General features: G+C 43.0%; 1 protein-coding gene across 1 annotated transcript; it reads left to right on the top strand.

Annotated features, from left to right (window-relative positions):
* The first annotated feature begins 22,875 nt into the window (after window positions 1-22,875).
* LOC148454061 (thioredoxin-like) lies at window positions 22,876-49,375 on the top strand. The gene is made up of 5 exons (XM_088461282.1): window positions 22,876-23,078; window positions 37,633-37,737; window positions 40,445-40,504; window positions 40,787-40,852; window positions 49,099-49,375. The coding sequence occupies exons 1-5, from the start codon at window positions 23,055-23,057 to the stop codon at window positions 49,159-49,161; spliced, it is 318 nt and encodes a 105-aa protein (XP_088317408.1). The 5' UTR covers window positions 22,876-23,054; the 3' UTR covers window positions 49,162-49,375.
* Window positions 49,376-72,089: the final 22,714 nt, after the last annotated feature.

The following is a 72,089-nucleotide window of genomic DNA, read 5'->3' as shown; positions in this document are numbered from 1 at the left end:
GGGAACGTGACAGCATACAGTGTTTTTTTTTTACTTATTATTTTTTTTAAAAGTTTGTCTTTTTTTTTGACAGCCCATGGACAGACAGCACACTGGATGGACAGCATAATACTTTATGAATTTTACACTGCAGTATGAACCTACAGCATCACTCAAAATATGTCCAGCAATGTCACAGTGCTTTGGATACACTGGGGTGGGGGCACAGCATACAGCATCACAGTGTACTGTACAGCACTAAAAAAAATATTTGTAACTTTTTAACTAATTTTTTAAAACTTAGTTACTTTTTTTTTTTTTTTTTTTACAGCCCGTGGATGGACAGCACACTGGATGGACAGCACAAGTCTGGACATCACACCCCTTGATGGACAGCACAACAAAGCACACCCCTGGATGAGCAATGGTAAAAACACAGCCCCCTGGATAGAGCACAGCACACCCTGCCTGGATTGGACAACACAGCCCAGTACAGCAAACCCCTTGATTGGTAACACAGCCCCCTGGAAAGAGCACAGCACACCCTGCCTGGATTGGACAACACAGCCCAGCACAGCAAACCCCTTGATTGGCAACATAGCACACCCCTGTATTGGACAACACAGCCCTCCCTCAATGGAACACAGCACCGTACTACCACACAGCCTGGGACTCACCAAGCAAACGGCGTTGATCACCACGGTGAGGGACTTATATACAATCCAAAACCCGTGAAAATCCGACAGCAGAAGGATGAAGTTTTGCCTTGTTTTGGGATCCAAGTCAGTTAGAAAAACCCGAACCAGACTCGGATCCGGCTCAGATCGGGAAGTTCGGGTGGGTCCGGATCTCTGAGTACCGGACCCGCTCATCTCTACTAATAAGTAAATATAATTTTTATGTTTGAAGTGGAGGATCTGCATGCAGTGCTCTGGTTTCTTATCAGGATGTGTGCCTGATTGTGAATGAGAATGTTTTTCATTTTATATGAACAGAGATGTGTGTGTGTTGGGATGGGTATATAAAATAGGGTAGTTTAAGGTACCCATCTTTAGCAGATTGTGGTGAGAGTGTCATGTACAGTATCTGGAGGGTGATGGATATGCTCTATAGAAGATTTTCTAGGCTCTTTTCATTATCACTTAATTTCTACGAAAGCAGGTGAAAATGTTCATTTACACCTGCTTTTGTAGAAATTACGTTTTCGGGCCATTCATTAAAAAGGTAATGCAGGAGATATCACAGATACCTCCTGCTTACCTTTCTCTTCCGAAAGGGCCCGCTGTCCCCTTACACTAGTATAGAGACAGAATTCATCAAGCTCCAAAAATACAATATTTTCAGAGCTTGACTGCATTTGCCATCTTCATATGGCATCTGCTCCCGCAACCAGCTCCTTCTCCAAGGGGAAGAGGGATCTCTGCCCCTCTCCGGCTCCTTCCACCGGCCGCCAGGGTTTTTGTGTGGCTGTGTGACCTGTAGGTAATGCAGGCACACTAGTTACACTGCTCCTAAAGGAACAGTGAAAAGATTTGGGGAGACAGCTGATTTTCAGATTGGCTGTCTCCAAGCTGGAGCAATGATGAATTGCTCCGGCGCTCACGGCAAGTTGAAATGTTAATTAAAATAATCAAAAGAACCCAACATAACATCGCAGTTTATGTGATTGCTGCACAAGTATTTATACAATAGAGCAATGCTCATGCTATTGAAGAAGGAAATGTGATGGCCAGTGTATTATACCCATGGTGTTTTCCCTAGCAGGTACGGGCGTTTTAAAATTGAACAAGGTTTAGAACTTACTTGTCTAGTCTCATGGAATTTTTTTGGGAGGCTTATAGCTATCGGGAAGTCATCCCTGACTCCCAGGAGAGCAGGCAACCCTCCTTGATCCTGCTCACTTGCTACAAGGGTGGAGCCATCATGACACCCAGAGGGTAGGTCTCAAAAGTTGGCAAACAATCTAGATCTAGGATTTTGTGATGGAATGTGCTTTCATTTAAAATGGAGAGCAAAACAGAATTTTATGAAAAGGGTTAGTCCAGTTTAGATTATCCCTAATTCAGAGTCAGGCAGCATTATGCGTTTGCTGAATGCTGAGGAAGAATCGAGCCCCCTGTAATGAACAGAAGCAATGAGGTTATTTTCCTGTTAGCTTGGACAATAGGTGGGCTGTTTACCAGATTGTGGAAAAATAAAAAGATACATTTCAAAGCGCATACACATATATATAAGGTGAGCTGCCTAATGGTGCATACACACGGTCAGATTTTTCCTTCAGATCTGAACGATAACGATTTAAAAATCGTTCAGTCGTTCATATCTGAAGGAAAATCTGACATATCTGACATGCCTGAACGATGGACGATGAACGATGCACGTTCCAGTTTTTCAGATAACGATATCTGACATCTGATGTGTTTGCAGTCAGACTTGGACGATTCCATTCATTTAAATGCAGTCAAAAATCGTTCAAATCGTTCAATCGTTCATCTGACAAATCTGACCGTGTGTATGCTCCATTATATGAGAAAATTTTGTTTTCACTGCAAATGCATTACAGATAATCCTTTGTTTAAAACTTGTAACTTTTCCTTTTTAAGAGGTTTAAAGACTGATTCCAGCACTTGGTGGCCTACTTGCTTTTTATTATATACGTTTTCCACCCCTGCAACTCAACATGATTTTGCTAAGGATCTGTAAGTAAGGCTCATGCTGGACTTGTCACAAGCCGCCGCTGCATCTTGTTGGACAACAGTGCTCAGGGCAGTTCTCTCAGGCCCGCTGCTAGGAGACATGGATGCCGCACTACTACTCCATGAAGTACTCCTACCAGGCTACTTCGTCATCTCCACTTTGACCAGATTGGTTCCGACTCCTTTTTCTAGTCTGCTTGAGTCTGCTTGTTGGTTGCTCAGATACCGGTGATAGTGTCCAGTACGTGCCTTCCGGTTCCTGTGTGCAGAGATCATCCTCATGTGTTTTCTCTGTTCCAGCAGGGTCAGCTTCTTGTCAGTGTTGAGCGGTACAGCAGTTACCAACATCTCAGCAGCCTCTACCACACCTCTGCGTTAGAGCGTTCCAACTACTACCAGCAACAGTGGAAGTCTCAGCTGCACTACAGCGTCTGACTTGACAATCACTAATTTACATCATGACAGTCTCAGCTGCAAAACTGTGTCCGTGTACTCTTGTTTGGCCTCTCTTCAGTCTCAGCCGCACCTCAGCATCAGAGTGCCTATTCCCTTATTACTCACAGCAGTCACTGACACCCACCAGCAGCATGATAGACTTTTATTATCTAAATCCCAGCTGCATCACCCCTCAAGGCTGCAACCCACCAAGTCTACATCAGCCCTCAAGGCTGCTACCAGCCAAGTGTATATCAGTTCTCAAGGTTGCAACCAGCCAAGTACACATCAGACTCAAGGCTGCTACCAGCCAAGTACATACATATCTGCCCTCCAGGCAGCAACTAGCCAAGTATATATCAGCTCTTAAGGCGGTCACCTGCCTGGTGTTTATCAGCCTCCAGGCTGTTTCTCGGCCAAGGCCGCACCTTTACAGCACTCGTATAGTATCCTGGGATATCTTCTATCTTTCCTGTGTGAAACTTCTCAGGGATTCCTAACATTATCACCGACCATAAAATTTAATAATTAATCAATATTGTGTTTGAGGATCCGTCGGCCCATTATCATGGAGCCCACTCAAAATCCTGCCCATGTCCTTGCTGCACAGATTCAGGCTTTAACCCAAAAGGTCCAGGAACTTTCTCTCCGGGTCAAAGATTCCCAAGCAACTTCCGCTCAGGCTGCTATTTGCAAACCCAAGTTGAAATTGCCTGATCATTTTTCTGGTAAACACAAAGACTTTTCGAACTTTAAGGAGAGCTGTAAGCTATATTTCAGGATGCGACCAAGATCTTCCAGTTCTGAAGCCCAACGAGTGGGAATTGTTATATTTCTGCTTCAGGGAGATCCTCAAACCTGGGCCTTTGGTCTTCCCTCTACACATGTAGCGCTTCAATCTGTGGACTCTTTCTTTCTCTTTCTGCACTTGGACTTCTTTATAATGATCCTGATAAGGCAACTATGGCTGAAGCTACCCTTCGATCCTTAAAATAGGATCAGAGAGCAGTTGAAAACTATTGCACAGAATTTTGAAAGTGGTCAGTTGATTGTGGATGGAACGATCCCATGCTTTGGAGTCAGTTTCGTTTGGGTATCTCATACCAAATAAAGGACATTCTTGTTCAATACCCTGCTCCTGAAACTTTGGAAGGTCTTATGCATTTGGCCATTCGTATTGGCCGACAACTTCGGGAGCATAGACTAGAGAAAGAACTGGCCACTACGAATATCTTGTCATGCCGTTTGGTCTTTCCAATGCCCCAGCTGTCTTCCAGGTATTCATAAATGATGTACTGTGGGAGTACCTTGGAGTTTTTGCTCTTGTTTTTTTAGATGACATTCTCATTTACTCGAAGTCTCTGGAACAACAATCGCCAGCATGTGAGACAGGTGCTACGGAGACTCCAAGAAAATCATTTATATGCAAAACCAGTAAAGTGTGAATTTGAGGTGAAAGTGTTCTCCTTCCTGGTATATGTCATCTCCTCCCAAGGATTTTCTATAGACTCAAGCAAAGTCAAAGCCATATTGGATTAGGTTCAACCTACAACACTTAAAGCCATCCAATGTTTTCTAGGTTTTGCTAATTATCAGAGATTTATTAAATTCTTTTCGTCCATTGTCGCTCCAATTGTTGAACTTACTAAAAAAGGGGCTGATAGTACCAACTGGCCAGCCAAGATGCTTCAAGCCTTTAATTAGTTGATATCTGCATTCATTTCAGCTCCAGTCCTTTGTCATCCCAATCCGGATCTTCCGTTTATTGTCGAGGTGGATGCTTCTGAAGTTTGTTTGAGTGCCATTTTGTCTCAAAAGGACCCCAGGGATAATAAATTTCATCCATGTGCCTTCTTCTCATGGAAATTTGTTGCACCCGAGAGAAATTATGATGTTGGTAATCGGGAATTATTGGCTATCAAATGGGCATTTGAAGACTCGAGGCTCTGGCTGGAGGGAGCTAATCACGTGATTACAGTGTTGATGGATCATAAGAACTTGGCTTATATAGAGACCACTAAGAGATTGAATGCTAGGCAAGCACGTTGGGCCTTGTTCTTCACTCGTTTCAACTATATTATTTCTTTTCGACCAGGCTCCAGGAATCTCAAGGCGGATGCTCTTTCACAAAGCTTTCAACCCATTCAGCCTTTTACATTTTCAGAAGAGACTATCATTCCCGCTTCTCATATCCATCTGGCCTTGACTAGGAGTTTAGCAGATGCTCTCTGTGTCTGTTAGTCTGAAGCTCCTTCTGATAAAACTCAGAGATTACTCTTTGTCCCTGAGAAGTTTCGCAAAGAAGTTCTGTCGGACTTCCATTCCTCCAAAGCTATTGCTAATCCAGGCATCTCCAAAACTACGGAGTTACTCTCCTGTTCAGCTTAATGGCAATCCATGTTCCAAGACGTTCATGAATTTGTTTTGGACTGTGACATCTGTGCCCAGAATAAATCTATTTCATTCTGCTCCTTCTGGTCTTCGACTTCTTCCTACTCTGTCGAAACCCTGGACTCATATTGCTATGGACTTTATTGTTGATTTCCCCTCATCTTCTCGTTGTTCGTATATTTGGACAGTTGTTGACCGTTTCAGTAAAATGGCTCATTTCAATCCACTCTCCAAACTGCCTTCTGCCAAAGAGTTATCTGTTTTGTTCATTCAACATATTTTGAGACTTCATGGATTACCGGTGGACCTTGTTTCTGATCGAGGGACTCAGGGCCTGATTCAGAGCCGGACGCTATTTGCGCTCGCTCGTTCAGGAAAAGGGGCCGTTACTTAAATTGAGCGCTCGCTCTTTGCGTTCTGTTGACGCCTCTATGTCTGAGCGAGCAAACGAAACATGCGCTCGCTATTTTGTAAAAAGACGCCCCCTGGCTGCTCGCATCCTACGTCATCTCCGCTATTTATTTCATTAATCGAGTACATTGAAAGGAGTCTGAACTGCTCGCAGTGCTTGTGGTTGGATTTTCCTACCGCAATCATGCGAACAGTTCAGGCTAAGAAACAACCAAGTGACGTGGTCGATGACGCTGCTTTGTTAATTATGCACACCCTTAAAACGCCCGTTTTGACCATTAGGCACGCCTGCGTTCGGATCTCCACTCCCCGTTTTCAAGCACCTTCCCCTGTTACCACCCACAAACGCCTCATCCTGTCACTCAAATTAGCAGGCACTCGCTATTTTGCGAGCGCTTGATTTCCGACTGCAATGACTGGTTGGCGCATGCCCATTACGACCCATACGCATGCGCAGATGTGCGAACATCGCTCGGAGCGAACGAGCGGCCGCTTACGAGCGGCTCTGAATCAGGCCCTCAATTCGTTGCATGTTTTTGGAATTTTTTTTGTTCTGCTCTTGGTATCATCCTCAGTTTGTCTTCCGGATACCATCCTCAATCACATGGACAGACTGAATGGGTCAAACAGCCCTTAGAGCAATATCTCTGGTGTTTTGTTTCCAAATACCAAAATGATTGGGTTTCTCATTCACCATTACCAGAATTTGCTTCCTCTGTTTCTCCATTTTTTTGTAATTCTGGGCTGCATCCTAGAGTTAATTCTTTTGAGACTGTCTCTACGGGAACTTCATTCTCTATCAGTCTCTAGACTCCAATCTGTTTGTAAGAAAGTTCGCCAGTGCCTTCTCTAAGCATCTTGTCGCTCCAAGACTTGGGCTGAGAGACACAGTAAGCCATGCAGCTTCAAGGTTGGAGATCTGGTCTGGCTATCCTCTAAGAATATCAACATTCATCAATGGTCACAGAAGTTGGGTCCTAGATTCATTGGTCCTTTCAGAATCATCTCTCAGATTAATCCTGTTGCCCTTCAACTGAAATTACCCAATACACTCAAAATCAACAATACTCTGCTCAAAATTTTTTTTTCTTCTGCCAGGTTCACTTCCAGACGATCAGCTAGACCTTCGCCCGTTCTCGTCCAGGACCATCTAGAATTTATCGTGGAGAGAATCTTAGATTCCAGATTTTCACGAGGAGGTCTTCAGTTTTTGATTCACTGAAAGGGGTTTGGGCCGAAGGAGCGCTCTTAGGTTTCCGAGAGATCTATACATGCTCCCACCTTGGAAATAAGATTTATTAAGAACTTTCCTGATAAACCTGGTTCTATGGGTTCCTTAACCCCTCGTCAAGGGGAGGAGGGTACTGTCACAAGCCACTGCTGTGTTTTGTTGGACAACAGTGCTCCGGGCAGTTCTCTCAGGCCCACTGCTAGGAGACATGGTGCCGCACTGCTACTCCGTGAAGTCCTCCTACCAGGCTGCATTGTCGTCTCCACCTTGACCAGATTAGTTCCATCTCCTTTTTCTTGTACGCTTGTTAGTTGCTCAGATGCCAGTGATAGCGTCAAGTATGTGCCTTCCGGTTCCTGTGTGCAGAGATCATCCTTGTATGTATTCTCTGTTCCAGCCTGTGTCCCAGCAGTGTCAGCTTCTTGTCAATGTTGAGCGGTACAATGGTTACTAACATCTCAGCAGCCTCTACCACACCTCTGCATCAGAGTGTTCCATCTACTGCCAGCAACAGTGGCAGTCTCAGCCGCACTACAGCATCTGAGTGGACAATCACTATTTACATCTTGACAGTCTCGGCTGCAAAACTGTGTCCGTGTACTCTTGTTTGGCCTCTCTTCAGTCTCAGCCACACCTCAGCATCAAAGTACCCATTTCATTATTACGTCACGGCAGTCACTGCCACCCACCAGCAGCAAGACACTTTAATTATCTAAATCCCGCTGCCTCAGCCCTCAAGACTGCAACCAGCCAAGTACACATCAGCCTTCAAGGCTGCAACCAGCCATGTACACATCAGTCTTCAAGGCTGCAACCAGCCAAGTACATATCTGCCCTCAAGGCAGCACCCAGCCAAGTACACCTCAGCCCTCAAGGCTGCAACCCACCAAGTACACCTCAGCCCTCAAGGTTGCAATCAGCCAAGTACACATCAGTTTTCGAGGCTTCTACCAGCCAAGTTTATATCAGTTCTCAAGGTTTTAACCAGCCAAGTACACATCAGCCTTCAAGGCTGCTACCAGCCAAGTACATATCAGCTCTTAAGGCGGTCACCTGCCTGGTGTATATCAGCCTCCAGGCTGTTTCTCAGCCAAGGCTGCATCTTTCCAGCACTCATCCAGTATCCTGGGGTATCTTCTATCTTTACTGTGTGAATCTTCCCAGGGATTCATAACAACTTCAAAGTTTAAACTTTGCAAGATTAAAAATTAGTATTTTCCTATTGTTTGATCTGATTTTAATGGATATGATGCCTACCTTTTTCCCATATATTAAATGGGAGATCAGAGGAAGGGGCTGGGTACTACATCACAAGGGCAAGTCCATTATGACACAGCTCATAGTGAATTGCATCATCTAATCCCCTTGGCTGAGAGAGGTGGAGGCTCGCCTCTCTCAGCCAATGAATGCAGCTAAAACATTTATATGGGAAATACAGCGGCTGAGCCCTCATTCACGAAGTACCATCCTTAGAGGGTGGGACCTGTCCGTGGACTCGGGTAGGGGCATTTTTTTTTACTATCCCAAGACGTGGATGCCTACAGGGACAGAAGAGGACTGGAGCAAGGAGTAGGTGAGTATGTTTTTTACTTTTTTTACAGGCTACGAGAACTTCTCCAAGTACCAGCATGAAGGGGAGGCTTGCTGGGACCTCCAGCTCTCCAATAAAAGACAATATTATTCATCTATTCCTTGTACACGATCAAAAGAGCCTGGGGCTGGTTAAGCTTGTGGGGAGGGAGGACGTATTTTTACAGTTTACTGTTTTTCAAAACACAGAAGCCTTCATGGATCTCACTGATGCCAGGGCCGCAACCTTGCCGGCTTCAGAAGAACCCCGCTCTCTACTCATACACTCAGGGCCGGTGATACCATTAGGCAGCTTTAGGCGGCTGCCTAGAGGTGCCGGCCAATGGAGGGCACCGCTGAGTCCACAAAAAAAAAGGATGTCTCTTTCAGTCCCAGACAGGTTGATTTAGTGTGTGTGTGGGTGGTTTTATTGAGTGCTGACAGGGTTAGTGTATGTGTGTATGGGTATAATAAGTGCTGGCAGGGTGAGTGTGTGTGTATGTGGACAATAATGGGTACAGACATACAGATGTGCCCAGCTAGTTTGTTGCTCATGGCATGGCGTTCAGGCCTCTATGTCGCGCCATGGAATGTTACGTGATGGCTGGACTTGTGGCGTACCGTGGTATTCTTCAACTAAGGTTAGGCTACGGCATATAATACATTGCTTAACCGCTGGGTGGCTAGTGCTCCACTGTTGTAATTGTACTGAATACCATACAGTATTTGCATGTTCGCACAACCAATATTTTTAACATCACATACAGTACATACTGTACAGTAAGCTCTTAGAACGTGAAGCAAATCAGTACACATATTGTACATACAGTAACTGTACAGTAGTGAAGTTGCCCGAGTTATTACGGTATAACCAATACTGTGGATTAATGAGATGCAGGCACAGCTTTCACTGAGATGGGTTGAAATATTCTCTAATGGTGGTTACTGTGTACAATATTTGGAAAGGAAGACAATTTTTTATTATTAAAAACAGCAGCGGGTTGGTGGAGTGCTCAAAGATGAGCCTGCTATATGCAGTTCTTAATATACAGCTGGCTTGTGGGCTAGTGGTTAGGTGATCGCTTTGCAACAATGCTGGTCCCGGGTTTGGACACTATAGTGAAACTACTGTAGTAGTAGTGTTGTTTAAAAGTCTGCTTAAAAGTAAGACATTACAAACAGTGTGCGTTTAAAAAGTGCAAACTTGCATCAATGTCTGCGCTGTGGTGGCTGTCAGCTCTGAGGGGTTGCAATGGGATTTCTTGCGCATGCCCAGTGGAGGGGTTGCAATGACAATGGAATCTGTGGCGCATGCCCAGTGGAGCCAAACCATACTTCATGTATCGCTACAGTATGCCATGGCGTATGGAAGATGCCCAACTGTGCATGCCCAGTTGTCTGTATTACTACAGTACAGTATGCTGTTGAATCCTCACACTTGCACCACTCTGCGCTGTCCCAGACTTGTACACACTAGTCATTTCATGACTTCAGGAACTGCTACAGTAGTGGGCTCTGTTTGAGAGGGAAGACTCTGTATTACAAACTGACTGCCTTTCAAGCGCAAACTTGCGTCAATGTCGATGCTGTTCCAGCCATGGACTCTATAGTGATTTCTCATGACCAGCAACTGGTAGTCGGATCTGTTTGAGAGAGAGGTCTCTATATTACAAACTGACTGTGCGTTTAAAGCGTAAAATAACATCAGTTTCGATGCAGTACTAGACTTGGACACTATAGTGATTTTAAGAGTTCAGTAACTGGCAGTGGGTTCTGTTTGAGAGAGAGGTCTCTGCATTACAAACTGACTGTGCGTTTGAACCGCAAACTTGCGTCAATGTCAGTACGGTTGGTGCTGTGGTGGCTGTCAGCCAGCTCCGAAGGGTTACCAATGGAATCTCTGGTGCAAACCCAGCAGAGGGGTAATGGGATCTCTGGTGCATGCCCAGTGGAGGGGTTACAATGACAATGGAATCTGTGGCGCATGCCCAGTGGAGCCAAGCCATGCGCCATGTACTGTATCGCTATGCCATGGCGTATGGAAGATGCCCAACTGCGCATGCCCAGTTGTCTGTATTACTACAGTACAGCATGCTGTTGAGTCTTCATACTTGCACCACTCTGGGATCTATTTGAGAGGGAAGTCTCTATATTACAAACTGACTGTGCATTTAAAGTCAGTGTGTAATACGGAAATCCTACTTTCACTGTGTGTGAATCATAACCCGCTACTGTATAATCCTACACACGCCATGGCATAGCGCTACATGGGTATGGCTATGGCGTGGCACAACTGGGAATGCATCAGAGATTCCATTGCAACCCCTCCACTGGGCATGCACCAGAAATCCCATTTGTAACCCCTCAGAACTGGCTGACAGCCACCACAGTGCCAACCGTGCTGACATTGACGCAAGTTTGCGCTTTAAATGACGAGACCCTTGTGGTAGGGTCTCATCTACCGCAAGCCCCAGTGAGCTTCTGGCTCTAATAGAGCCGGAAGCTCACTACCGACATCACTCTTGATGGCAGTAGGGCCGCCCCCAAACGGCATGCGTTCCTTCGGGAACGCCTCCATTTGGCCAGCCACCCCCCTTCCTGCCTACAAACCGGGACGAGCTGTCGATCAACATCGACAGCCGCCCCATTTGTAGCGAGCCCCGGAGCAAGAGAATTTCTCTCTTGCTCTGGGGCTTGCGCACATTTGTAGCGAGCCCCGGAGCAAGAGAATTTCTCTCTTGCTCCAGGGCTTGCACTTGCAAGCGGGTCTGAATCAGGCCCATAGACCCTATAGTCTGGCAAGGGCAAAAGTGCTAAACATCACCTTCTGAAAGAAAATGTTAAGGTGTCTATCTTTAACTGAAGCTCTGCTTTGGTCAATGTCTCAGATGTCCACTCCTCCCATCCCAAATGTAAACCAAGGCTCAGGAAGGTTTGGCTGTGCTGGCGGTTCTCCTTTTTTGCTTAGTCTGCCAGCAGCAAGGACATCTGTGAACCCAGCCATCTCCACTAGCTGAAATAACAGTCTCAGGGATTCCACTACTGCACAGGCTAGTCAGGTTGATATAGTAGTATACATCTTGCTGTTTTTCAGTGAACAAGTGTTAATCTGATTGGGATGGAATAATTAATTATTAGGCATTGGTTACAAGTGAGTTTATAAGACTTTCAGCAGCAAAAAATTACTTCACGGAAAGGGTAGTAAATAAGTGGAATAGCCTCCCATCAGAGGTGGTAGAGGCTAAGACAGTAGAGCAATTAAAACATGCTTGGGATAGGCATAAGAATATCCCTTACAAAGAACTGAGCATCACACAGGGTTGAGGTTACCATAAGGTAAAAAAGGGGCAGACTAGATGGGTCAAACAGTTCTTATCTGCAGTCAAATTCTATGTTTCTATGAGTATAGCATTTTCCTGCTTGGCTGTTCTTTCATTGTGTATGATTACTCTGGTCTGCCACTTGCCAACACTATTATTATTGCCTGTATTTCTACTGGGTGCAATCACCTTTAGTCTTACAATTTTTGATAGAAAGTCACTTGCTTGTTACTGTTTTTGTACCTTACCATTCTTACAGTATCCTCCTAAACTGTTCATCATCTTAGTGTTCCAACTGTTGTTAGTTCTGTTTACCATCTCAGCATACTATTTACCCTTGACTTCTGGTTGTTTGCTGCAATATTTCCTTAGGGGGTTTGGTCCAGTAATTATCTCTGCCTACAACAGCTGTCCAAGGGCAACTGCAAATATTTTTGTATGTCCATAACCGGGCAAAGTGTTGCGGACTTCTTTCCTCAGACATTAATTGCATAGAGTTTCCCTCTCCAAAGAGGACTGGCCGTGCTTTTCAACTCTTCTCCCTTTTCCGAGGTAGGGCTTTGCAGATTTTACACTGGTGTTGTCTCTGTGGTTCCTTTACGAGCTCAATAAATCCTGGGAAATTGCGTCCCAATATGATAGAATAGGGGAGCTTAGGACCAACTGCGGCAACCACCTCATAAGCGCGCCTCTTTATGTTGAGGCTCATTCGCACCTGGGAGAAGTTTTCCGTGGATCCATGAACACAGAGTACTTCAACTAATCCTGGCACCTATTCTACTGCCCTGAGCAAGACAGCCTCTGAGATCAGGATTAGCTCACTTCCTGAATCTATAATAGCTGGGAGTTCTCGGCCATTCAGTAACACAGTTTCCCACATTAACGGGGGTCTGGAATCCAGGGGTACTGTCATGCAAAAAGCGGGGTACGTAGTGCCCATACTAGCAACCCCACACTCCATGGGCTGTTTTTCTGAGACAGTCCTTCCTTATATGACCTGGCTTTTTGCACTCATAGCAAACGACCCTGGCAATCGGGTGCCATCTTAACAGGTCGCTCATTCCCTGGTTTCTTTCCTAACATTTTTGTCATATTTCATGCGGCCTCATACCACTCCAATACTGTAATTAATTCCTCTAAATTCTGAGGATCAGCGTGTATGACCCAGCACTACAAATTCCGCCTTAGAGCTCTTATACACTGGTCAACAACCAAAGTCTCTACAATCTGAGCAGCACTGCGGTCTTCTGGCTGGAGCCAACTCTGCCCCTGTCTGGCGAGCCCCCCGTGCAAAACAGCTTTTGCACGGTGCATAGCAGGTTACACAAAGTCCTTATTAGAACTGCGTTTTTTCTGGTTCGCCAACCATACTCACATATAACGAACGTTTTGCCTTTTCAGATCCTTCGATATGCTGTGGGCGTCTAGCAATTGCGCTGCGACACAGCAGTGCAGAGTCCCCGTACGGGCCACCATATGCAACACGGGGTATAGAAATGAGGACTCCTTTTGCTTAACAGTCAGCAATTAAAAAATCTGTGGACCCTCTAGGTCCTGGCACCCCAATGCTAACCACCACCCCCGGCTGTCACAGAATCCCCTGCTGAGAGGGATGAAAGCGGAGGGCCCGGGCTGAGGAAGGAATCGGAGGCGTGGGACCTCTATGTAAGATCTCCTCATCCACGAATACCGGACATTTATGAGACCTGACCAATGGTACAGAGTCTATCCAGCAGGGAGGTATTCACCAGTGACCCCTCCTAGCGGGATATGGGTTCAGCTGGCAGGTTGCGATCCTTTGGTCAGGTGACCGGTACCCACGGGAATAGAGAAGTTACTACAGTGGCCCTAAAGAACTACTTCTGTAAGAAGTAAATGGCACCAATGAGGAGATTGCAACTAGGACACTGGAAAAAGTCTTTTGATGCACAATTGCACTGAGAGGTGGCACTCATAATAGTACACAAATGAGGGTGGATTGATGCAGTTTTGCGCCAAGGAGTGGCGCTGATTATATGCACCGTTGTGGTGTCCAGACACACAATTGCACACCAAGGGGGCACTAGATGGGTACACAGGTAATGATGTAAATACGCTCAGTTGCACAATGGATAGGTACTTGCTTAGCACACAGGCGAGATGTTTAGGATTCACTGTTGCACAAGGATTTGGCACTTGTCAGCATACAGGCAAAATGTTAGGATGCTCTGTTGTACAAAGAGTTGGTATTCGTCAGTACACAGGCAAGATGTTTACGACGCACTGTTGCACGAAGAGTTGGTATTTGTTAGCACACAGGCAAAATGTTAGGATACTCTGTTGCACAAGGAGTTGGTATTTGTAGACACAAGGATATCACGAGGAGGGAACCTGGAACATAGAAGCGGCAGTAAACACTAGATAGCGACAACATTGCACAGGCAACTTCCTTCTGTTCGGAGGCAGGCTTTATACCCTAAGGTAGCAGATCATAGGTAGACAGCGTCAGCTGACCACTACCATGCTACCATTGGGTAAAGGGTAGTCAGGTGATGTGAACTGTCATGGCCGCTTCCATGACAGCGACCACTGTAACCAAGGCACAAGAATAATGCTCAACACGTCACCCGCCACTGCACCTGGCGTCTGACCACCCGAGGGATCAGGGGAAGCTGGCACCACAGTGAGTAACTGCCGATCCTAGGCCGCAACCTGACATCGGCCTATCGCCTGGCCAGTTTGCCCGGCTTCAGGAGCAACAGGTATGGGAGAGTTTTAAACCTTTCCTGTGCTGCTAGCTCTGGGCAACCAGGAAAACCCAGAATTCTATATTTCCAGTTTGAGCTGTGCAGCCCAGAAAACCCGGAATTCCAAACTTCTATTGTAGGTGCAGAATGTGCCGATCTTATTTTCCTCTCCCTTGGAGGGAGCTAATTCCACCAGAATGTGGGCAATTTAGGTTAGAGACAACCCCTCTCATCACAAATCATATATATATGTTGGGTTTGGGATGCTGGCGCTCAGGATCCCTGCAGTCAGAGTCGCGACAGGGTTAGCATACCGACACTTGTTGGTCAGTATGCTAACCCTTGCTCCCTGGTGCCTGACCCTAACCTCCCCCCTAGTGCCTAAACCTAACCTTACCCTCCCCGCACCCTGCTCCCTTAGTGCCTAACCCCTAAACCTAACCCTCCACCCAACCTAAGGAGCAAATAGGGTTGAAAATGCCAAAGAGGGGCAGACTAGATGGGCCAAATGGTTCTTTTCTGCCGTCAAATTCTATTTTTCTATGTAAGCCCGCTACTTACTTTCGATATCCTGGCAGTCGGGAGGCCAGCGCAGGGACTCTGACTGGCGTTGGGATTCCAGGGCCGCTAATGTAAGCGTCGGCATCCCGACCGCTGGGATGCCGAACATATCCCTTATAATAGTTATGGGGTAGATTTACAGCTGAATGCTATTTCAATTTGGTCTAAATTGACCAATGGTTTTTGATGTGCTCATATGCTGCACTTAGAGTTACTCAAATGTCTGACAGCCATCGCAATGTTTTTTCGATGGTGTATCTTCGGACGCATGCAGCACATGAGTAGTCGATGGAACAATAGGTGTCTCTTTACAGATGACGGTACCTGCAGCATTAGCTACCAAATCAGTTGCTACCAAATTAGTACTCAGATCAGTTGCTATCAAAGAAGCAGCACCGATCCCTCTTGAGTCCACCTCTGAATCACTCCCTACGCTAGTAAGGTTAATGTGCAACACTAAACAGTTCATTGCATGCTACATTATACACGTACGTTTACTATGCTAAGTTGGAAAAATTTGGATTGAACAAGAGAATAAATGTAAAGAGAAAACTGTGATTGTTCTTCTATATTTTTTTTTATTTCTTTATTGGAAAGTTCACATAAAACAACAGTGATAATACATCACATGGTATACAAAAGTACAAAGATAACAAGAAACAATATACATATAATAATGCTCCAACTTGTGACGCTGTAAGCATTAAGTTATAACATACAAAATATGGACCAATATTAATACTAAATATTAACAAAGAAATAGCAAACAGGCCGAATATCATCACAGTTACACATCATGATATTGATAGAATTTAATAAATAAGCATGGGGTAGACAGTGAGGAAGGAGCAGTATAAAAGGAATGGCGTATTTGCCAGTGGACAATGATGTGAGTGTAGACTACTGTACCTGTGTAATGTGTTTGTTAATGGGGATATATAGAGTTATGGTAGACTTACCTAGATAACACTTTCTTCAAGGTCCATAGGGTCCACAAGGATGCCATGGGGATATTATAGTTGGAAGACCAGGCACCAAACAGTTAAAGGTTTGGCTCCCAGAATGCCCCTCGTTCTCCTCCATACACACACCGCCCCTAGCCATAGGACTTCAGTTTAGTTAACAAGCATAAAGGCAAGAGAAGGAAAGAGGAGAAGGAAGGACAATCATACACCAGAAACACTTACAGAAGATGAGGGAATCTGTGACCAAAAGAAATTCACCCAATGAAGCCAGGTGCATCAGGGTGGGTGCCCTGTTGACCCTATGGAACTTGAAAAAAAAAAAAAAAAGGGAGTTATCTAGGTAAGTCTACCATAGCTCTATATTTCTTCGTCAGGGTCCATAGAGATACCATGGGGATGTCCTAAAGCATTTCTCTTAGGGTGGGAGACGCTCTTGAGCAGAAAGGAGAACTTGTTGCCCAAAGGAAGCATTCTGGGAGGCAAAAGTATCAAAGTCATAAAACCTAAGAAAAGAGTGGACAGAAGACCAAGTGGCAGCCTTGCACAATTGTTCAGCAGAGGCACCACGACTGAATGCCCACAATGGCCCTACAGAGCGAGTAGAATGTGCTGTCGCCGTGCTTGGGACAGGAAGATCAGCCTTGTGTACATCTGATAAAAAGTCCTGCGTAGCCATCTCGCCAGAGTCTGCTATTAGCTGGCCATCCTCATTTGTGAAAACCATACAATATAAAAAGAGAATTTGATATAGAGGAGGACCCGGGGCATTCTGGGAGCCAAAGCTTTAACTGTTTTGTGCCTGGTCTTCCAACCATAATATCCCCATGGTATCCCTGTGGTTACCTATGGACACCGAATAAATTTCTTACTCAGCTAGTGGTGCAGTATCTGGGCCGCGCCGTCATCTGTGACCAGCCACTGTGTTGTTTCTTACTGGACCCTCTGTTTAACCAGCAAGTGCAGTAGTGTATAGAGTGGTTATCAGTCCATATTGAAAGTGGGGCTGGCTATGTGGGTGTGAATAAATTCTTTTATCAGTTGCCTTAACTAATGGGTGCCCAACGGAGCAATTCAGTTGTTTTGTTGGGACGCCCGTGCGGGTCCGATAGCACCGCGTTTAGCCACGCTATTGGGAAATTACTGCGCAGTAATATTGTTATGTCAAGCCATAGCAAAGTAAAAGTTTCCTGCAGTTAAAATATATATGATAAGTTTAGTCCTCAAAAAAAAACAAAAATAAAAAATATCTTTGCAGGCAATGGTGGCAATTAAATTTGCAGTGCAGAGATGTAGTTCTTGGGATGAGTGACCGGATCTATTTAATTGCCCACATTGCACCCTGCACTTATTACCGGGATTAATACCTGGGGCGTAATCACGCTAAACTGCATTTTCCAATTTAAGTACCCAGTCTGATGAGGTTTCCGCATTCAATGCTGCGCCAAGGCACTAGTTAATTCGGAATTGTGCTTGCACCTTAGTGGAGTGCGAGCAAAAATGCTCTAGTCACGGATTTACAGTACGGCTAATTGAATAGCTCACTTATTTCCATACTTACCGAATAAGAGAGCTATTCGTTAAGTTCGGTGTAGCAGGAGGTGTGGGGGTGGCTTAAGTAGGCGGTGCGGTCCTTGCTTTATGCCAACATTAGCGCGAATCGCATCATCGCACCGCCCACTTTTGCCTGCAGGCGCGAGGGGACACAAGGGGCCGGCACCCATTCCGGTGGACTTGCCTACTCTTGCTGGGGGCTGGGAGCGGCACTCTATTTTCGGGAGGCAAGTATGCTTATTCCATGAGCTACAGCACTGCGATGATCAGATTTAAAATACGTATAAAATACTTATTTCTTTATCTGCAATTTGCATTTTTATTTTTAGAAGAAGCAAAATTCCTTGGACGTGAACAAGATAGACCACAATTATGGGACCTTAATATCATTCTTGTCAGGTAAGTGGAAGTCAATTATTTCATTTAATGCAACTGTGAATTTTAATACTGTTTAAATTTGATTAGGCAATTTTACCGCTATCTTTACCATTGTAGACCCTGTATGTGGCCATGAAATTACTGTCCATGGTAAGCCTGCGTATAGCCCTCATGGTGCACCTATTGTTTATTTTTTTTTACAGCATCTACAGCTGATATGTAAAATCTGCATTATATGCACAGTTGGGGCAAATCTTGGGCTTCCTTTGGACAGAAATTAAATACCTGGTGATAATTAATGGACACCCCTGGCAAGCGCAAAAGTGCCAGTTTTCATGCCAGGCACCCTGCCCCTCTCTCCAGCCCTAGCATGAACACTATTACTGTAATTAATGAGAAATCAAGAAAACTATATTGCAAAACTATTGTTCATGGCAAAACGGCCCTACCTTTGTGGAGTTTGTATATTCTCCCTGTGCTTGCGTTGTTTTCCTCCGGGTGCTCCGGTTTCCTCCCATACTGGTAGGTTAATTGGGTCCCAACAAAAATTAACCCTAGTGTGTGTGTGTGTGTATGTATGTGTGGGTGCACGTGGTAGTGAATATAGATTGTAAGCTCCACTGAGGCAGGGACTGATGTGAATGGACAAATATTCTCTGTAAAGCACTGCGGAATATGTGGGCGCTATATACATAACCGGTAAAATAATAGTTTCTCCTATGTGTGGAGATTATATATATATTGGCCGCTGATACAGACGGACCAGGTATTTAAAGGCACTCTGAAAGAGCCCTATATGATGGCCTTTAGGAGAGGGAAGGACCTCAAACAGCTGTTAATGCATCCAACACGCCAAACACCTACGGATGATAATACCTGGTTGAACACCAGAAAACCGTGACGCATAAAATGTACTGGCTGTGTGACCTGTCTTTCCCTCTTTCCTGGAAGTTCTATCCCACACCCCCGGAGTGCTAAACTAATGCGAATACGCTTCAAGCTACATTGTCGCATGTACTATGTGATTTATCTATTAACATGCCCATGCAGCTTGTCATATGTAGGGACGACTACCTGCACTTTTCGCGAGCGTATGGCTAACCACCGAAGCTCTATTCATCAGGCTCTATTGACGGGTAAATCTGATAAACCCGTTGCAAAACATTTTCTTGAGGCAGGCCATCAAGTTGCTATGCTCAAATGCAGGATCATTGATTGGGTACCGAAACCCTATCGTGGAGGCGATCGGGCACTATTGAAGAAACTTGAGGCCAGGTGGATTTTTAAACTTGGGACCACGCCACCCTACGGGTTGAACAAATACAATACTTTAAATGTGTTTTTGCGCTGATAGGGTTCCCTATGCATCATGCTTTGATGCACTTTCAACATATATAGAATCATTTTTTTTGCTATATATTTTCTACTAGTATAGATTTTGCATTTTTATTTTTTTTTACACACATATATCTATATATTTATATTTATCTGTGGTAGGGATATAGGTATAGTGTATGTTTGTGAATATTTTTTTATTTACATATTTCTTTTTATATATATTCTTGAGTTTTGTGTACTTTTGATTATTATGTACATTCATTGCTGGGTGTTTAGTTTTGTATATGGGTATGTATTTTAATTGTATTTCAATAATTTTGTATCAAGGTTTTCTTTATTCACCTATTACCCTGGTCTTAATAACCTTTTGATACCATTTCTTTGCATTGATTATTAGATGTTTTATCTGATTGCAGAGCCGTAACTAGACTTTTTGGTGCCCTGTGCCACAAATAGCATTGACGCCCCCCTCAATTTTCAAAGGGACATAGGACCTTATTCAGAGGCGGCCGTACGGTCTACGACCGCACGGCCGCCTCGATGTTTTGCCAGTGCGCATGCGCACGAGGGAGCCGGCTCCCTCGTGCGCATGCATGAGACCCGCTACGACCGACAGCACCGGTCGTAGCGGGTCTCTTTCCAAAGGGGGCGAGCTGTCGATGTTGATTGACAGCTCGCCCCGTTTGGAAGGCGGGCCGGGGGGGTGGCAGCCCAAATGGAGGCGTTCCAATGCGAACGCCTGCCGTTTGGGGGAGGCCCCACTGACATCACTAGTGATGTCAGTGGAGAGCTTCCGGCTCTGACAGAGCCAGAAGCTCTCCGGGGCTTACGACAAGTGAGACCCTACCCTAGGGTCTCGTCGTAAGCCCCGATGGTCTCTGACCATCGCGACCATCACCCGAGCGGTCGTTAGAGCTGTGGGTGTTAACCCACAGCCTAACAACCGCAACAGAGGCGGCCGGTCAGGATGCAAGTGGCCGCCCAGTTTCTGAGCGACCGCTTGCATCCTCCGACCGCCTCTGAATGAGGGCCATAATGCACGCAAAAAAGGGCCATGGCTTCATGGGGAAGAGCCAGGGAAGAGATAGGGGAGGCCAGGAGATGCTGGGGATAAAATAAGAGGAAGCTACAAGCAAGAATGATAATAACCAGAAATTTGACAGGCCCAAACAGCGCCCCCTGACCTGTGGTGCCCTGTGCGATGGCACCGTCCGCACTACCCTAGCTACGGCCCTGTCTGAGTGCTTTGTTTACGGAGCCCATTCTCACATACCCTTACCCTTGACATATGCGTCCTGCTGCACCTGCCACTTCCGGTTCGGTGGAACGCGGAAGTCCACCCCAACATATCACTATCCTGGACATATATGTGCCCTATTGCACCCGCCACTTCCGGAAATTGGTGTACTCCTGGGGGGGGGGTTGGGGGGGGAATGCCTACACATGGGATGCACTCTAAGGGCCTGATTCAGACCCGCTCGCAAGCAGGCCGATGGCCGGGCAGTGCGCACTGTGCGTGCGCGAGCCCCGGAGCGAGGGAGAACTTCACTCGCTCGGGGCTCCAAGCAAAACAGGGCGGCTGTCGATGTTGATCGACAGCTCGCCCCGTTTTGTAGGCGAATCTGGGGGGTGGCAGCACAAACAGAAGCGTTCCAGAAAGAACGCCCTCCGTTTGAGGGCAGCCCTACTGACATCACACGTTATGTCAGTAGTGAACATCGTGATCTATTAGAGCAGGAAGTTCACTGGGGCTTGCGGTGGACGAGACGGTGTTGGGGATACTGGTATACTGGTATGGGTGCCAATTAAGTATTTAATTAACCACATTATGTCACAGGCTATATGGGTATTTATAAGACCGGTGGGTCAGGGTTTACTTTGTTGTAGGCGTTTTGGTGTATGCTACGCTGTGTTGGATGTATCTCCTGATGAAGCACTCATCCGAAAAAGTTTGAGCACTGTATTACCTCTGCCTATATGCGAGTAATAAATAGCAGCCTTTTTTATCTGCAAGCAAACCTGGTGAATGCCCCATTATTTTGTTATATATATATATATATATATATATATATATATATATTTTTTTTTTTGGGGGCAATGAGTATAGAGTAGTGGTTCCCAAACTGTGCGCAGTGGCACCCTGGGGTGCCTTGTGACACTTGCAGGGGTGCCTCAGGTTGGTGGTCCAGCACCAAATCAAATTACTTATGGTCAATATAACGTAAATATGTGGACAAACAAGTGCAAACCTGTCCATCACCACATAACTGACCCTAAGGATGACAGGTAGCACAATTTATTTCATTTTACAACTTCACTACATTTTTTTTTTCCTGAATTTCTCAATAACAAACATTTGGCTTAGGGGTGCCGTGAAAACAATGAAAATGATACTCTGGGGTGTCGTAGTTCAAAAAAGTTTGGGACTGGTAGAGGATTTATAGGTCTCAACTCTAATTTTTTTTATTAAAATTAGAATGTTGCCAGCAGATGTCAGGAAGGGGGCGCTGCGCTGTACAATGAGTAATGTGCCCATTGTAGCATGCTGCCCACCCTACATACATGACTCATGGCAGCAGCATGGCCCTTTACCCGCCGCAATGTGACTGCCCCCGGCCTCCCAGGCTGTGTCTCAGCATTCCATGGAACGTCCTCACTAGGGATGGGAATCATTTGATGTTTCATCGGAAACATCGGTTAAATGGTTTCGATGTTCAATGTTTAACCCTGCAATGTTTTTGATTCAAAGTTTCATTACCATCGCAAGATTTCTCCCCCAATGTTTTTCCCTGCTCTTCCAATGTTTTTTTTTTTTTTTGTAACACTGTGCTGCTGTCACTGCTTTGGGCTGCCATCTGGCTCTCTCCTTGTATTATAGTCAGTTAAAACTTAAGAATAGAGTACAAAACACTGACTGGGCTATGGCTGCTGCATGCTGCTGGGAGTGGTGGCTGAGAGTGAAAGACACAGATATATATATATATATATATATATATATATATATACTGTTTGCCTCCATGAAGATAGCCATAGTGTAAGCTTGTTTTAAAAGTTTATTAATCTATTAAATGTTTAAATACAGTTTGCTTAAAAAAAAAAAAAAAAATCGGTAAACATTGGTTCCAGAGAACCAATGTTTATATCTAAATAATGTTTTGTATTCAATGTTAAAAACATCGGTACTTCCAATGTTTTCTTTCGATGTCCCATCCCTAGTCCTCACCATTTCCTGTAATCTCCCTCTCCCCCCACCATCCGTATACTCAGCACCGCCCATATAATTCAATGGCTACCCCCTCCACTGCGATTGTGTGTATTCAGTCATTCCCCCTCCTCCGTCCCGCAGCCGTCTCGCCCTTTCCTCTGCTGCACTAGTTCCCCATCTTCAGCTCCGCCCCGTCCGGTCACCCCGCCCGCTACACTTGGCCTCTTTTCTCTCCCCGCTGTGACCGCTTCCTCTCACTACCTTGTTGCCTCCTCTGCTCCAGGTTACCGGCATCATCATGGTCCGACACATCGAGTCTCTGGTAAGATGGGCAGCGGTCGCACACATGCAGGCGTTATCTCACCGGGCTGGGGTGATGGAGGTTCTGTGCCATGTGTGTGAGCATGGGAGTTACTCATGATCAGGCACAGCTGGGGCTGCAGACTTTCTGTAGTATTTACATATCTGACAGGTGCAGGGTGTGTCTGGCTCTGGTACTTTGGATGTAGAATGATTAAATTACGAATAATCTTTATGCAATTTAAATGTAACAGTTCTCTTTGTAACGTTCTGACCCCTTTTTGTGCAATCATGGGATCCTGCCATGTTGCAGTGGGAGTTTAAACTGTATGGATTTATTCTGATAAGTCATTTTTACACATGAACTAATTAAAAGTATGAAAAGATGGAGCAGAAAGTAATACGTGGGTGCTATACATCAATCGGTACTGTAGTTCAGAATAATAACCACGAAGACTGTTGTTCTCGGTTTTGCTATAATTATATTAATTATTCAGTTCTGTAATAGCATACATTGTAGCGAAACAGCAGTCTAGTTACAGTAGTCTAATCATTCCAGTGATGTGGGAGCCAATAATGAGTAAGCATGTTCTATCATCCAGGGCGTGTGTGCCTCTCACTGCTCCATAGTTACTCCCCATAGAGAAGGTGATAAGTGTCCTTTTATTCCAACATGTTTATTGTTGGTTAGATTGCTGACAAAGATCACTGTGGGGGTGCCGGTGTAACATATTGGAATGAAGACCACTTATCACCTGCTATGTGGGACTATCTACCCAATGTCCGTCTGCATTATGCCTTCAACAGGTGATCTTCATTGCTGGTACAGGTCTGTCAATATCAATAGTCCAAAAATAATATAAGGGAGTGGACCCATGCACATACAGACTTCTTGAAGAGCAGTTACATTGATTTTCAGGGAGAACTGAATAAAAGTTATTGCCTGTGCATTTGACAAGTGATTTTTTTTTTTTTTTCAAAGCCTGCGTGTAGAGCCTCTTAAGCTTTCGTCTTGAGATTTCTGGGCTTTCTGGTTTCCTTGTAAGATCACCTGAAAATACCTCAATGAGTAGGGGTACAGTGGAAACCCGAACCAGGCCTCTAGATTATATATAAATAAAGAAGGTAAAATTGTGCCTATGCAATATATATTAAATTGTGTGTATATAGTTCTTCGCTTACCTCTCGGAGATATTGATAATGTATATGGGCACACTGTTTGGCCTAATGCAGGGGTGGGCAATAGGTGACACCTGAATACACTGTGGTTATGTAAACAATAATTATGAATAATCGACATCTATTAATTAACAGACGAATGTTTGTTGGTGACCCTCGGCAGTTGTGCTAGGGGACTAGCTGACAAGGAAGTTGCCTGAATGTGGGGCACTTGTCCATTAGCTCAGTATTGGTTTAAATAACCCGATTACAATAGTCACAATAGGGCCCTATGTGTGGTTTAGTGACAGTACTTTTAATTATACAGGTTGAGTCTCCCATATCCAAATATTCCGAAATATGGATTTTTTTTTTTGGCATGACTGAGATAATGAAACCTTTTGATTTTTGATGGTTCAATGTACACAAGCTTTGTCTAAGGCACAAATTATTAAAAATATTGTATAAAATGACCTTCAGGCTGTGTGTATAAGGTGTATATGAAACCTAAATGAATTTCATTTCTGTACACAAACTTTGTTTGAGCCATAACTGAATAATCGCTGTTTGCTGTCTTTCTTTAAAAATCCCTGAGTGCCGCCAGTTCTGCTCGATATTTGTGTCACACCTTGTGTGTGTTATGCTTGGAAGGCAATGGGGTAAGAAGTGTTTTATTGAGTGCTGGATTCTACTTTGGATTTATATATATATATATATATATATATATATATATATATTAACACACACTAACACATAAACAGTCTATACATACACAACATACATATACACTAAAATATACACCGTACACATGCACTGACACATATACATGACACTAACACATACATACATACATACATACACAATAACATACATAGTCACTAACACATACATACATACTGTACACACACTAAAACAGTACACATACATAATGTACTTACACTCAATGAAGCAGGTACAGTGCAGGTTGCTAATGGTGCAGACACCTTGCTTCATTAGTCCCAGCCCCCTTGCGACGTAATGCCACGATTCGCGGGTATGTGGGGGCGGAGCTTGTTTTGGCTCCCATATTGTGGACAGTGCACTCAGTGTGTGGTCCGGAGCTAGCTCCCGCTGGGCGGCGGACCCAGTGATCACCCTCCTCCCGCAGCTATGCACAGTCACTCTGCCAGTGCAGAGGGACTGTCTGAAAATGTAGGCAGGACCGTGCGCAGTGCTCCTCTGGGAGCTTTTTAACCGGCCTGAATTCTTGGGCCAAAGGGGCCTGTCCTGCTGGGCCCTAGGCGAGCACCTAGGTTGCCTGGTGGGAAATCCGGCCCTGATCCTGTGTGTATATTTGGGTCCTATTCCCAAGATATCTCATTATGGTATGCAAATATTCCAAAATACCCCTGGTCCCAAGCATTTTGGATATGGGAGACTCAACCTGTATCAAAGGCAGAATTTTTTTTTTTTGTTATATGGGCCTGATTTCTGTCCACTAAATAGATGGATTATATGTATTGATCCTTGTGCAAGTTTGAGGTCATGTTGTACAACCCAATAATAATAAGCCGTTATTTCCTTGTGTGATGTAATTGGCTCTCTGTATATTTTCTTAGATGTAAGTGAAACAAGGGCGTTGTCAGTGCTGGCATCCTCTTGGGTTGCTGTATGCTGAGAGAAGAAAAGCTGCCAATTGTGATTAACATGCCAACTGTAAAATTGCTCTGACTTCACAGTGGCAGAAAGTATAAGGGAAATTCCAATAAACTTTATTTAATGAATATCCCTAATCTGTAAAATCTTCTAATCCTAGTTAATCATTCTAATTTGTTTGCTGGAGATTTGATTAACATGCATCAATTTAGTTTCCTAAACATAGAGTTCTTGTAACCACCTCCTTACCCTGTTTATTACATCTGGACTTTGCAGATACAGTAGTTGGGGCTAAACTGCATGATTTAGATTTTGTTGCAATATGATCACATCACTTTGCTAAACAATGAACGCTTATAGGTCTATGTACTAATCATTGCAGTACTGCTGCTATTATGTATCCATCTCGCAGGGGATAGTTTCATTTTTATTGTAAATATGTACAAAGGGGAACAATTGTTGCGGTAACCACTGTCCCTGTGCGTTATATCCCTGGTAAATTAGAGACTTCTTTCACAGAAGTGAAAGACTTCTCGGTGGAAGCTGACCCTGCGCATGCCCACAGTGTCGGCTTCCGGAGCCGGCCGGGGTCTGTGACAAAGAGATCGGAACATCTCTTTCCTGCCCCTGGAGCCTCCATAGGTTTACAGTAGTTTACACCATCTGAAGATAGTGTAAACTACCGGGGCTAAACTCTGAAAAGCTTCTCATTATGACGTTTAGTACATAAGGGTCAGATCGCAGTCTCCATTATCATCATCAATTGGAGACTACGATCTGTAGTGCTCATTAGCACTTTGCTTGAGATTTGGTGATTTGACGATTGCGATCAAAAAATGATTGTGATTGTCAAATCAGGGACATTTAACATGTCAAATGTCAGCGATCCGGCTGAACATCGATGGTGGGCGATCAGAAATTTCTATCGCATCTCTGCATTGCGATGATCTGTCGCAGATGCATGGGCACCTTAAGGCAGAGATTCCCAAACGCTGTCCTCAAGGCTCCCCAACAGGTCAAGTTTTGGAGAAATCCATGGTTGAGCACAGGTGGTTACATCAAATTGACTGAGGTACTAATGAAATCACTCAACCATGGATATTTCTAAAACTTGAACTGTTGGGGAGCCTTGAGGACTGTGTTTGGGAACCTCTGCCCTATGGGCTATTTTCACCGGCCGATAAAAATCCAGGCAAAGCCGGACGTTTTTTTTTTTGCCGGCGATCAGTGTCTTTCACACGCAACGGCTTTGAGGCATTTTTAATATGTCTTTTTTTTTTTTCTTCATGTATTGGGCATGTGCAGCAGTAGTACAAGCTCAGAAAAGCCGGCTGGTGTGTATGAAATTAAACATTGTAACATATACTTGCATAGGCAAATGCAGGGGGGGTTTCCAGTTGCCTGGAAACCCCCCTCCGCAGCCCACACCATGATGACCACAATAGAAACAGCATATAATAATAAAGTTGCATGTTTTTAAGAGCCCCTCAGTGTCACAAATTAAATAATTAGCACCACCTGTTGATCTTTTAAACCGTGTGAGCCAGTAATGAATACATTTGTGCACCAACTAGGAGATATGGAAAACATGCACTGTTAGGGGTGCACTGATATTGACCACCTATAGGGATAATTAGTAATACTGTATAATAATAAACTAGCCAGTACATAAAGAGACCAATCTGTACATATATGTCCAGGGCAGGGCAAGGTTCTTTTTCTGCTTCCCCCAGATACCCGAACCTGCTGAAATGATCTGGAATGGAGCCCACATCTAAAATAAAAACAAACATTCAGCTCCGGCAGGATGGCCCTAGTGCCATATATAATGGAATACTGTGATTGTTGGTCCTGTATATGTCAGAATTATTACATATACTATACTTCATATCATGTATATTATAGCTGGGTAATTGCCTATTATGCCCTCTTCATGGACTGGCAGTTGAGCGATTGTGTGCATTGCGCATGTGTACAAGCCGCACTGCACATGCGCAGCGATCACATGGGGATTATTGACACACAAAGGAATCCATCACACACTGCATGACAGGCTGTCAGTTTGGGGGTGGTGACGGGGGGGGTGGTCAGAAAAACGCATTCGTGTCTGTCCTGTTTGAACGCAGTCTCATGGGCGTGCATAAATTAGCTACTGCAATTGCATGCGTAGCATGAGAGCTCTCTTGCAGTGTCTGCGGCTGGTCATACTTAAATGCTGCGTACCTGTGCAATGGGCGTCGATGGTACCGATGTTTACACAGATGAGCGACATTGGACGGATGTGGGAATGCAGCAGTGGGCGTCTTTATGCTGGCTGAGCTGTGGCTGGCATTAGCATATTTTCGCAGCTGCATTCTGTATGAAATAGCAATTGCATATGCTGCTGAATCAGGCCCTTGATACACAGTGCAAACCCTTTAATTTTGCAATAGTATATCTGGATTGTACACCCTGGACACATTAATTAGAATGTCTTCTCTTGGGAGACACTACTGCAAACTACAAGTGTGTGTATAGAGATAAAGGAGTTCTGTGCAGTAGTGTAAATGTCACATCAAAGTGTAATCTCTGACCCTTCAGAACCAGCCTTTTATTGTACCTTAACCTAACAGCATTTGCTGGATTCAGCCTCCTTTTAGGGCTTGAATTAATCATGCAAGTAATTGGATAGTGTGTTTTATATCTGTTACACTTTATGCTTCTGTGTGTGGGAAGCTTTGTGTAAAGGCACAAGATGTGTCCCATGAATAGTTTAGGACAAAATTATTCCCAGCAGCTTTTTGCTGGTGTAAAAATAATGTCCTTTTGTGCACTTGCGCAAATCAATACGTATGTCACTTCCAAATAAGTTGTGTTATGTCTTGGTTTTTTTTTTTTTGCAACAGAGAAGGCAGATATAGGTATATCCTGTATTACCCCATGTACCTTCTTCTGCTGTAATCTACTTTAAAAACCTTTTGATTTCACAATTTTTGAAATATTGATGAAACTGCAATTAGTAGCATCAACAACTGCAAAGCTTTAATACTAAGATTTTACTGTTTTTGAAGGAAAATTGCTGTTTCATTCCAACATTATATTGTAGCTTGATAGCACTGGTACCAAAATCTCTTCTATAACATATTAACAAAGCTTGTGCTCTTTGAGCCATGTTAGTGAGAGTATCACTACTCTGCTTACAAAGTAGTTGTCTAATATTCCTCTAACTCTTTCCTAACCTATCAGTCTACCTACAGGGTATGCAGGCGGGAAGCCAGCTGACGTAATCCCGACTGCTTTATCCTGGTGAGGGTTAAATGACAGGCGTCTAAATCTAGACGCCTGTCATTTTACCGACGCCGGGAGACCGGCCCCCGGCATCCCGATCGAAGTGTTGCCGGGTGCCGCTGCGGGGGGGGGAGGTTTAGGTTTAGGGCTCCCGGGGGGGGGGGATGACGACTTAACTTTAGGCGGTGGGGAAGGGGGGTTAGGTTTAGGCACTAGGGGGAAGGTTAGCGTTAGGGGTGGGAGGTTAGGTTAGTAAATACTTACCTGGGGACGATCAGGATTTTCACCCATGTTGGGCAGCAGCTGTCGGGACCGGCGGTAATTCATACCAATTCCACGTACAGTACTATACTTGTACATAATGGTGACTTTGTAGCCAGTATCATGTACCAATTGCCATACCTATTTATTGCAGCCCATCTAAAGAAATTGGATTGTTTTTAAAATGGTGGTAGTTTTCTGGTTAAATAAATGATATCTTTGTTTTGAATTGCTATAACATGACATGCTTCTGGGTTCTAATAACTCTCAACACTTCCCTCCTTATCTAAATATTTGTACTGTGAAAATTGAAAGTATGCAATGCTTATGTACATAGAGCAGTCGGTTTTATAGCTAATTTAGCATTATTACTAAATCTGGGCATACACTGCCTGACACCTTGAAGATATCATGGGCATGTGAGTGACCTTATTGACCCCGATATCTGCGCTCCTCCACTGGAGAGGGGGCATTTCCCCATTCCTTCCCTGTGAAGGAACGGAAAATGTCTGTCGGTTGGACCGATGCAGCCATCATTTAATATACTAAATATCCCATTGGAAGGGCATGCTGGACAATCCGGCACACAGTACAATTATCGGGGCGATCTGCTGTTTTTGGGCGTATCGGCATGATAATTGTGTAGTATGTCCAGCATTGGCAATGCCTAAACGCATGTCAAAGTTGTTGGTTAGATCAGTGATTCCCAAACTTTTTTGAATCGCAGTGCCCTAGTGCATCAGAATTGTTTTCAAGGCACCCCTAAGTCAAAAGTTTGTTATTGAGAAATTCAGAAAAAAATGTATTAAAGTTAGGTAAATTGTGCTTACCTGTCATCCTTAGGTTCATTTATGTGGTGAGTGACAGGTTTGTGCTTCTGTTTGTCCACATATTTACATTACATTGACTATAAATAATTTGATTTGGTGCTGGTCCACCAACCTGAGGCACCCTGTAAGTGTCCGGCGCACAGTTTGGGTACCACTGGGTTAGATCCTAAATACTTGCCGATCTTAACTGCTGCTTGTTTCAGGAGCAACTTTAGTTATGGTACAGTACTTGCATCCTGACAAAGAGAACCTTTAATTGTGTCTAGTTATTTTTTTCTGAATTAACAGTACATACTTATTTTTTTTTTTCTTTTTCAATTACACCAGAGGTTCCCAAACTTTGCTATTACAGTCCAGGATCTCCATTCTTGACCACAGGTGTCTTAATTAGTTCCTCAGTCAATTTGACTCAAGTATGGATATCCTTAAAACCTGGACTGTAATGGCAGAGTTTGGGAACCTCTATTTTACACAATTACACTTCATTAATTACTGCACCCCAGAAATAATATTAAAATTGTATATATTTTTGCCTATTTTGTTTAACTAGAACGCTACAATAATAAAGTAGTATGCTGACAAATAAAAGTAATTTCTGTTCTGAAGGGGAAAAAAACAGCTTTGATAGAATCAGAAATAAATAGCAGTGCTAAGAGGTCAGAAAAACTGACTCCTGCTTTCTTTTTGAGGTTGAGGTTTTAAGTGGATAAAAAAAAATATAAATGTACCAGTCCAAAGCAAACCCGGAAAAATTGTGAGCCCTAGAGTGAGATGTGATGTGATGTGTTCCTCCCAGCATAAAATATATATTCCCGAGATTTAACACAGTAATTATCAATGCTATAGACTTTGCACATTGTAGATTAAAGATATTGTCTATTTTGTTTTATTTCTTGGTACATGCACATCCAGTATCTTTGTAAGTGTTGAGAGATTAACGTGTATGTACAGTAGATGTGTTGTAAAAGGATTCTCTTCCTGTAACCATAGTTGCAGTGCTGAGTCACCGTGTGTAATCTAAATTCCTGACCTAATGCAAATAGCCAGATTGTACTGTAGTTTATTTAAAAGGATAACTACATCTGGGTTGGTCATCGCTGTAATTGTGGGATATTTTTAGACGTTGGGACTTTCCAGAATGGGTTTACACCACCATTTCCTTAATCATCCATCTGGGGGATGCCTTACATCTGGGTTATGTATAGTGGTGGGTAGAGTCGGACACTAACTAATTGAAACTGGCTCCCACCCCCTATATAACCCCTCCCTTACCACCGTAAGCTCAGTCTTTTTTTTTTTTTAGTGTCTTTGGAGTAAGGCACTAGTTAGATAGGTCATAGCTTTTATTTAGGCTTTACTTCTTTACTTTCATGTTTTGAATTTGGGCGCTTAGTTCCTGGAGACAGGCGACAAACACTAACAGAGGGGGAGTTATATAGATTAGAAATTTTGCGAAGTAAATAGCGCCAGGAGAGAGCTCCCTGTGCTATTCAATTCTGCTCGCTGTTAGGTCGGGAATACCCATACTCGCACCATGAACAGGGTGTTTAGTCACAATAACGGGCATTCTCCGGCTAAACTTCCCGACGCGATGCTGTTTTCCTGGCGCTAAGGGCAGAAAACCGCATTGCATCTACTTTTGTCTGATTTTGTCAGATTGCTGTTCGCACCCCTCCCGGTGCTATTTACTTCGCGATCAATAGAATCGAGCCCTGTACTTGATAAATGCTACTTCAATGGGCAACTTCTCCACTGGTCCACTTCCCCATACTTTTCACTGCTTGATAAATAGACCCCTAATTGTTTAAATCTTGTTGCCATTATACTGCTGTCTGGCACACTGCTTTTGAGCAGATTGACCAGGGCTTGGAATTACTCACAGATCCTGTGGAGCATGCTTGTCTCACATCTCCAGGGGCTGTTAGCACAACACTGCTTCAATCCTCACAGTAGGGAGAGTGTTACAGAAGCAGCAATATGCGGCTGCTTTATGAGAGAGGGGCTTTGCCGGTTCCAGCATGCCGCTGACACGTGCAGGAGCACAGTGGTGATGTCATCAGGTGCGGCCACAATTAATTTGCAGGCTGTTGGAAGCACAGGTGATCGGAGAGAGCATTACGGCACTGAGTGCGTGCGGCGGGTGACGTCATCGAGGACAGCGGGCACTCCGAGAAGTTGAGTTAATATCTTCAGGCCGAGCCATGGAAGCCGCCGGCTATGCACAGGTGTCCTGAATAAGCAGGACACTGCGGATGGCCATGCCTCCACTTCCCCAGGAGTATATATGTATATAGATAGATACTTATCTATCTATCTAATATATATATATTAAAGTGCAGGCTGCTGAAAGCCACAGCAGCTGAGGATCCGTTTGAAACAGTGGGCACTGGGGGATGGAGGCCTGACAAGCAAATAACAGTATAACCAGGATTTTTACTATATGTAGTTAACCTGGTGTTCTGGGCTTATTCCAAAGAAACCAGAATTTCCCGCACAGCAACAATAACCACTGTTATATTTCACATCTAAAAGTAAAACCAGCAATAGGTAACATATATATCATATCTTATATCTTAATTTTATCATAAGATAAATTTTATATGCTGGAGGTGCTCCCTAGAATCATGTAACTAAAACTCAAAAAGTAACAATAATTGGAAAAACCAATCATCAGTATAGTGATTCCTTCGTGGGGCACTCTTTTGTACATAAATGATTTGTTAGTATAATTAAAAATTAGCTTTTAATATATTTCCAATAAAGAAAAATAGGGATTTGTTGTGCTCATTTATAAAATATCTAATTGAGCTCCCTTAGCAATTAATCTCATGAAGTTATAAAAATATATCTACAGTATTATAAGAATTAGCATAAAGTATGTGGTGATTATGCTTGTTTGAATTCATATGCTCATATAGCTCCTGATGGGTACATAATATATTATAATAGCAGGGTCAGGTACAGTTCATATGACATATAAAAATTGGAAATAACTCATAAATTAGAACTGTATGTAATGATAATCACTCGGTCATTTGAGATGAATCTATACATTGTGTGATAATAGCGTGTCTGCTGAGTATCATCCCATATTCATATACCATGTGTGGCCAAACACAAACATATATGCAAATGATCCCCGGCTTGCAACAATTTATTTAATCCTATTGCCGAGTTGGATACTACCTCAATGTAACCAAAAATATATATACACATGAAATGCAAACAGAGTACTCTGAAAAAAGGGGAGAGCAAACACCTCCCTGTAGGCGTAAAAATATCCCAGATGATCTGATACTGATTTATATCAGGATAACAATCCCGGATGACATAATTAAATAGTATAACATACTGTAGGCAGATAATATCATGTTGTCACATAACCCCATAGAAATCTAAATAGTAAGTACGGCGTACAAGTACCTGGTCCCCTCTGCTGTCCAGGGTCTTCACTGGGATGAGAGAGGGATCAGGAATAACTGATAGAAAATAAAGGGAAAGGTGGGGGACGCCGATCCATATGTGGTGTTAAGGTGCGTACACACTAGGCGATCAGGAAAGACAGTACGATTACGACATCGTAATCGTACCATCGTTCCTGATCCCCTGTAGTGTCTGCACTGAACGATCAGTCGTTCCTGAACATGGCAATCTGTCGTTATCGTCAGATTGTGCTGCATGTTCAGGCGATGGACAATGTCGGAAATGACCAGCGGGGGTGCGCATCGCTGGTCGTTTCCGACATAAAAATGCACGATTACTGAGCGACTGCACGACTACGATGTCGTAATCGTGCAGTCGCTCAGTAATATCGCCAAGTGTGTACCCACCATTAGGCAGTGTCTGTTGTTGTAAGCATTGCAGAAATCTGAATGCGCTACCGGACCAGGTCACGACCCACCCGAAGAAGAGTACCTGAGTTAAAATGACCAAAGGATTGTACCTGACACCCACCTGCCGTGCTGCTCCCTCCTGCAGTGGGGAGTGACTGACTGGACACGTGTTTCCACAACGGGCTTGTTCATCATCAACGGGTGAACAAGCCCGTTGTGGTGAAACACGTGTCCAGTCAGTCAACCCACTGCTAAGTCAGCAGGTAGATCCAGATGACCATCGCGGAACTGTTTCGCCACCCGATGGGAGGTCACTTACCCAAGAATCTGGATTGGAAATTATCCAATTTTCCCAGAACCTGAGTAAGTCGAATAGTCACCAGGGGTTAAATTTTGTATCAGTGAGGTCCTGTTCCAATAATATTCTATTCCACTCCTCTCCCTGTGGATGGTTGCAGAAAGGCGGTTCTTTGGCAGGCAATTTCTGTGCTTTCGTGCTCTGGAGTAATTGTTCCAATAAGGTGGGCATGGTGTTTTGCTCCAAACTTTTCCTAGTAGACAACCTGGATGGGTCATTCTGACCCCTTCTCAACATCAAGGGGTTAAATCCTTATCTTCACTTGGAAAAATTCAAGATGGAGTTGATAAGGTCAGTCATTTTGTTCTATGGAGGAGGATGATTTTCTGGCCTCCATCGATATCAAGTTTGCCTACCACCATATTCCTATATGGAAAGGTCATCGGCATCTTCTGCGGTTTACAGTGGGGCATCAGCATTTTCAGTTTCAGGCTCTGCCTTTCGGTTTGGCCATCGCCCCCAGAGCATTTACACAGATAATGACATACATGTATCCCCTTTCTCCTGAGTAGGGATATCATGTGTTGGCTTATCTTGATGATTTGTTGGGAAGAGCTCCCTTAATAGCTCTATTACAACAACACCTTCAGATTGCAATAGGCATGCTCCAGAGATTCGGCTGGATCATCAATTTTCCCAAATCAAATTTAATTCCATCCCAGAGGATGGTATTTTTGGGATTACTCTGCTACACCCTGTGTCAGTGTTTCTCCCTCATGCAAAAATTCAGGATTTTCAATCCAAAATAAGGACCATATTACAGATGTCTTATATCTCGGTTCTAAGGGCCATACAGACATTGGGGGGGGGGGGATCCGGCAAAAGCAGCTCCTTTTGCCAGATTTCAAGCCCGACCTCTACAAAACCAATTGCTGCATCGATTTGTAAATCTGGACCCTTGATTAAACAGGCAGTTGTTCAGATTATCACCTTATACATGGAGGTCTCTTCAGGATGCAAATCTGAACAAGGGTACCCAATTGTCAGTAAAGGACTGGACCATTGTCACCACAGATGTCAGCTTTATAGACTGGGGGGTGGTGGTTCTGGACAGACACTTACAAGGGCTTTGTTCTGTCCAGGAGACCACTCTGATTATCAATATACTGGAATTAAGGTCAATTCGATATGCACTGATTCAGGCTCAGGGCTATCTGAACAATTAGACAATGCCACAGCAGTTGCTTACATAAACAAGCAGGGTGGCACACACAGCTGGCTCGCAATGAGGGAGGTTTTTCACATCCTTCATTGGGCAGAAAATTGGATTTTCGGCTAATTCAGCAATTTACATTCCAGGGGATTTACAACTAGGATGCAGACTTTTTATGTCGCCACAGTGTGCACCTAGGAAAATGGGAATTATACCAGAAGGTGTTTGCAGAAATAGTTGCCAGATGGGGATCTTCAGATACAGATTTGATGGCTTCTCATCTCAACAAGAAGCTTCCAATGTATGGATCTTTGTCCCGGGATCTTCAGGCAGATCTGGTGGATGCCATGACAGCGATTGGTGGTTCCAGCTGGGATACATCTTTCCAACTATGGTAATGTTACCAAGGGTAATTTGGCGGATTCGACATGTGGCATGTCTGGTCATTCTGGTGGCTCTGGACTGGCCACGCCGTCATTGGTACGCAGTTCTTCACAGCATGTTGGCAGATGTTCTATATTGTCTACCTCTGTGTCCAGATCTGTTGCTTCAGGGCCCATGCCGTCACCCAAATTTGCCTCACTTGGCCTTGACGGCAGGGTTCTTGAATCCAGGATTTCTGATGGCCAAGGGATTTTCATTCTGTGGTGAAAACCATGATACAGGCTTGTAAGCTGGTTATTTCCCAGATCTATCATCTGATATGGAAAATTTCTTGGTCTGAACAACACAAGTACAAACCAGAAAAGTTCCAAGTGTCTTGTCTCTTTTATCTTTTTCGCAGGATGGGTTATTTAATGGTCTGAAATGGTCTTCTCTTAAAGGACTGGTTTCGGCCATATCGATCCTGTTCTTCTTATGTTCCTCCTTGGGACTTCAATTTAGTTTTGGAGGCTCTCCAAATGGCACCATTCGAGCCTTTTGTAGTCTGTAGAATTGCAATATCGCTATAAAGGTTGGTTTCCTTTTGGCCATTGCCTCGGCCAGAAGAGTATCTGAATTAGCAGCTCTTTCATGTAAAGCTCTGTTTATTTTGAATGAGGATAGGATAGTGTTACGCACTACACCTTCCTTTCTGCCAAAGGTGGTATCTGCTCTCCACATTAACCAAGATATTGTCCTTCCAGATTTTCGCCAGGATTCAGTGACTAATGAAGCTTCTTCACTGTTGGATGTGGAACGTGCGTTACGCATTTACATGGACCATACTGCGTCTTTGAGGCATACGGATTCCCTGTTGGTGTTGGTTGATGCACCAAAAAGAGGCTGGCCTGCCTCAAAAGGTCCATTGCTAGATGTGTCACTTCTGCCATTTGGCAGGCATATTTGTTTTTGAATGTGGCAGTTCCAGCCTCAATTCGGGCTCATTTGACTCGTGCTGTCGGAGCTTATTCGGCTGTATGGCATGGTGCCTCGATTGAGCAGCTCTGCAAAGCAGCTACCTGGTCACCCGTACATACTTTCACTAAATTGCTCTGCTTCCATACATTCGGCACAAGAGATGCCAGTGTTGAGCGGAAAATTCTTAGAGCGGTCAATTCCGACGCTCCTTACCTCACCTCCCTTAATTAATTGGCTTTGGTATATCACCCAGTTGTAAGGCATCTCCCAGATGGATGATTAAGGAAATATGATTTGTACTTACCGTAAAATCTCTTCCTTTCAATCCATCTGGGGGATGTCAAGGACCTTCCCTTGTTTGGCTTTTCATACTGGATACATGTTGTTCCCCGTTTTTTTTTTTTTTTTTTTACGTGGCTCTCCCCTGGCTCTGTTAAACATTAGACTGAGCTCATGGTGGTAAGGAGGGGTTCTATAGGGGATGGGAGCCAGTTTCAATTGGTGTCCGACTCCACCCACCACTATACATAACTCAGATGTTGGCGTGAATACTCTTGGCTTCTGCTATAGGTAAATGGAGTAGCTGTGTTTTATATGACTTGGTTATTATACATTAAGCAAAATATGCATGTAAATGTCATTCAAACATCTCTAGTGGTGTTTTTTTTTGCTTTATCATCAGAATAATTGTATCCCTTTACAGACTCCATTTTTCCCCCCCCCCCCCCCATGTATTTCAGGATGAATTCAAACAAGCCCTGATTGATGCTGGCAGCAAACTAGTTGTTGTTGACTTCACAGCCACGTGGTGTGGACCATGTAAAATGATTGGACCCTTCTTTGATGTAAGTCGGTAAATGTTTTGCACTCTTCTCTCACCTTGACTACTGTAACCTTATTCTCCTTTCTGGCTTCCCTCTGACTACTCTTCCCCTCTCCAATCTATTGTTAACAGTGCTGCTCTTCTCTTTAGCCACTCTTGCTGCATGGCTTCTGCTTCTCCTCTCAGCAACCCCCTACACTGGCTACCACAATTCAGTTCCATGTCAACCATACTTATAAAGCCCTTAATCACTCCTCCCCTCCCTGCATCTCCAACCTCCTCTCTGCCCTTACTCCTTCCCTCCCACCCTCTTTGCTCCTCTGACTGCTGCCTCACCTCTACTCTAGTTATCTCCTCCCATGCCCTACTTTGAAATTTCACCCACATCACCTGCCTCTTCTGGAATGTTCTCCCTCCCTAAGTTCCTGCTTCCTAGCTATAAATGTTTTGTGAAAGCATATCACTGAAGACTACCTACCCTCATCTTAGCTCACTCACACATTCCCTCCTCCTACCTACTTTGTATCCTTCCCAATTCACCCTCCAACTGTTTATATCCCCCCACACCCCCCCCTTTAAAATGTAAGCTCATGGACAGGGTGTTCTTCCTTTCCTGTGCTTACCACCAGTTTCTTTTGTCTCCTCCCCTTTGCGGCTTTGATACTGTCTGTACGCCCATAACATGTGGTACAGGACCGTTTAGTGCTGTTATTCCCCTGTACTCTTCACTCCGTTTGTGGTTTTATTGCTATATTTGTATTTGTTTTGTACTGTGCATTGTATTTTCTTATATTAAACCTTTATATGGTGCTGCATACACTTGGATATTTACATACAGAATCATTAGATTTGCTTCAACATGCCAGCTAATATTAATCAGTGAAAGGGTAAATATATGTTGCACTAGCTCTACTTAAGTGGTAATACTGTCTCCCTTGTATCTGCAACTCATTTTCCTGTTACTTTCATCTTACCGGATCCCTTTCACTGTTCTTAAATTATTTAGCTGCATTTTTAGCCTGCCAATTGATTTTTTTTTTTCCTAGTGACAAGATAATTGGTATAGTATAGCAAACACTTTATGAAAATGGGTACACACAAATAAGTTGGCTTTATGCAGGCCCAATTCCCCGTTCTACCAATCCGTTTGGCGATTAAACTGCAGATCGCCGAACAGCGATGACCAGCGATCCGTCGGGGAAATTCAACATGTTAAAAATCCCTCACTCTGATTCTGACCATTTTCAGGATGAAATCGGGGAATCAAGATTGTTCAACATGTTGGATTTCTCCGGCATCGTCAAAACAGGGAATTGCCCTGACAGGCTAGATGTATGAGCCTTATAATATATAACACCAAACCAAAATCAAGTTGTTGTTTTTTTTTCAGAGTGCAGTGTAGGAAAGCAAATATCACGTGGTGGTTTTTTTTTTTTTTTTTTATTATTCACCAGTTTTCAGAAATCTGTTACATTTGGATTTTAATGTTGGTTTACATATATTTAGCTATGAAAGGGCAGACAAAATATTGAGTATCAAACACTTACAGATCTTATATGAGGATATAATAGAAGCAAAAGGACATGTGAAGAATTAGAACCTGACCAACTATAATCTCAATATTTGCGGTCACTTGATATGAGAGCATAAAATACAGATGGCCTGATTCGGAATCTCGCCCAGCTCTGAATGTGACCGCATCTAGCATATATGGGCAAACTGTACATCTTTGCATATCCCCGGGCGATTCTGATGCAGACAGACTTCTACCGTTTCTCTCCATACAGACGGAGTATTCTGGGCTCGCAAGCCGGCCTGCCTGACTAAGCTGAGGTCAACTGGCCGGCGGCCCGCTGCCGTCCACCATATTGACCATCGACCACCGATGGTGTGATCGCAAATGTAGCAGGGGGTGTCCTACACTTGCTGCATTTGCATATGAGTAAGGACAGAATTGCAAAGCTTCCTGCGTGCAGCTTTGCAATTACGTCAGATGCTGAATCACCGCCCAAGATACTAATAATGAAGACGTGTATAGTACTTTTGGCAACATATCTGCATTTTTCAAAGCGGCACTTGAGGAGCTGTGCGGCTCAGAATTAGGCCAAAATGGTAATCAAAAACAGACTGGTATTCTAACCCCATGAATAAATCCAATTTATAATCTAGAATAGTTGTTTGTATGAAGCAATGACTTTCAAATGGAACTTGTCACATACTATAGAGCTCCACTTGCTGAGCAAAACATGCATAAATGTTTTGTTATAATTAACTTAAGTGGTTGATGGACCTCCAATTTGGTGTTTGGAAATGGCCTTCTGCTGCGCAGCGACATTTCCTCCTCTGGGTGCGTTACAATTAATCCCAGAACGATCAAGTCTAAACTGCAACGGTTCAACTTTTATCTGGTGGTCTGAGCACTGTCTCATGATTAAGTAAAGAAGGGCACTTCATGAATAACAAATGCTTTGAAGTATTTGTCACATGAGATCGGACATTTGTGTTTTTTTTATTTACACACTCTTGTTAAACATTATACAGTAGCAATCTGCAAATAAATGCCTGAGCCCTGCCCAAAACACCCCTAGAGAAACGAAAAAATGATACTTTTATTATACATTCAGTTTTTTTTCATGGTACCTTTTATGCAGTGGTATTAGTTTAATGGCCATGAGAAACATGCATGTCTAACTGAAAATAAACCGGTTTTTGTTTTGGTTGTTTTCTAGAGCTTGTCTGCAAATTACCAAGATGTCGTTTTCCTTAAAGTGGATGTAGATGACGCACAGGTGAAATAATTCTTGGTGAAATCCCTGGTGGTGGTATTTGTTTTTTGTCTTGTTTTTCCTGCTTTCCTGAAAGTGAATGAAAGTGCTGCCATACAAAACAACTACTTGTTTAACAATGCAGTATATTTTAAAAAATAAAATAAAAAATATTTTGTTTTACTAAATTATTAATACACTTGACATGCAGTATAAGGTTGATTACTAACTACATGCAGAGATATTTCTAGTATATATACACTCCTTGAAACTCAAACTTCAGCATACTATTTTCTAATTTTATAGGACGTTGCTTCACACTGTGACATCAAATGTATGCCAACATTTCATTTCTATAAAAATGGAGAACGGGTATGTATCTTTTTTTTATTTTTATGTCCTAAATGAAATAACATCAAAAATATATTAAAAATATACAAGTTTATTAAGTCCTTTTTTAATTTCATTTCATCTTTTAATTATCAGTTTTTGTTTAAAGATTAGACAAAGTTAGTCTAAAAGACCATGATCAACATGTGTTATCCTTCACTTCCGATAAGCTTCTGAATCGTTTGCACATTTACTTCTGAATATTTAGGTTAGCCCTCTTAAATACAGCTATGCATTTGCACTAAATATGCTATCCCTGCAATTAAGATACTCCAAGCAAGGAACTTTGAGGTTAGAATGTCTATTCAGTTATGCTGGGTACACACTTGTCGATATATATTGTTCGCTTGCCGAATTATATTGCGAGTGCATCGGTGGTTGTGTACACTAGATAAGTCGGAACTACGTCGTTCAGACCTATCAGGTCGGCAATGCAGCACAACAGATGATACATCTGAAAATGTGTACTATGCAAACACTTGCTGCAAACACCCTTACACTTGCTGCAGTAACTGCTGACACTGACATCTGAACTGGGTGGGCAAATTTAATGCAGGAAATTATGCAATTGTTTTAAATTACCATAGGAGAGGAAGGGAATTACCCTGCATGAATTGCTTTTCAAAGGAGGAACTCCCCTGGGTATGAGGTTTTTAACAATAAATAATAAAAATGGGCAGATTAGATGGGCAATGTGGACCTTATTTCCTGTCAGATTCTATTTCCTGTGTGTCATGTGACTGCTCTCTCCCTGATGCACACATTTAATTGTAAGATACTAAGGCTCCCAGTCTATAACCATCACCACTGATCACCTTCAATACTGCTTGGGTCTCACTGTAGCAGGGAATATCCTATACTGCAGCTCTAAAAGTTTTCTATATAGACCATGGGCTTGATGAAGAGTTGATGGCAATATACTCCATTATTATGTGTAAAATGCATGTTTGATAAACTTTATCTAAGCACAGGTTAGATTCAGGATTTAAAAAAAAAATAAAAAGTCAAATCTATTGTAGACTGAATCTTGATGAAATGTCTAACACATTTTGTTTTCATATCATGCGCTTTTACATTAACACACTCACTGCTCCCAGTCCTGCTTCAAATGAATGTTATGTTACTGTAACAGGATTGGAAGCAATAACATTTCTCATGAAGTGATATTCCAGTGACCAAAACTAACCTCCCACTTCCTCATGCGTTGCCCCTGACTAGTGCTACAGTGAGCCCTGTTCTTTTGTGGGTGCTACTCTATCCTTACACATGTTTAGTACAGTGTTTTTAGTGAGTCTAATGCAGGTCAGCTGAAACCTGTATATGAAACCATAAAGCCTGTGGGCATAATTTAGTGCTGAATGTAAAGATTTCCTTCTTGCATGTGAGCAAGGTGTATAAATGCTTGCATTTTCACATCTATATTTTGCATTGCATGTTTCTTAAATCTACTGAATAAGTGACCCCAGAGCAAATATACAGCCATCTTAATGATCTCCTTAACTTGCATCTGGTTTATATAGGTGCAATGTTTTCTTTTAGCTTTTGTATTTCAAGATCTATGGAACTGAATACACTTTTCTCATATTGGCACGATTAACTTGTTTGTATGTTACTTCAGCCATCTCCCCTCTGCAGCTGCAAGATACAGATGTGTCCTCATTAACTGGTTGATCATACCAAGAGTAGTAGTGTATCTTATTTTTCTTAAAATTTTGCATCCTAGTCGTATCGCAGATGCAGCAAAAAACCACCCTGTGTACTAGATACTCCAGGAAGTCCTTACTTACACACACACACACACACACACACACACACACGTGAAGCACAACTGACCTCGACGTGAGGAAAAGCCACGGCTGCGCTCATCAAAGCCTTTACACCTATTCAGACTTGGCCGCTTACAGATGTACAAATGTTACAAACCAAATTGATCATAGTAAGCTAGCAGTCATTTTGTCGCTTCCATGTGTTTTAATTATGCACAAAAGGCATATGGCATGGTCGAGTCACGCAAGACCTGGTACACTGAGAGGGGCTATTTGGTGCGTCTGAAGAAACCGGAAGAAAAGGACACATCTGTACATAAGCTCTGCTCACATTGTGTTTCTTTATTAAATGTGTAATGCAGGGTTCCCAAACTCTGTCCCCAAGGCACCCTAACAATCCAGTTTCTACTCCAGGGTCCACAGGGTTGACCTTGGGGTATAGGTTGGGAACCAAATCCGGGCACCACGCAGTTAAAGCTTTTAGCTCCCTATAACCCCTCCCAAAAGCCAGAGGCACCTCAGTTTAAGTTGGTGCCCGGCCGGAGTCGGGTCACCGTTATCGCAGGGGGGGGCGGCTGTTTAGCAGCCCCTAAGCTTTCTTTTTATTTTATGAGTTCACAGGTTTTTTGTTACTTTTGGACTCTTCAGAGCGGCAGCGTTGGACTGTCCAGAGGACATCCTAGTTGCTGCTCCGTCACCCCACCGGCGCTGAGACCCCAGTACAGATCTGAGGATCTCAGCAGGACCCCACAGTCTGTACTAGCCGAACTCTGCGGGCGTCCAGGACTGCTGCCGGATCGACTGGGAGCAGGTAGGGTCATTGACAATGCAGTCCCATGCCTCCAGTCTCTGGGGACAGACCAGAGGCGCTGGCAGTAGCAGCGGGCCCCCCCCCTACCCCCATACCCCGCGTGTCCATTAGACCACCAGGGACTTAACGATCGGCGCAGGGAGCCGGCGTCCCGGGAGTTAATAGCCGGCCAGGGTAGGAAGCCTTCCCTGTTGTAGCGACTCCTCCCCTTAGCTCAGCGCGCCTTTCAGTATTAGTCTGGCGTCGCTGAGCTACTTCCTCCACGGGCCACGCTTCCTCTGAGGTCTCCAGGCGGCCGTTCTGCTGCTGCACCACAGGAGTAAATCTCCAAGGATGGCAGTTGGTCCAGTCCCCCTGCGTACCTCACCATTTAGGTCAGTGTACACAGCGCTATAGCCTTCCCAGACACTGAATCTGGGCAGTTGAATGTAGTGCCAATTGCAGTATATATATACATTGTTTATGTATATATATTTCTGCATTGTATGACTTATGCTAGTGCTGTCTGTGCTTTATTCTCTATCCTGTCAGTGTATATCTATCCCTTTTCTTTACCAACTGCCCTAATACAGGAGTACTTAGGGTGGTTCTGAGACCTCACATATATAGATTTGTCAATATTTGTGAGGTTTGTCACATACTGTTACGTGCTGCACGTTGCCATATGTTAGGTGGAACTGTGTGTTGCATACGCTGACAATGGGTCCCTGCAGCTAATCTTGGCGCCAGTCAGGACCAGTATAGCGCTGCTTAATAATTCCGCCAAGATGGTTGGTCAGAGCACGATACTGCACCCATTTTTGCTATCCTGAAAGTCATGGACTACAGGTATTAGTGCGGAGGACTTGACTCAGAAAGGGTTATGTATGCGGCGCCATCGGGTGCCGGGCCCCTTACACAACCCCCTTGGGCGGTTTGTTTTCTCAGGTTCCTGGTCACCATTGCGGATTGCCGGGTGGCCCCCATTGTTGTAACTCACTCGGGGTTACTTCACCATACTGCCCTTTTCATCTCAGGGTATCTTGCAGTTTCTTGCACTTTACCCTTGTGACACAAACCATCACTCCATACCGGGGTTTTTCACAGTACATGAATTCCCTCTGGTACCATAACAGTCTGACATTCCCCTTGCAGGGATTAACACGACAGCCACCCTGGGTGGTGGTTGTTTCTGCAAAACACAAAATGGCGTGATAAACGCTCTGTGGTCACCTCCCAGTTAGCTCTGCCTTCTAACATAGGGTGCACTGGATGATGTGTTGTGCTCTTTCCCTCTCACACGGGGGGGAGCCTATTTCAAGTATTGTTGTTATCCCTGCTTTGGGGCTAGCAGTCGTCGCCATTCTAGTTATAGAGAATGTCGAACCTGCACCTAAATCATATACCCTCAGTTTAACGTGTCTTCGGCTGTTTTCCTCCGTCCCTGACCAACGGGTGGATCTCATGGCGGGAGTCTGGCTATCGCCAGATAGGTCTCACAATAGCGTTTGGCCTACTGTTTCTCTTTCCCTGAGGTTCATCACAAGTAATAGAAATCACCTCCTGGGGTGGATTTGCAGGTTACTTGTCTGATTACAGGCATTACTACGCCTCCCATTCCTGCCCTGACGGATTCTGCGGATCCATAGGTGGTAACCTTGCCTGATATCAATATAGTCGCTTTCAGGGGCTGTTGCCCGTCCTACCATGGCTATCGCAGGGTTGGCTGGTACTATTGCATACTAGGCTGATGCATTTGTAACTTTTTTTTTTTTTTCCCTCCAGCACGGCTAGGGTTCAAATGTGTGGGTTTTTTTTTTTTGTTTTTTTTTTGTCGCACCCCTAAAATATGCACATACCCTATGGCTGCGCTCTGGGAAAACAGAGGTGCAGATACCATATATTTTGGGAAGATCTTGTTTGGTCCTGACCTTGGCAGTATGACTAACTGCAAGATTACCGCCTTCAGCTTCTCCCACTACAAGGCTTCGGACTAAAATCTATTAAGTCTTTTTGTCCTCTGGGTCAGCCTAAAGGCCTGTTTTTTTTTTTCCTAGGCTGTTGGCCTCCAAAAGGGCCCCCATGTCCAGTACCGAGCAGACCTGGACTTCCAGACCCTGCTTCTAAACCTAAGGATAAACCTTCAGCCTGACTAGACAGGTCTACATCTGGGGGATTCCAGAGTGAGATACAGACTCTCACTTCGCCCAGTGCTGGCGTTATGTCACCACGGATACTTGGGTAGGAGTTGTAGTTTCTCACGGGTATGCCCTCTAATTGCTCAGGCGGCCTCCTCACATGTGTTTTTACACTGGCCCTTCTTCAGACCCGAACAGGGCCTTACAAATCAAGAAAGCTAGAAAGTCTTTGCAGTAAGCAGAGCTATGTAGGCCAGTCCCACTATCTCAGCGAGGGACTGGTTGTTCTACTTTCTTTCTGTGGCAGTGGCCGACTTGTCCTTATTGGCCTATCCTCTGTCTCAATTCCCTGAAACAGTTCCTAAAGGTGCGTGGGCTCTGGAGGAAACCCCTATGCGCCATCATCCGCTGTTTGGAACCTGGCGACTTTTATGGTATCACTGAATATTCAGGACACATACCTACAGGTGCTTATAGAGCCCTCTCATCAGCGTTGGCTCAGGTTTGCTGTGCCACAGCAACACTTGAAATTTTCAGGCTCTGCCCTTTAGACTGTCCACAGCCCCGCCGGGGTTTACCAGATTTATGGATTTTCTGACAGTCCACCTGTTCAGTGTATCAGACTTCTCCAGTATCTGGATGACCTCCTGCTCTTAGCAGGATCACCAGGGTACTTGAAGCCATTTCAAGTTAACAGTTGTTTTCCTTCACAGGCACAAAAGGTTAATCAAGGGGACAAAAGTCCTCCCTGCATCCCTCACAGGGTATGATTCATCTGGGAGCCCGGATAGATTCTCAGAATCTGAGAATTCTTCTGACGTAAGACAAGATCTCCACTCTTCAACTGCGAGTGCGCGGATGTCTACACAGTCGACGAATGTCTTTACTCTCTTTAATACGAGTTCTGGAATCCAGAGTGTCTACCTTCGGAAGGGTGGAATATGCTTGGTTTCATTCCAGGCCTTTGCACAATCTGATCCTCTCCCGATGGAATGGGTTTCTCCATCGGATCACTGTTCAGACGATGGTGCTCTCTCTGGAGGTGCGTCGCTCTCTGTCTGGGTGGCTTTGGTCATCTCATCCAGGGTAATCTTTACAACGGATGCCAGTCTCTGGGGAGCAGGGTCTGCTCCACATTCGTTTCAGGGCAGTGGACGCCTGTTGATTCCGCCCTACCAATTAACTTGTTGGAACTTTAAGCTGTCTTGGGTCTTCACTCTGGCCTAACACATACTTCACGGTAAACCTGAAAAGGTTCTGTCCGACAGTGTCACAATAGTGACTTACATCTAGGGGACTCTGGTCGTTGGGCAGCAATGACAGGAATGTCACACATTCGGTCATAGTCCAAGGGTCCCCTCCCCACCATCTCTGCAGTGTTCATTCCGGGAGTTCTCCATTGGGAAGTGGGCTTCCTCAGCCGTCACGACATGCATTCCACAGGCTGGTCTCTTCAAGAGGTTTCAACTCCTAGTGAGCAGAGGGGGCCTCCCAGAGGTGATCCTCATGGCCTTCTGACTCGCACACTGCTGGTGTTGGGGTCCAGAACTAGAGGTGCTGTAGCATCCTTCAGGTGACGCGTTGTCGGTGCAGGGGACCTTTTCACTTTGTGTACCTGTTCCTCCAGCCTCCCTTCTTCCTCGAGGTCTTTGGGAGTTCAATCGAGACGGAAGTGCCCTCCTGCTGGTGGCTCCAGATTGCCCCAGACGTCACTGGTACTTACATTTTCGGAGTCTCGCCATCGACACTCTGTTCCTGCTCCCTCCATATCCGGACCTGTTGTCTCAGGGTCCTTCCCTTTCCCTGGTCCTGGATTGTTTGTCTTTGATTACTTCCCTACTGTCATAATCCAGATGTTTGGAGAGCATAGGCCTACTTTTGCTGGGATCTACCAGACTATGGCATAATTAATTCTTATGGGTATCGTACCTGTTGCTATGGTCCTCCGGTGTTTAGGATTTCCAAATGTTCTGGCATTCCTTCCAGCTGGCTTGGGTCTCTCCCTCCGCCTGCCCTTCCTGAGAGTGCGGATCTGGTTGTGGAATTGCTCCACTCTTTGGTATCCTTACCATCCTTCAGGGTGTTTTCTAGATTCTGCCCCCCTTTTGTCCCCCCTAGGGCTCCTTGAGATTTGGTAGTGGTTCTTCGTGTCCTCCTGGGACCTTCATTTGAACTACTAGGTTTGATAGCCATTACATGGTCTATGGCTTAGTCTCTCTTATGGTGTTTGCTTCCGCCAGGAGAGTGTCTGTATTGGGAGCGTTCTCATGTGAGGGTTGTGAGTTGCTCTCGCCCTGTGTCTCTTCCTAAAGTGGTTTTTAAGTTCCATATTATTCTGGAACTTATGGTACTGACATTTTAGTCACCAGTCCTCTCGTCTGGTGTGGCCTCATTGACTGACTGACTGACTGACTGACTGTCTGTGGTCTGGCCTCTTCGGATTTATGTGATCCGTTCGAGTTCCTTCAGGAAATCAGACTCCTTATTTGGAGTCTGGATTTCACAGGAAAGGATGGCCGGCCAATAAACAGATGTTGGCTGGATGGCTTTGTATGTCTTTCTCAGGGGCCTACACGTAGGTAGGCCTTTCTGTTGATCCTTGTTTTTCCTCAGGCTGTGGGTGGCTCACTGTGGCGCCTCGGCTGTTTTGCCTTGTAAGGTGGCCATGTGGTCTTCTGTACACACCTTTTTAAGGTTCTATGCATTGGTTTCCTTTGCCTCTCAGGATGCTTACTTTGGGTGACAGATTCTCCTCTCAGCACAGGAGCGTCCCCACTCTTATAAGGACTGCTTTGGGACATCCCCAAGGTCAACCCTGTGGACCCCCTATGGACCCTGAAGTAGAAAACAAGAGATATGGTAAGAACTTACCTTTTGTTATCTGTTTCTATGAAGTCCACAGGGCACCCGCCCTGATGCACGTGGCTTCATGTGGGCTGTGTTACTGGTCACCGGTTTCCCGTCTCCTTCTCTGTGAGTATGGTTATTGAGTGTTCCAGTCTTCTTTCTTTCCTCCTCCGGCCTTTGGCTACTTACAAACTGAGGTGCCTCTGGCTTGGGGGAGGGGTTATAGGGAGAGTGGACCCAGTGCATCCTGGGAGATAAAAGCTTTAACTGCATGGTGCCCGGATTTGGTTCCCAACCTATACCCCAAGGTCAACCCTGTGGACCCTATGGACTTCGTAGAAACAGATCACAAAGGTAAGTTCTTACCATATCTCTTGTTTTTTAAGGATATACAAGCTTGTGCACAGATCGTGTAATCAAACTGACTGGGGTACTAATAAAGTCACCTGTGCATGGATATCCTTAAAACATGGACTGTTGGGACCACTGATGTAATGTGTCTGTCTATCCTCCTTATTACTCCCCCCAACCACTGTTGTGTTCCCAACAGATATGATATGCCATGTAACCTTCATAGCTTTACACATTCCTATATACAGTGTTTTGTTTTTTACTATAAAAAAAATGGCCGTTCCAAATGACTATTCTTAAATATTCATTTTAAACATTTTGTTTATCTTCCTACAGATACATGAATTTAGTGGAGCTAATCAGGCCAGTTTGGAGCAGAAGGTGCAAGAACTCAAATAAATATATGTAATGGGACATTAGACTATTCCTTTTCATTTCTGTACATTACAGCAACATTTCAAAATATGATGTACAAATATATATGGAACAATTGTTGCCCTTGCTTTCTGCACAAACTTCTATACTGCATTTTTCCAATATTTAGTTATTGTGCTGCTTGAATTGGATCTACGGAGAGGAGCTGAATAATAAAATGATAGATAAATTCCACTGATCTTTGTTTCTGTATGCGTTTTGATTTGCTTATATTAGTTAAAAAATATTCACTAACTTTTTTTTTTAATAGTACCAGCACATTATTCAATCACTTTAGGCTCTATCCTAGTGCAGCAAATGGTCTCTAAGGGGTACATTTACTAAAGTGAGAGTTTTCAGAAGTGGAGATGTTGCCCATAGCAACCAATCAGATTCTACTTATCATTTATCTAGCACCTTCTAGAAGATAATAGCTAGAATCTGCTTGGTTGCTTTGGGCAACATCTCCACTTCTGAAACCTTTCACTTTAGTAAATGTACCTCTAGGTGAACACACAAAGTCCACACTAATCTTGCCCTGGTTGGAATTGACTTCATAGTTGAAAAATATGGCGCTGTTTTTTTTTTTTTTTTTGTAGTCAGGTAATGAAGTTTAGGATTGGTGTCACTTACAAGTCTCCGGTGACACACATTATACAACGCCTACCTGATTCCCAGTAAGTCTGTTTGTAGTTATTTAGAGACTGGTTGGGCTGAGTCTCAGTTTATGCTAATACCTGTAGGGCTAAACAGAATGACTCAATACTCAGTTCTCAGAGGTTTTCTAGAGTTTGTGTCATCTCATGATAGTACACCTATAGGGATGACAGATGCTACATCCTAGCTCAGCCCCACATGGCATAGTGTACCACACACCCTATTCTTTTGCTGTAAGCACAAATAAATCCCTAAGCAGCATGTCCTTTCCATGGACTAAGTCAAAATAGTTACTGCCTCACAGCACTGAGGTCATGGGTTCGATTCCCACTACGGCCCTAACTGTGTGGAGTTAGTATATTCTCCCTGTGCTTGCGTGGGTTTCTTCCGGGTTCTCCGGTTTCCTCCCACACTCCAAAAATATACTGGTAGGTTACTTGGCTCTAATAAAAAAAATTAACCCTAATGTGTATGTGTGTGCATGTGGTAGGTAATATAGATTGTAAGCTCCACTGGAGCAGGGACCGAATATTCTCTCTGTAAAGTGCTGCGGAATATGTGTGCGCTATATAAATAACTGGTAATAAATATACCAACAACAATGACAGACACAATATCACTCACCAAACAGTACAAGATATGTTTTTCACCATTTTATGGTCCAACAGCACAGCCCAGTCACAATGTAAACTGATGAGATTGGTTTCTATTGGTCCTTATATACCCGTAACTTCTCTTTATATAAATACATATATTAAAATTGCAACAACTGAGAGGGGCTGGAAGCCCCGGTGAGGAGGCAAGTGTTATGATCGGAGACTGGAGGCCACAGAGAGGAGGTGATTTGGATGATCATGGACTAAAGGCAGCAAAGAGGATGAGGTGTAGGGTGATTGGGGACTGGATCAGCAGCAGAGGAGGTGATCGTGGACTGCAGGCAGCAGAGAGGAGGTGGTGTGCGACTACACTAGTGTGAGAATATTCACAGGAGATAACTGAATGGTCTGATAATTATTAAACACACATTTACTCAAGTCAGTGGATTGTCAGCAAAATATATCGTATGGGAATGCCACAGGTAACTGTATTTACTTGATCACTTTTCAAAATTATCAGAAGGTCGGGCAGATATAGGGAGCTGCTCACATCACTTAAGAGAGAGCGATTTATGGGAAGGTCATACAGTTCTGTTAGGTGACTTATTAGTAATACGTCAATGTTCACATTACATGTCAATCTTCTCCCCAAATTCCTTAAACATTTGTGAAACATCACAAACCCTGATTCTGTACCAAAACCCCTTTATTTATGCCAAAATTCCATTTTAGAAGAAAGAATGAGGTAATATTATAACTTTGTGGATCCCTGATCCACATCTCCTGTATATTTGATGGTAATGAGATGCAGTATTATTTAAATCCCATATTCTCCTTCTCTGATGTACCCCTGCAGAGGTTTAGGGCTTAATTTATGAAGTGGCTGCTTTTGTAAGCTGCCGCTTCCCAATGGGTTGGAGGTGAAAATTTTAAACCGTACTCTGTCATTGTTTTTTTACTTTTACGCTGCCGGCCAGACCACAGTGTAATATTCATACACGTATTGTGACACTAAGTGGTAGCGCAGTGTAACATTCATAAAAATATTGTGAGACTAAGTGGTAGCGCAGTGTGATATTCATAAAAAATATTGTGACACTGTAAGCGGAAACGCAGTGTAATTCATAAAAAATAGTGACACTAGGTTATTGATACCACAATGTAATATTAAAATTGGTACAAATTGACATATGTGCTGTACCACACTTAATTTGTGTTTGTTGATATGAAGAACAATCAGTTGAGAGGAGAGCCGGAACCACATACTAGTGCTGGAGCTGCTGCCATCATGACAATACTAGTCCGTCTACATGATCTACTAAAGCCGATGCCCAAGGGCATACAGGGCTTAAGTCAGGGCATCTAAATTCAAAGAACCAATCTTTTACAGTGGTAAATAAAAAGTCATCAAAGGGAAAGTTAGCTGCAGAAAGACAGACATAAAATTGGCAATATGCCTTTCACCACACGAAGTGGCAAGGAAAGGCTAAGGCCTTGACCTTTTATTTATGAAAGTTTGCCTCTTATGAAGATGTAAGCTCTTCTCCCTGTAGATGTTTCAATAAAATGGAAATTGTTAGAGCACAGGAACCAACTGTGCTCAGAAATGTCACAAATCCCTGAGGAGTGTCTAAAGCTGGCTACACACTAGAACAATATCATTCCAACCAGCCAACTATTCGCCCCCAACCAGTTGGTGAAAATCAAACATGTTTGATATTCACCAACTAATTGTTCTAGTGTAGGGGGAACTTCCCCCCCCAACTGAAAGATAAGTAGGCAGACACTATCCGCTAGTGTCTACCTACTTCACTGCCAGCTGTGCTGCCACTGTCAGCTCGGGATCTATCCCTACCACTGGCAGTGGCTGAGCACGAGGAGAGGATCAGTGCTGATCCTGCAGTCTCTCCAGGATGGGTTTTCATGGTCAGTACATTCCCCCCTCACTCCACTATCATACACCTACCACCCCTCATGATTTATATTTTATACCCGCTGCGATCGCGCCCCCCACTTCCCCTCACTCTCCTTCTGGTTGCTGTCATACCCCTCCCCCCCCCTTGCGATCACCCCCCCTGCAAACAGTGCATCCGACACTCTACACTATGTATATATATTTATGTGTGTGAATTTAGTTACTGTATATGCCCCCATACATACATATGTCTATATATTTATAAATGGGTGTGTATGTATGTGTGTGTGTGTGTGTATGTATGTGTATATATATATATATATCTATCACTATTTTATTGGTCTCAACATATTGTGGGTCACCTCAGTCTCTGCCTGCCTCACCCCACCCCTCACACCATTCTCCCCCCGCACCCAATCTTTGATGCACATGGTGCAAACTGCCTCTTCCCCTGATCACCAGAATCCTTGATCCTGTTCATGGAGGTGTGCTTTGGAACTTCCTCCTATTATTCACCATTTGTGACACATGCTGCATTGATCTGACCTCTGATCCCTGTCTCTGCAGCCACTGGGGGAGCTGTGGATGACCTCCCTCTTCTGGCTATTCAGGTTGTTGGACCTGCTACCTGTCTGTCCCATACATACTGTATATATTATATATTTTATTGGACCATCCTGACTTCTACTGCGTCTGGCCACCCTCCCCCCGCACCATCACAGCTTCGTACCCGCTGATCCGTCCCATCCAGCCACCCTCCCCATGTGTCATATTATATATATATATATATATATATATATATATATAATATATGTGTGTGTGTGTGTAATAAATATATATAATTATACACAGGGATATTTTTCAAGAAAAATAGGTTCAGGAGCTGTGGGCAGAGCTAATGGGGGTGAAGCTATACAAAAACAATTATATACATATATATTATATATACAGTATTAGAAAAGACAGTGCTCAAAAGGGGCGTTCAAATAAAACTCATCTTATGGAATAAATATTATATAATATAAGATAAGAGAGGAGGGAGCCCGTGTGCAGACTCAGTGTGAACCCCCTCCTCTCTTCAGCAGTCTTGCGGTGCAGCACTGGCAGTAGATTCTGGCTTAGTGGCACAATCTACTGCGCATGCGCAACTCATCGGGAAAATGACCGCCGCCATATTACCAGTGATTTTTACGGACAGATAAGTATAAGACGCTATGGGGTACGCCCCTGTATATGTGTATAAGTATATATATATATAATGTCAGGTGCATAAATATTGGGACATTGACAGAATTTTCATAATTTTGGCCTCTATTCACCACCACAATGGCTTTGAAATTAAACAAACAAGATGTGATTTAACTGCAGACTTTCAGATTTAATTTGAGGGTAATTGCATCCAAATCAGGTGAACGGTGTAGGAATTACAACGGTTTCAATATGTGCCTCCCACTTTTTAAGGGGCCAAAAGTAATGGGACTATCAACTCAAAAGCTATTTCATGGACAGGTGTGGGCTATTCCCTCGTTATTTCATTATCAATTAAGCAGGTAAAAGGTCTGGAGTTGATTCTAGGTGTGACATTTGCATTTGGAATCAGTTGCTGTCGACTCTCAATATGAGATCCAAAGAGCTGTCACTATCAGTGAAGCAAGCCATCATTAGGCTGAAAAATCTAAACAAACCCATCAGAGAGATAGCAAAAACATTAGGTGTGGCCAAATCAACTGTTTGGAACATTCTTAAAAAGAAACAACGCACTGGAGAGCTCAGCAACACCAAAAGACCCGGAAGACCACGGAAAACAACTGTGGTGGATGACAGAAGAATTATTTCCCTGGTGAAGAAAAACCCCTTCACAACAGTTGTCCAAATCAAGAACACTCCAGGAGGTAGTTGTATATGTGTCAAAGTCAACAATCAAGAGAAGACTTCACAAGAGTGAATATAGAGGGTTCACCACAAGATGTAAACCATTGGTGAGCCTCAAAAACAGGAAGACCAGATTAGAGTTTGCCAAACAACATCTAAAAAAGCCATTACAGTTCTGGAACAACATCCTATGGACAGATGAGACAAAGATCAACTTGTACCAGAGTGATGGGAAGAGAAGAGTATGGAGAAGGAAAGGAACTGCTCATGATCCAAAACATACCACCTCATCAGTGAAGCATGGTGGTGGTAGTGTCATGGCGTGGGCATGTATGGCTGCCAATGGAACTGGTTCCCTTGTATTTATTGATGATAAGACTGCTGACAAAAGCAGCAGAATGAATTCTGAAGTGTTTTGGGCAATATTATATGCTCATATTCAGTGAAATGCTTCAGAACTCATTGGACGGCGCTTCACAGTGCAGATGGACAATGACCCGAAGCATACTGCAAAAGCAACCAAAGAGTTTTTTAAGGCTAAAAAGTGGAATGTTATGCAATGGCCAAGTCAATCCCCTGACCTGAATCCGATTGAGCATGCATTTCACTTGATGAAGACAAAACTGAAGGGAAAATGCCCCAAGAACAAGCAGGAACTGAAGACATTTGCAGTAGAAACCTGGCAGAGCATCACCAGGGATGAAACCCAGCGTCTGGTGATGTCTATGCGTTCCAGACTTCAGGCTGCAATTGCCTGCAAAGGATTTGCAACAAAGTATTAAAAAGTGAAAGTTAGATTTAGGATTGTTTAGTTTGTCCAATTACTTTTGGCCCCTTAAAAAGTGGGAGGCACATATAGAAACCATTGTAATTCCTACACCGTTCACCTGATTTGGGTATTAATTACCCTCAAATTAAATCTGAAAGTCTGCAGTTAAAGCACATCTTGTTTGCTTCATTTCAAAGCCATTGTGGTGAAGAGGCCAAAATATGAAAATTCTGTCAATGTCCCAATACTTATGCACCTGACTGTATGTGTATATATATATATATATATATATATATATTTATATAAAAACAAAAAATTCTGCACTCGCCATTGTTAAATCACCATAATACATAAATAATGGGGTTTTGGTTTATGGATTGATCAATGCATTTAAGCCTGCAGCCCACATCGCAGGACCCCATTTCTCTGCAGGTCCTACATTATCCGTCATACTTAAGGAAACCTGGTAGCTGCTATAACAGAGTTTAAACTGAAATTGTTAACTGGTTTAAAGCTCACCTGCCAAGTACCTTATGGATTTTAAAGGTAAGACAGTCACCAAACAGCTTCTATCATACTACCAAAATGGCAGCTGACACAGGTTAATATAAAAGAGCTTGCACAGGGGTGCATGAGAGAGCTCTCATCACAAAAAGGCTAATTAAAAATAAACCAAATAAACAAAGTCAGAAATTCACTACACTCGCCACTCCCAGATTTGGGGTGCAAACCTGCAGTCTCCATTCCCAGGCCTGGGGTGCAAAGTGGCCTGTGACCACAATGCTTAAGTAAATAAAAACAAAACTCAGCACTCACCATTGTTAAATCACTCACCATAATACATAAATAATTGGGTTTTGGTCCATGGATTGATCAATGCATATATGTGTGTGTGTGTATATATATATATATATATATATATATATATATAATGTGTGTGTGTTCTCAATATATTTATTCAAAACATGCAGAAGTAGGCAGACACTACCTGCCTACTTCTGTGACATTACAAGTTGGACAGAAGTTGGCTGGTCTGTTAAAGAAAAAGTTGTCTGGTTGGATGAAAAAGTTGGTTAGATGTGTGGGGAAGCATTTTAGTTGGACAGAAAAGTTTGCATGGTTGGTCAGTTGGATGGTTGGAATAAATTTGGTCTGTTGTGTGGCCTGCAGGTGCCATGTGTGAACCTGACCTTTCCAAAACTACTCGAAAGAGGAGCCTCCTTCCACCTATTGTGCGTCCTCTGCAAATGTGGGGTTGAGCAGCACAAGTGAACATGCTGACATAGAAATTGAGGATGCTTCTGTGGAAGTGCACCAGGATGAGGAGGATATTTGTGTAGTTGATGCTAATAAGGATGTTGATGATGAGGATGTTGTTTGTGTAAATCAGTTGTTGTCTATGATAAGGAAAATCCCATTGTCATGCCTGGGCATAAAACAAAAAAATCCACTTATGTGTGGAATTATTTCTACCCAAATCCGGACAACAATTGTCCAGCCATCTGTACCCATTGTAAAGCCAGAGCAAGTAGAGATAGGGACCTTAACCATCTAGGAATGTCCTCCTTGTTACGTCATTTGAAGCGAGTTCATGGAACATTTTTTGGAAAATCAGAAACTGGTGCTAAAAAATAACAAATAGAAAGTCCAGCATCAGTTATCTCCCTTCCTTCAGCTAGATCCCAGCACCTGCAATCTCCACTGCCATCACCTTCATCATCAATATCCTCCCTAATGATCAGAGGCAGTTCTGCATTCAGGATAAGGCTAGGTGACGCCTCCCTTTTCCAGTATTCCACAGAAGAATCCTTGAGTGCTAGGCCTGCTGCTGGGGGTGGATCTTCATCCCAGAAAGGGACAAAGAAGCAGGGCCGGCTCAAGGCATGTTCAATCAGTGCAGTTGAATAGGGGTGCCACCCCATAGAGGGCACACCCCTCCCAACCATCCTGATTTTCAGCTGGACAGTCCCGTTTTTCAGGCACTGTTCCACTTGCTGGCTAAAGTGTCCCACTGGTAGTCAGGAGGTTGAGCACCCCCCACTGCCACAGCTGTGAGGTGGTGCTGGCCCCATAGAAGAGGAATGGATGCTTGTGCATTCAGTGCAGTGAGAGGGCTGGGGGCAGCCCCGCTACTGAAGGCATGCTGGGCTCACCCCCAGCCTAACATTAAATGGGAGGTGTTGTACAGGTATGCCCCCAATTAGTACCACTTAGGGGGCATGGCCTATGATAATTAGGCCATGCCCCATTTTTGGACTCCACATGCATCAGATACTGTACTAGCAGTTTAGACCAGCATATGCAATCTCCACCACCAACACCCTCATCATCAACAGCCTCCTTAATAATTGGAGGTAGTCCTTCCAAAAAATGTTTTGTGGGGGCCCAAACAAACCAAGGACTTCAGCCACAAAAGTGTTAGTCCTTGTTGCTAAAGGGCTTGGATTGTTAAACTGCGCATGTCCTTTTTAATATCCCACATAAGAGTGGGTGTGAGGACTCAAGGACAATTCCATCTTGCACCTCTCTTTACATTTTGCACAATTTGTGGCATTGCCGACAGACATTTTTATAGTTAATTAAACCGCCATCCTGTCTGCCATTGCTGTGTGGTAATGTTTCATAGATGCCCGATATTTTTTTAAACTGCCATGCGTTTGTGCTGCTGTTCTGTCGCTTACTTTAGCCAGCCATCTTGTTGCAGCCTTTGGCCTATATTGGTGAAAAGTATTGAAAACAATATTGTGAGCTGTAAGGTGGTTAAAAATGCCTAGAAATGCCTGAAAATGATTGTTATTAAGGTTAATAATATTGTAGGAACTTCACTCGCTCGGGGCTCGCAGCAAAACAGGGTGGCTGTCGATGTTGCTCGACAGCTCGCCCCGTTTTGTAGGCGGGTCGGGGGGGTGGCTGCACAAATTTAGGCGTTCCCGAAGGAACGTCTGCCGTTTGTGGGCGGCCATACTGACATCACACGTGATGTCAGTAGTGAACTTCCTGCTCTATTAGAGCAGGAAGTTCACTGGGGCTTGCGGTGGACGAGACCATCATCAGGCCGCCCACACAAGCTGTGGGTGGTCACCCACAGCTATGCGAGCGCCTCTTAATCAGGACCAAAGACAGGCCCAAATTATGTGGTATTAGCTGTTTTTATAATTTTTTAAAAAAATATACAGATTCGAAACCAGAACCAAAACATAAAAGGGTGGTTTTGTAAAACTGAATCCAGATTCAGACTTTGAAGGAGATACAGATCCAAAGCACAGGGGTCGGCGCAGATTCCTATTTATAAGCATACAAAAATATATTTTCCCTGACCAATACATGCATTATTAATGAAATCTAACTTCATAATACAACACTAAACACTGAACTCCTGTACTGTGATTTGTTTTTATAATTTCTTCATTATTATGTTTTTGTTGTTTCTGAAGAGAAAATTAATGTTTTATGAAATCATTTTCAAACTCGATAAATGTGTGCAATGGGGATGATAAAAAGAAGATCATAAAATAATGAACAAACAAATATAAAATTTTGCTGCCCTGCAATAAAAGGAAGAATTTTAAGCAGCTCATATGTATTAAGCATAGCGGCATCATTTGCAAACTCTTTGCATAGAGATAAAATGGTTACACTCTAAACCGTTCCAAAGCTGCAGGGATTATAGTTTAGTGCCTAATCAGCTGAGTAATTGAAAGAGTTATAAGTGCAACTCAAATTGTCAATTAGTTCAGAAAGCAATTCTCATTATCCAAGAGAAAAATCATTAAAAATTATTTTGCACATAAACATGAGGTATACAGTAGATCTAAATGCAGATCAGTAAAATATGATCATAACAGTATAGTAATAAAATTGTCATATGAAACTTAAAAGTTAAGATTAAAAATATTTGTTTTTTTGGAGTATTTTAACTAAGATAATATAGGCCACTTTAAGTTTTTGGAGGTTCAATATTTAGGAATAATGTATAAATCTGTAAGCTGCAGACAGTGCCCGTAATGCATACAAGAATGTCTATTTTGAGGTATTTTACGTCCTTGTATTAGCATTTGTGACATATCTTTAGTGTTGAACTTGAGCATGAACAGACCATGAGGGAAGCAAATTTTAGGAAATTAGTAGGTGCCCCTGTAAAGCTAGGATGAGCCTAATGCCAACAGCACTCACAGGAAAAAATGATCAATGACACAACTAATTATAAGTAAAAGATGCAATTCGGTGTAAAAAGATAAAGATGAATATTAACACAACAATAATTCAACATTTTGGGCAATCACCCTGATGTTACAAAGGCTGCATTCTATACGTCATTGCTTTATTAGCTATGGTTACATTATATAAATATATAATACATGGCCAAAAGGATGTGCGAACCCCTTCTCATTAGCATGCTTGGCCATTTAATGAGCACCCATTTCTATAGGTGTATATTTTAAAACATACATCTATTCAGTCTTCATTCTTACTAGTCAAGTATTATTTTAAGAATAATTTGAACTGAAGAGCTCAGTGACTTTCAATATGACAGTGCCATAGGATGCCGCCTTTCCAAAAAATGAGTTTGTCTAATGTCTGCTGGAGCTGCTCTGACCAACTTTGAGTGCTGTTACGACAGCTCAGTCACAAAGCAGTAGGCCAAACAAGCTCACGGAATGGATACGCTACATGCTGAAGCACGTAGCACGCAAAAAACATATTTCCTCTGTTGCAATATTCACGCTGAGGCCAATGGAAAATTAGATTGTTCTTTATGAACCATAATTAGGTTATTGTGGGATATCATTAGCTCTGTAAGGTTTTTTTTTTTTTTTTTTTTAACGGAAATTCTATACTACCAACTATTTCAACTAAATCATTAGACCGTTCCTTCACATCTGTCTTAAATCTTGCTAGTAGACACTGCATAATTCAGATTGTTAGAAGTTTATCTGGTGCTTCTAGTGGTGCTTTTGTGGTAGGTGAGAGTATTCCATCAATGCTTGCACTCTCATTGCTATCTTGCAGTTTCAGGAAGTGCTTAGGGCTTGGGCTGGGGTTGACGAATTTATTTTACTTTTTCTTGTTGCCATGAATTTTTTGTTACAAATATCCATACTTTTATTGATTTTGTTGATGATTATACTGGTATGCACTGAGGAGCTGTTGATTTAAGCTGCCATTATGCTCGATAGTTGGTTCCACACTTGAAGGCATGAGACTCCTTCAAACTAAACAAAAACCCTTCCCCACTTGTCCCCCATTGGTTTTAAGTAGGGATCCTGGCATGTTTGACTGCACTTTTGAACAAAGCACAGTTTAGGTAATTCTTATAAATGTATATAGTGCATTTATGGGGTGATTTTTGGGGGTGGGTCCCCTGGATTGCTTTGGTTGGGCTTCTTCAGCACATCACATTATAACACATTTTCCTTTTTTGAACTTTTAGCTTTTTTATTGTTTATTATATATGTAACATTTTCACACATATATTTTTCACCTCACTCCTAACATATGCAGTAGCTGCTCCTATCTATCTAACACTCTTTTACACTTCACCTTTCTCACTAGAGTGATGCCCTGGGGTGGCTCAGCTGGACTAGTTTGGGGGTTTCCCATGCCCTGGACTTTAATCCCAGTATGCTAGGGACCTACCCTTACAAGTTACCTGAATGTGGTAGGTAGGCCCATAACCTTGGTCATGATTATGCTAAAACTTCTATTTATTGCAAAATGTATGGAAAAATTTACTATACAGTATATGTAATTAGTAATGTTGGAGTTGTGCACTTGAAACTTTTCCTTTTGTGTCTGCAATATTAGTCTCAGGTAGCACCTCCCATTATTTATATTCAGGGTGTGCAGTCTAGGACACTTCTCCATATACTATATAGCAGATGTTGTAAGGAACATGAAAGAAGCAAGGACAAGTGATGAGCAGACAAGAAGACAGCAGAATGGAAGGCCCTAATCATGAGAGTTTACAATCTAATATTGAGAGGTGGGGCTGAAATAAAAAGGCATGACATAGGTGTAGTGAGGCTCAACCAATGGGGTTGAATCAGAAGGAAACCTGGTAGGCTTTTATGAACAGGTGGAATTTTAAGCATTGAAGGCTGGTGAAAAGTCTAATTGTACATTGGAGTGTGTTCAATAGATGTGGAACAGCACAGGAAAAGTATTGTATGTAGGAGTATGATGTATTTATAAGAGGGGAGTTGTGGCACATGTCATTGGCAGTAGAAGCTGAGAGTTTTGTAATGAAGGTGGAGAGTTTGATTTGGATTCTATAGAGAATACAGAGGCAGTGTATGATAGATGTTCCCAAACTCTCCCATTACAGTCCATATTTTAAGGATATCCATGCTTGAAAACAGGTGACTTAATTAGTACCTCAGACAATTTGATTTAACCATATGGACTCAAGCATGGATATCCTTAAAACCTGAACTGTAATGGAAGAGTTTGGGAAACTTTGGTGTAGGGATTGCCATAGCTGGGATGCAGAATCATAGCAGCAACAGAGAAAAAACAGTTGTGCTGCCACATTGAGGATTGGCTTAATTGGGTATAGGTGGGTACAGACAGTTAAAGGCTACAGTAATTGAGATAGAAGATAATGAGAAACTGGATAAGAGTTTTGTTTGTTCCATGGGTGAAGAAGCGTCTTATCCTAGAGATGTCTCAAAGATGGCAGAAATGGGCTTGGGAGAGGTAAATTAAGAAAATAAATAAGCCTGTGCTCAGTTAATCCCATATTTTACATGATACCACTTTCATGACAAAAATTTGTATACAAAGCTAATAAACAGTTTGCAGTAGCATACATTGAAAGGAACAGTTCATTGGTAATGGATAGCTAGGAGAGGAAATGATGATGGAAAGAGGAGAAATGTAATGCTTGCTAGATGTGTGATGGTAGTCAGTAGGGTAAATAATGTAAATTAGGCAGCAGGAAGGAGTGGCGTGATATGACAGGAGATGCACAAGAGTGTGTATTATATGGGCTGAATACAGATTGAGATAAGGACATGGTTGAGCAGTAGATCCTGGTATAGGAGAAGAAACCTTGTCCAATAATCTGTCCAAATTCAATCTCCGGACATGCTTAAGATTGCCGGCTGGAAGGTGCAGGCACAAGCAATATGGATTGATGATTCAGCTATTTTGTTGGCTGTAATTCAGTGTGAAAGTAAGTAGTTGTTGTGAAAATTCAGCATACAATTATATGTTTATGCCTTTAAGCTTATAGATTTTATAGAGTGCCAAACTAGTGCTTTTCATTAGGTGTAAGAGTGATTCACTGGCCGCGATGTCCTTCTAATATTACTGTGCAGCCTACTCCCCTGGGTCTTGCAGTCAATATTAGAAAGAATTAGAGCAGTGGCACTGAATAGGTTACAATATTCTAAGGTTTATTTAAACGATTTAATAACAATAAAATAAAATGTTCTCATATGTATAATACAAAAGGAGAGAAAAAAGAAGGCTCTATTTCTGGGGCACTCTTATATGTAATATTATACAAATTAAAATATAACTTTTATTAAAGACATATACTAGATGTGACATCTTCAGTTTTGACTGCTGGTGATACATATTGAATGTGACGTTCCATCTATATAGGAATCATACTATATGCTGGTCTAAGGACACATATAAAAATTGCCGTATTCCATTTTTCATTTTTTCTAGAGAAACATAATTTTAACTGACTTTAATAAAAGTTATATTTTAATTCGTATAATATTACATATAATCATGCCCCAGAAAAAGAGCCTTCTTTTTTCTCTTCATTTGTACATGTCTAAAACCTTTGGCTACAGGAAGCACACCAACCTGAGTGATTCTCAACCCAGAATTGGGTTTTACACGGTATATATGTTGGTAAATAATATATGATTACACAAAATATAATTTTTCTGTGCTGATTCATCTCCTATTTGTTCAAGGACTTCTCAGTGACTTAACACATCTATTTAGCTTAAGATCTTTCAGTAGCTCAATACATGAATAGTTGGCAACCGTCACGAGAAATACAGTACAGTCTGAATCTTACAACTAATACTTAGTATATAATTGCTAATATTTACCAATAGTCTTCAGGAGAGATACTGTACTTCTTGCACAAAACAAAACAGTATATACGTGAATCCTATTCTTTATATACACATCTGTGTCCTTCAGTTTACAAAGCCTGCATTGATCTGTTCATATGCTTATAGACAGAGGGGTACTTCAAGTTGATGGTTCGTAATATGAACAACTTCTCCACTGGTTCACTTCTCCATTGTTTTCACTACTTTATACTGTACATCAACCTCTGAGTCACCAGGACAGGGGCTTTGTCCCTGCGATCAGTACAAGTAAAGTACTTTACATTTAGGCCAGCTGTGCATGCGCCGACATTGGCTAAAACTGGCTAACGCCATCAAAAGATGTATACATACATCTGTCAATCATTCTCTTTGGGCATGATTCTGAATCACATGCAAATCCAAATACAGCTGAATTTTCAAAAACGTGAATGTATTGGAAATGTCCTATGTGATCCCAGCACCACACTTTTTTTCCGCATGTGATAGCAACCATCATCATTGTCATTGACACTTACACCTTCCCGTACCCATGTTAGATGCAGGATTTGTTTGTTTATGGTGAACAGAATGCATATGCACAATAGTGACTGACTTTGGCTACACTCCTATAACACACCCCAACATACCCTGACAAATCCATGAGCTGGTTCTCTTATGTGCGTTCACATTGTTGCCACCCAATAACCAGCCAGAAAATGCCAATTTAGCATCAAGAAATGGCTGTAGTCCGTATCAGGACGCATGCTCAGTAAGCAAACAAACTGATGATGCACTGATTCTGCTTGGTGAATTAGATTGTGCCAGTTTGTTTACATGTTTCTATAACAACCCGCTCAGTGTTATGATTGGGGTAAACTTTATATAGGTATGGTAGAAGGTTTTGAAATAAATTGACAAAATTATATGTTCTTTAACAAAGCACAAACAAAAAAGAATATTTGCCATTTACTAATTAATCAATGTATGAATCAATCAATTAATGCACCACTTTCATCCATTTTGGGTGCTTGCTTTTTAATATAATTTTCCACTTCTCTGATTTGTTTTTTTATATCAGTGATAAAATAATGATTAATTAATCAATTAATGTATCTTCCACTACATACTCTATCTCATTTCCCTGGCCTCTGATCTAGTTCTTGATTAATGAAAACATTCTTTAGCAATGTATAGTTTATATTAAACTGCCATCCTGTCTGCCACTGCAGTACCACTCTGTTTCCTAGATGTGCCATATTTGAAGTTGAACTGCCACGTGTTTGTGCCACCCACTGATGTCGCTTAGCTTATACCTCTTTTACACTTGCTCCAATAACTCAGGTTATTGCAAGTGAACGCGCAGTAACCCAGGTTACTGTGCAGTGTGAAAGGGCCAGGTTGAAATAAGCCGGGTCGAGCAACCTGGCATTTCAAGCCTGGTTACGAGAAGGGTTAAACGTGTGTTCAAAATTGACTGGAATGACTGGAAATGAATGTCATTGAGGTTAATAATATTGCAGGAACAAAAACAAGTCCAAATTATGTGATGTTAGTTGTTTTTTATCAATTTTTTTAAAAAATACAGATCCAAAACACATAAGGGCGGTTTTGGCAAAACCAGACAATGAATTAGAAGCAAATCCAAAACACTGTGCACTTACATCCCCACTTTGTTTTTCCCTAAGTTTGAGTTGTTTTATTAGTGTGTTTTTTTTCTTTATAGTCTTGATTGTAATGTGCTTAAATATTAGAGCAAACATCTCATAATAATCCTCTCAATACATTTGGAAATATCCCTTTGCCACTAGTCTGGCTTTGTAATATGTAACATTGCAACTTTTGTTACACTGAACTCTAGTTGTTGTTATTAAATTAGCAACCTGCTAAAACAGAAAGGAGCACTATTTCTTATAAGACTAATCTGTGTACTCTCCAGGATGTGTGTTTTGCAACTTTGTAATTGAACTTAAATAGTGAACTGTATTTTAGAGAGGAAATTATTTTGTGCATTTGCAGTCAAATACTGTACATTTTGATATGTGGAAATTATATAGGTATTACACAAATAGGACATGCATAGATGCATAATATTATGCACCATATTGCATATTTATTTCCTGCCACTTAAAGCACCACTTCTGAATGTTTGGAGGCTCTGCAAGTTACCACTTCTGAATGTTTAGAGGCTCTGCAAGTTACCACTTCTGAATGTTTGGAGGCTCTGCAAGTTACCACTTCTGAATGTTTGGAGGCTCTGCAAGTTACCACTTTGAGTTTTTTTTTTTAAAGGTAGACAATTGTTGCCTCTAGAACATAGAAATGTAGCAAAAGGCAGAGAAAGAAAATGCACATTTATGTGCATATGATCAGTTGGAGGCATTTCAAAATGCATTTAGTTATAAAAGAGTGGCCAAATGTAAATCAGGTGTATAATTATTACCCCCCATGATAGGTTAGACATAGCATAAAGATGTGGTTTGGCAGTATTAATAGTAAATGCTAGGGTGTCTATTTACCAAGCCTTGGATGGAGATAAAGTCAACGTAAATAAAGTACCAGCCAATCAGCTCCATGTGGTTAGGGCCGGACCAGCTCTAGGGCGTCATACAATCAGAATAAGCTTCTGCGCATGGGCAGAGGCTCATTCAGGACTGCTGCACCAGTGGAGTTGTTGCCAATAGCAACCAATCAGATTCTAGCTATTATCTTCTAGTAAGGTGTTAGATGAATGAAATCTGATTGGTTGCTATGGGTAACAACTGCACTTCTTTACTAAACCCGCACTTTAGTAAATATACCCCTAAGAGGAGAGTAGAAGATAATTTGTGAGAGGACAGTCAAAAAAGGAATTTTTCTGAGGTACAACATTGAAATTAAAGGTAACAATCAAAAGTTAGTGAGTAAAAATGAGATAGAAACCTGTACTGAGAGGTCTGTACCATGAGTATTTCATGAGTACAGAGAGCAATGCAAGGTCCTAAAACTTTACTTCTAATGCATATTAAACATTGCAAGAGCACTGGACATCTTAGATGTCTAAGCCAATTTCCAGCCGATAAGTGTTAACATGTTAACTAAACACTATAGTGAAAAAAGGGCCTGATTCAGCAGCAGATACAATTCTGCGATTGACAAAGATTTGTCGATTATTTTCCATTGCGCATGCATAGAAGTCACACTCCGCTCGTGTCGCAGTGAAAGTCCCGATCTATTCCTGAGGGACAATAATGAACCTGGCTGCCAGCAATAGGTAGCCGGTGTTAGCAGCTGTCAGCACTGGTAGTGGTAATCCTCCTGTAAGTGGATGATAGCGGCAGTGGCTGACGCATTTCCCTGTGGCTCTTCCCAACGGCTTCGTCAGAGGACTATATAGGCACTGCCGCTATCATCCACTTACAGGAGGATTCCCACTACCAGTGCTGACGGCTGCTACCACCGGCTACCTATTGCCGGCAGCCAGGTTCATTATTGTCCCTCAGGAAGAGATCGGGACTTTCACTGCTACACTCATTGATTAGCTCATCTTGACAGGCTGTGACTCGCTTCCGTGCATCGGCCGGTTAGCTGGAGACACATGGCTTGACACACTGCCACACCTGGACTACAAAGGCAGCGCTGCTGGACACTGAATCAATGTGCATCTAGGTGAGAGCCTTTTTACTTCCATCCAGCACTCACCTTTACTGATTTCCAGCCTAAAAATATCAGTGTGCCTGGTCCATTTGCACTCCATTGGGACAATTGCCGTCTTTAGTTTAAGCAATATAGGAGACCTCCTGAGGAGGGCAGAACGTCTTAACACACCAGCTTACCTGGATTATACCCATTGGTTAATATGTATATTCATCTATGCATGCTATTTCAACTAGCTATTTCAGCACTGGCATTGGTTTAATTATGTATGTTCCTGCTGTTATCTGCATTGCATTGAATTTATAATGTGTATATATGTTATACTTTATGCTAATTATTAAAACCATATTTTATTAATTGATTTGAGGGTACTGAGTTTCTGCGCTGTGAATACATATTTCTTCCATTTCCTTGTGAACTCCATTGGGAACTCTGACACAACTCCCCATAGCTGCATGACCACTACTTTACAAAGGGGTTTCTCTTGATTTGTGTTTTTTCTTGGAATTGCATTAGCGTCTGCTGCTAAATCAACATTTTGCCATATGGGTCCTGCATGATCATATGCAGAGCGGCAGTCTGCTGCCTTTTGTGGGCGGGGTGGGACAGCTACGGCCTCTGCTTTGCAAAACGCAGGCATGCCGTCACTATTTAGGGGGAAGGAAAAGGCCAGTATCTCAGTTGGCTGATGTCGAATTCCTCGCCTCCTTCCCTCATCTGCGACGGTTGGCTTGCATGACCCCATGGTCACTCATCTGACCAGGGATCACGCAGATTATCCAAGGACGCAGCTTGGATGTCCCAGCGATTTCTTAAACTTAATATGTCTAAGACTGAGATGATCATTTTCCCTCCCTCCCATATAACCTCACTTCCCACTAATGTTTATCAATTGATAGCACAACTATCTCCTCTAGCCCCAAAGCGCCCTGTCTTGGAGTTATTCTGGACTGCTCACTCTCCTTCAAACCACATATCCAGAACCTTTCACAGTACTGTTGTTTCCATCTCAAAAATATTACTAGGATCAGACTCTTTCTCACCCAGGATACTACTAAGATCCTATTACACTCACTGGTCATCTCCAGATTGGATTACTGTAACATCCTCCTATCTGGCCTCCCCAACTCCCATCTCTCTCCTCTCCAGTCTGTCCTCAATGCTGCAGCTCGACTCATCTTTCTCTCCAAATGCTCTACATCAGCCTCCCCTCTCTTACAACCTCTCCACTGGCTCCCCTTCCCCTTCATAATCCAATTCAAGGTTCTCACAGTCGCTTACAAAGCCCTCACACACTCCTCTCCCATTTACATCTCTGACCTCATCTCCCTTCACTCTCCTGTCCGCCCTCTTCATTCAACAAATGCACGTTGCCTCTCATTACTTCCTGCCACTCCAGCCTCCAAGAAATTGCTCGTGCCGCTCCCCACCTTTGAAACTCTCTTCCTCTCCCCATCAGACTCTTCACCTCTCTACAATCCTTCAAACGAGCTCTCAAGACCCACTACTTCACCAATGCTTTCCAGCTCTCATCCTAACTTGCTGCTACATGCTCCCTCCTCCCTGTCTTCCCCATCTGCATCATGCCTGTCTGTCTGCCCTTCCCCTTGAGAATGTAAGCTCTGGCGAGCAGGGCCCTCTACCCTCTTGTGCTTCTCTTTACTTTATTTTCATCTACTTCTTACTCACCTCTAGGACACCTAACACTTGGTTGCTAATGCCCTGTTGCTTATTTGGTTGTTATGATCACCAATGTATCAATGTAAATTATCGATGTCCTTGTCCTGCACTGTATTGTATTGTAAGTCACTTTTTTGGTTATGTACTTTGTAAGGCGCTACGGAACACTTGTGGCGCCATATAAATAAACGATAATAATAATAATTAAAGCATGCAGAAGGCATGATGCCTCCTGCTGTATTACTATATTATCAAAGATGGAATTGCAATGCTGCTTGTGTGCGCTTTGCAATTCCATCCTTTGCTGAATCAGGCCTAGAGAGAGGTTGCAATACTTACACGACTCTGATAGTGCCCTGAATGTAGACTGAGGAAAATTGCACAGAGAGCTCCCTCACAATATTTTGCACCAGGAGTTCAGCACTGGCTTCATTTTGTGTGGAAGTACAGTTTGGAAGTGCATATTTTATGCAATAAAACATGTATACGTCTAACTCTGAGCAACATGAGCCCCAAAGAATACAGAGCATTTAACCTTGCAACAACAAAAGCCTGTATAGATTACTTAATGACTGCTCTAATAGATGTTGATATTGTCCCAGAGGTGTAGCAGCAGTAGCAGTGATTTGTCCAACTAGAGGTAATGTAATTTATTTACCACTCCCGGTGTAATTCAAGGGGATGATCATCATTTAAAGAAATCTAAATCAATTTAGAGTAATCCTGTCATCCAGAAGACGTTTCCTTCCCCTCTCTATGTGCAACACCATCCCTACTGCAACACAATCCATACTGACTCATTGTAAAGTCTGTATCAAAACTGGCCTGATTCTAAAGCTGAGTACACAATTTTCATCCAATCCTACCTCCCAGTTGGTCGGACAATTGGCAGAGTGTGTAAGCTTACACGGCCTCTGGTTTCGTCCAATCCTGGTCGTCTAGTCATGTAAAAAGATTGAAAGCTCTGCACAGATCAGTATGATATGTGCAGAATATCTTCTGTTTAAAAAGTGAATAAATGGTTACATTAAAAAAAAAAGTCTTGGGTCCTCCCCCAAAACAATAACCTGCCCCGGACCTTTGAGTCTGGCTGGTATTGGAAAATATGTGGAAAAAATGTAATGGGATTCCCCCTATTTTCAAATGACCAGCACCAGGCTGAACCAGTCAAGAGGGTAACGCTATATTAGGGAGACACACTGCATGATTCCCCTGCCATACTGTTAACCAGCCCCACTGGTCAGCCCATGGAAAGTCTGGGTTCCACCAGCAAGCCTGCCTCGGCATGATGGCACTTATCAAATCACAAGTGACCAGACATTAAGGGCCCGCTGGCGCCTGTAGTCTGACTGTAAAAAATATTAAAATAAAGACATGACACACACACACACACTGAATACTGTATATATTTGTTAAATAACCACTTCCCCCACACATTCCTTGTTCACCACTCAGAAAATCCAGAGATAAGGTTTTATTCTATCTATGTAGACATCACGATTCTTGGCAAAGCAAACAAACCCGATGGACTAACTGTATAGAGAGCCCCGTAGCTAATGACAGGATCATTCATGGTCACTTGTCATAGAAATGAATGGGGACACAATGATTGGCTGAGAGCATGGGAGTGGCTGGTTGTCCCTCAGGATAAGAAACCTCATTTTTTTGAGTGGTGGGGCATCCAAACTTTCTGAGGGATTTCAGCCCTGGGCTCAACATTTTGGGTCTGGTTAATGGTATTGCAGGGGAACCCCACATTGTGTGTTTCCCTGTTATAGCGTTCAGTCTGGTGCTGGTTATTGGAATATAGGTGCAACACCACACTGCTTTTTCCCTCTATTTGCCAGTATCAGCCCAGGCTCATAGGTCCAGGGCTGGTTATTGTTTTTTGGGGGGGTGGGGAGGCACGCATTTAATTTTTTTTTTAAACATTTATTCACTTTTAAACATAACAAAACCTGCACATTACAAACTGATCTTTTGCATTGCTGTCTGTGTGTGAGTGGCATCTGGTCTGCCAAAGATTGGAAGAGTACATATGGTGACACAATCCTTTCAGCAGATGGTTTTAGCAGATTCAGATTGGAGATCTGCAGCAACATTGGACAGATGTGTATGCATAGAGTGGGTGTTGTATCTGCGTCCTAGGTCTCCAGTAGGATTGTGTCAACAGTCTGCTTGGGAGTTGGTTCCCCGGAGGATTGAAGTTTGTACTCAGCTTTAGGTTCTTGTTGCAGGCAGAGCTTCGCCTCTCCCCATCGCTTCTGGCTTTAGTCCATGAATGAAGAAATGCCTTCCTCAACAGATCTAGAATGAGAGCACTAAAGAAATGTCATATATACAAAATATATTATTGTATGAACAGTTATTGATATTTAACCACAAACACAAATTAAATTAAATACTGTGCAAACAAATGTTGCTTTGCATTTAAAAAAAATCAAATGGGACTGTCAATTGATGAATGCTACTTCTAGTCATGATACCATTAGTATCATTGCTCTTCTGCCTATGGATGTATCTACATATATTTGTGTTGCAATTACTTGAATAAGCCCCAAACTATCTATCGTCTGATGTCTGTCTACTTTTTATGAGGTGTTAATGATAAACCAAAACTTAAACTACATGAATAAAAACACTGGGACTTATTGTCGGGGAAAAAGCTCGGCTTTATTTAAATAATAGGTTGGGAGAAGGAAGAGAATGGTGGCGCAGAAAGAAGAACAGCCTACACAGCAGTATTGTTTTCTGCTCAGCTCACTACCCCAATCAGACCTATATAGGGTGCCTTCTGCCAGCTATCATACACAATTACACACACTTAAGGTATCCAAACTTCTCTCCCAATGGCATAAAAAGGCCCACCCAGGCTGGTGGTGCCCAGCAAGGTAGAGTCAGCCTAACCCATGTATTGGTGGGGAGAGCGCCTCAAGATCTACAAGCAAGGTAGCCACTGCTAATGTTCTTTCCCACAACAAAGCTGACAACCAAGATACACTAACAGGATGAGCGGGAGAAACCGAGAGACCTCCCCAACTAAGAAGCTACTAGAACAATTAAATACTTACACCCACAAACAAACCCCTAAACCACTAATTGGCTAATTACAAACTGGCCAAACACAGTGCAAACACAACAATACATTAACTCCTGCTGAACCAAACATAGACAGACACATACTACGGGTGGGATGCAGCAAAGGGAGAAATGCATTGAAGCCCCAAAAATGCAGGTTTGACTGCATTTCTCATATGCACCAAGCCTCAGAATGTGATTCACTCTGGGGCTTGGTTGCGGTGGGTAACGCCATCTCCTGACGGCGTTACCCTATAGAAGCCAACGGCCTTCTATTGGAGGAGTGCTGTGAGAGGGATCCCAACACCCCTTGCGGCACATCCATCCATCTGCGAATGCCAGAGAGGCTTCTGTGTATTAGATCCGGAAGTCCCTTATTTTCAAAGGGCAGCTCTTACTGAGAGAGCAAACCTTTGCGCATTCCTTCATGCATACCGGTGTTACCAACACTGGCATGCATGTGAAGAGCGACGGTATGCATTGTATCCCGAATGCGATGCGTCATGCATCCCGCCCTAGGTGATTAATATATACGATAGGCATATGGCACTTCTGTTCCTCTTTCTCATACAAAACTTACACTTACCTGTCCCCACTCGTTTTCCTTCCCCAGAAGTTATACAAAAATGTATATACAGAGATGTACTCGTATG

Source organism: Taudactylus pleione, unplaced genomic scaffold (assembly GCF_031769625.1).
Source record: "Taudactylus pleione unplaced genomic scaffold, aTauple2 ptg001032l, whole genome shotgun sequence".
NCBI classification, from domain to species: Eukaryota; Metazoa; Chordata; class Amphibia; order Anura; family Myobatrachidae; genus Taudactylus; species Taudactylus pleione.
Note: the sequence above shows the minus strand (reverse complement) of the source record. Positions and strands in the feature narration are given on the sequence as shown.

What these genes read in the sequence shown, in the direction of transcription:
- LOC148454061 (XM_088461282.1), top strand. Translation starts at nt 23,055, where the DNA reads ATGGTCCGACACATCGAGTCTCTG. An exon ending in TCCGACACATCGAGTCTCTG is followed by an intron (nt 23,079 to 37,632) that starts GTAAGATGGGCA and finishes CATGTATTTCAG; the next exon opens with GATGAATTCAAACAAGCCCT. An exon ending in TCTATAAAAATGGAGAACGG is followed by an intron (nt 40,853 to 49,098) that starts GTATGTATCTTT and finishes ATCTTCCTACAG; the next exon opens with ATACATGAATTTAGTGGAGC.